The 72089-nt window shown below is 39.7% G+C and overlaps 1 protein-coding gene across 1 annotated transcript in view; it reads left to right on the top strand.

The window, feature by feature from the left end:
- Window positions 1-71521: 71521 nt before the first annotated feature.
- Window positions 71522-72089, top strand: part of LOC122029412 (GATA transcription factor 4-like) — a 2394-nt gene continuing 1826 nt past the window's right edge. The window contains exon 1 of the mRNA XM_042588384.1: window positions 71522-71665. The gene's annotated coding sequence lies outside the window, so the exon portion shown is untranslated. The remainder of the gene's footprint in view (window positions 71666-72089) is intronic.

Here is a 72089-nt window from a genome sequence, read left to right as displayed (position 1 = left end):
GGTATTATAATTTGTGTGTGGCATTATAATTATATGTGGTATATGCATGTGGTATTATAATTGTGTGTGGTATATGTATATGGTATTATAATTTATGTGTGGTATCTATATGTGGTATTTGAATGATCATAATCGCAGCGTGCATCGCATGTTGTGATTAAGAGCATTCTCAACACGCACTACACTACAAATGTTATCGATTGCTCTTTACTGCAGCGCACATCATGGGCTACGAATGCTCTTAATTGTAGCATACATATGACATGCACTTAACTGCAGCGTGCGTCACACACTATGAATAGTCTTAATCTCAGCAACAGCACACACTACAATTGATCTTAACCGTAGCATGCGGTGCATGCTGTCAATGTTTTATGACTTTTAACAGAATGTAGTTGTACAACATGCAATGCGCGTTGTGGATAGCATTATTGCACGCTACAAAAAGTCATATTTATTGTAGTGTAAGTAGTCGAGTGGTCAGATATGCCTGATGACTCTCTCAACTACAAGGGAGACAATGGTCGATAGTATACATGCAATGCAATGATAAGCAAGATGTAAATAATCATATCCACAATTATAGTCATCACTATGAAACAATAACACAAATATATCCAAAAGTATAAACTATATATATATATATATATATATATATATATATATATAGAGAGAGAGAGAGAGAGAGAGAGAGAGGTGTCAAAAAAAATGTCAAAAAAGACTGTATAGACATCAAGTAAGCAACTCTAAGGTCAAGCAACTCAGTATCAAGTTTAAGAAAACTAAGAATAGAGTCAAGTTAATAAAACTACCAATCAAATCCATAACTCATGTACTAAGGTCAATATACTAAGATACCATGAAAAAAAATACCTGCATGATATGTAGATCATGCTGAATGTCTTCACGTCCAAGAGTCTGCTTCAAATCAGAATTCTACAACATAGAACCCAAATAATAGACAAGTTCTACCATAAATCAAGTAACAAAACTAAATCCTAAATCGATTTTAAACCCTTTGTTAATCAATTAATTTGATCATATAAGATCTGATCATTTTTTATTAATTAACTACTAATAACAATTAATATTTCTAATTAATCACTAATTAATTGATTGATAACTTTAATTAAATGCATTAACTTATACATATTATCAACCAAATATGTTCACACGATACCTCTTTTCCAACAAGTCTATAATGGCTAGTGATCAACAGCATGTGGACATGTTGATGGCGGTTCGCAATAAGGAAGGCATTGAAGATGGTGAACAGGAGGTGGTGACCGATGATCTGGTCAACGGTGGGGAAGGCGCAAATTACTAGAGCTTCTCATAGTGTGCGGGAGTGAAATAGCTAGTGGTGGGGTTGTTCTTAGTGGCTGGAGGAATCAAAGCTAATTGTCGGGCGTAGAGGGTGGCAGTCTCTGTTAGTGTTAGCCCTAGTACCAATTATGAGATGATTATAAAGGTCTCATTTTGTATCATATATTATTATTAATAAAAGGCAAAGTTGGTTATTATATTTATTTCAATTCAGTGTCGATTGAATAAGTATAATAATGTCCTTGAGTAGTAGGTTCTTATCTATAGAATATCAATTGGTTGAATTGATAGTGAGATATTGTAGATATACATAGAACACTACTCTTAACTATTCCTAGTTGGGCATTAATATATAAGGACAATATTAATGCGTTGAGACTAGCATGTAGGTCAACGGATGACTTAATCTCATAAGTCATGGATATGAGATATCAGGTTGACACATGAGTATATATTAGAGAATATATACTGAATGGCCCGCCATGAGAATGTTTCATGGATCATTATATGAGTGTCATAAACATTCTCATGTGACTATTGGTATGAATAGTCCTTAGACCTAAAGTCGCTACGGTTCCCTACATAAGGAGTTGTGTACTTTGGTATCGGCAAACGTCACCTGTAATAAGGTGAACTATAAAGTCGATCACTGGGTATGCAATGAATTATGTGGAGGGATGTGAGTGATGTAGATGGGATATATCCCTTCCATATGACTGAAGCGATATCTGTGAGCCCCTTGATTAGTAGGACACAAGAAAGCATGGTCATGCGCAAATGAGTCAATATGAGATATTGAGCTTATTTGATTGAGTATATCTATTTAGAGATCAAGAAACACAAAGGTTGATAAGAGGATGATACGATATATGGCTCATTAATCAATCTAGATATCAAAGATAGAGGGACAAAGTCATACAAGATAATAGCCACGGACAGGTTAGGTCGGATCTCAACTTTCTCATCACTTGGGTAGCAATGATGTTTTACTAGATGTCACTCATTGCTTATGTATTTAAATGTTGATTTGGGTGCATTGCCAATGTTAACCTATTGGGTCACACACAAAGAACAAGTAGATTTGGAGATGGGTTCATATGATGAATCATTGGATTAAGTCTTATCTGAATTGGGCTTATTGAGTTAGACTCAATTGGATCAAATTGTTGGATTAAGTCCAATTCAAACTAGACTCAAGGAGTCAATTCAAATTAATGAAATGTGATTCATTGAATTTGAAATTGCATGAGATTAATTGAGTAAGACTCGATTGAATTAGACTTGAGTTAGACTCAAGTGAGGGGACTTGAGTTAGACTCAAGTGAGTATTAACGGAGAGATTTATTGAATTTCGAAATTCAATGATTCATTTCATTCAATTTTTGAAATAGAATTTGAAATGAGGAGTTTCAAGTGTGGCCCCTAATGGAGTGTAAATGCTAATTAAGGCTATTAATGCTAATTAAGTGTTTTCATTGGATAAAAATACTTAAGAAATTTCTCTTCATTTTTGAGTAAGTTCTTCATTCTCCTTGCTATTCTCCTCTCTTGGCCAAAACCCTTTCTCTAGGTTGCTAGCACAACCTATCTCCATTTTGTGGGTTTGTGAGACAAACGAACGCTTGTTCGTGTGGATACCGTAGAGGCGCGAACGTGAGATCGTGTTGTGATCCGAGCTATCGGGGGATCGTGTGCGCGCACCAAAGGTATAACCTCTTATAATCTTATGAAGAACTAGATGATTCGAACGCTTGTTAGTATATTTTTCTTTCCCTTCGCATGGATCTCCTGGAAGGAACTAGATGATTTCCGCTATGCATAAGCGTGTTTAGCGCTCTAGTTCCTTACAGTGGTATTAGAGCCACTTGCGAAGGGATATACTAAGTGTTGGACCCCTGGGTTGTTTTGATGTGATCAACCAAGTTAAGTTAGGTCATGTTTGTTATTTGATCCCTGTGTCTAAGTGTACAGGAGCTTAGGAGTGCAGGAAGTTGAGAGGAAGACGCAGCTAGTGAGAAGGACGACACGGGAAGGGAGCCGACCGGCTCGGTGCATCCGAAGGACGAAAAAGCTATGGAAGAGTACACTGTTGGACAAGAAGAATGTGCACGACGTTCGAGGGACGAGAAGCCGGGAAGGAAGCCTACTCGAGGAGAAGGTCGGAAGTTGGGTTCGGGTGAGCCCTATTCTGGATGGTCGAGATTACCCAAGCGAGTCGAGCCGGAGCAAAAAACCTGGACCGAGGCTAGCTGAACTGGAGCAGAGGTCACGGACAAAAAAGTCAACCAGATTTGACTTTATGGGTCCGGGCGCCCGGAACCGTTCGGGGCGCCTGGAACCCTTCCGGGCGCTCGTACCCAAATTTAATCCAGATCGCGGTCAAACCGTGATCCGTGCGTAGGGGATAAAATTTTATCCCCCTAGGGCACCCGGAACCCTTTGGGGCGCCCCGACAAAGGCTATAAATATAGCCTTGGTCCAGAAGCTTGAATCATCTCTTGAATCAACTCTGTATTCAACTTCTAAGCAACTATCTGAGATTCAAGTGTAAAAAAGACTTCTCCGCCTTCAGAGAATAAGACTTTCTTAGTGCACTTTTTCAACCGCCTTCGATTAACAACCTTCTTGGTTGTAACCAAGTCAACTACTGAGTTTTCCTTCTTTTCTTTATTGTATTTTCTTAGTGTTATTGTTGCTATAACTTTTGAATTGAAAAGTTAGAGGAGGTTATCTTTGATTTACAGGCAATTCACCTCTCCCCTCTTGTCGGCCCCGCTATGCCAACAAGTGGTATCAGAGCAAGACAGCCTCAGAAGGACTAACCGCCATCTGAAGCAACAAAGATCAAGATGATGGCCAGTGCGAACATTCATCCCCCAAAATTCGATGGAGACTTTGCTACATGGAAACAACGAATGGAGGTATTCTTCAAAACCAAATTTGAAATCCTTTTAATAATGAAATATGGATATACAGTGCCAAAAGACAAAGAAGAATACAACTGGACGAAAAAGGAACAAGCCGATTTCGTGGCCAACGGGAATGCAGAATTCCACCTGCTCAGTGTTCTGTTGCCCCAGGAGGTAAGTCAGATCGGAAGCTATGAGTCCGCCAAAGACCTCTGGGAACAATTCCTGGAGCTCCATGAAGGCACCTCAGAAGTGAAGTTAGCAAGGCGGGACATCCTCCGGACTCAACTGATGAATCTCTGGATGAACAATGGCGAGAAGTTAGCACAACTCCAAGCGAGAATCAAAGAGCTGATAACTCAGCTAAATAACCTCGGAGAATTGGTAACAAACCGAGACTCGATCCAGTACGTGCTCAACACCTTCCCAAGATTTCCAGAATGGGTGTCCTTAGTAGATGCATACTACATCTCCAAGGACTTTGAGGTAAGTACTTTAGAAAATTTGTTTTCTACATTTGAACTTCACGAGTCTCGAATTGCAGAGCCAAGTCAAGTAAAGTCAAATCTCAATGTTACCCTACAAGCCGAGATGGGCAATCCCGACTCTAAAGCGTCAATCAATGAATCTGAAGCAGCTCTATTGGTAAGAAAGTTAAATAAATTTATTAAAACTAATAAATTTAGATCGCAGTCAAAAAGGCATCAACGCAACAAAAGGACGGTTTGTTGCTACAATTGTAACAAAGAATGATATATCAAGGATGACTGCCCGAAGATGAAGAAAAAGAATAATGAAAAGGAAAGATCGACATCCTCTAAACGCAAGAGTCTGAAGGTTACATGGGATGAATCATCATCCTTGGAATCAGAAGTCGAAGCCTTCTCGGGATTAGCACTGATAGCCAACCATCTTTTCGAAGAAAGCAGCTCGGAGATGAGCATAGATAAAGGGGGAGGATCATCAGAAGAAGAAAGCTGCAATGAAGGGGAAGCATCAGAAATAGAGGTAAGTAAGGTACATAATCTAACTTCCAAACAGTCTTTTAAATTTATTAAAGTACTCACTAAAGATTTAGTTAAATTAGAAAAGGAAAATAGTGAGTTAATGTTAAAATTAGCAAAAGCATATCTTCTAGAAATGTATGATAATTTAAAATTAGAAAATGAAAAATTGAAAATTGAAATTGAAAATTTGAAAAATTGAAAAATTATCATGCATGCTTAAATAAATTTCCAAAATCAAAAACTTAGGATCTATGGAAAATTGAATTGGTATATTAGAAAACATTAAGGACAACTTAGAAAAATTCCAAAAAGTTATATACCCCCTAAGTTTTTTATTAATCCGGTAGGAAGGAACCTATACTGGGTTCCAAAATCCTTTCTAGATTAATTTTTTTCTAAGTTAGCTCTTTTAGCAAGAAAAATTAAACAGTTAATTTCTTTATGAGGCTTTGTCTAAGAAAGTGATTGTTGCCTCAATAACCAAGAAGGTCTAGTGTCTCGCCACTGTTTGGAAGCCGAAATATTGAAAAAAAATGTTTAATTAACTTACTGATAAATCATTGAAAATAATTATGCTTTAAAATGTTTTCCCTCTAAATGCCTAAGGTAGAATTTTTTTTCGTTTACTTAGAAAATTTTCTTGCTTAAATTTTTTTCTAAATTCTCAAAACTATTTTATCTTAAAATGGCCTAAGTCAAAAAAATTTACTTAGAAATTTTTTTTTTGCTTAAAATTTTTGCAAAAACTTAATCCACTTCTCGGAAATACTCATGTTTGCAAAAATTTTAAAAAATATATATCTTTTTCTTAATTTCTTTTTCCGTTTAACTTAGAAATTATTTTGAAAATGAATTATTTTAAAACTTGAGTATTTCCTTATGATAATTGTTTTTAAACTTGAAAATTTTTGCTTGATAATTATTACCACATTTTTTTATGTGATCAAAGGGGGAGAGATAGGTACAGTTTAAAGGGGAGTTATTTTTTGTTTAGGGGGAATAAATTAAAATCTAAATTTTTTATTTAGTATTGTAATTTTTTATTGTAATCTTTATGCTTAAATTTTTTTTCTAAATTCTCAAAAATATTTTATCTAAAAATGGCCTAAGTCAGAAAATTTACTTAGAACATTTTTTTGCTTAAAATTTTTGCAAAAAATTTAATTCACTTCTCGGAAATACTTATGTTTGCAAAAATTTCAAAAAAAAAATATTTTTCCTAATTTATTTTTTCGTTTAACTTAGAAATTATTTTAAAAATGATTTATTTTAAAACTTGAGTATTTCCTTATGACAATTGTTTTTAAACTTGAAAATTTTTGCTTGATAATTATTACCCCATTTTTTTTTATGTGATCAAAGGGGGAGAGATAGGTACAATTTAAGGGGGAGTTATTTTTAGTTTAGGGGGATTAAATTAAAATCTAATTTTTTATTTAGTTTTGAAAATTTTTTATTGCAATCTTTATGCTTAAATTTTTTTTCTAAATTATCAAAAATATTTTATCTAAAAATGGCCTAAGTCAGAAAATTTACTTAGAATATTTTTTTTGCTTAAAATTTTTGCAAAAACTTAATTCACTTCTCGGAAATACTTATATTTGCAAAAATTTCAAAAAAAAAATTCTTTCTTAATTTCTTTTTTCATTTAACTTAGAAATTATTTTGAAAATGATTTATTTTAAAACTTGAGTATTTCCTTATGACAATCGTTTTTAAACTTGAAAATTTTTGCTTGATAATTATTACCCTATTTTTTTGATGTGATCAAAGGGGGAGAGATAGGTACAGTTTAAGGAGGAGTTATTTTTTGTTTAGGGAGAGTAAATTAAAATCTAAATTTTTTATTTAGTATTGTAAATTTTTTATTGCAATCTTTATACTTAAAATGTTTATTTAAAAATTTCTTTAAATTATTACTTGTCTGTTTTACCCTAACTTGAACTTGGGTTGATGTACATTAAAAAGGAGGAGATTGTTGGACTCCGGGGTTGTTTTGATGTGATCAACCAAGTTAGGTTAGATCCTGTTTGTTATTTGATCCTTGTGTCTAAGTGCGCAGGAGCTTAGGAGCGCATGAAGTCGAGCGGAAGACGCAGCTAGCGAGAAGGACGACACGGGAAGGGAGCCGATGGGATCGGTGCATCCGAAGGATGAAAAAGCTGCGGAAGAGTACACCGGTGGGCGAGAAGAACGTGCGTGACATTCGAGGGACGAGAAGTTGGGATGGAAGCCTACTCGAGGAGAAGACCAGAAGTTGGGTTCGGGTGAGTCCAATTCCGGATGGCCGAGATCACCCAAGCGAGAGAAGCCAAAGTAGAAGACCCGGACCGAGGCGAGCTAAAACAGAGTAGAGGTCACTTGATGAAAAAGTCAATCAGAGTTGACTTTATGGGTCTGGGCGCCCGGAACCATTCTGGATGCCCGGACCCGAATTTAATCCAGATCGTGGTTAAACCGCGATCCATGCATAGGGGATAAAATTTTATCCCCCCCAGGGCGCCTGGAACCCTTCGAGCAATCCCGACCAAGACTATAAATATAGCCTTGGTCCAAAAGCTTGAATCATCTCTTGAATCAACTCTATATTCAACTTCTAAGCAGCTGTCTGAGCTTCAAGTGTGTAAAAGGATTCTCCGCCTTCGGAGAAGGAGACTTTCTTAGTGCGTTTTTTCAACCGCCTTGAATTAACAACCTTCTTGGTTGTAACCAAGTCAACTGCTGAGTCTTCCTACTTTTCTTTATTGTATTTTCATAGTATTATTGTTGCTATAACTTTTGAGTTGAAAAGTTAGAGGAGGGTATCTTTGATTTGTAGGCAATTCACCCCTCCCCTCTTGTCGGCCTCGCTGTGCCAACACTTAGTTGTTAGGATTTTTATATGTGATATAGAAATGCATGATAAGTTTACTATGATCTGCAAATTATGAGTTTCGGCCAAAAAAAATTAGTGTTTTATTGAGAACAAAACATAGATGGTATGTGACCAGCAAGGTTTCAGCCAAAAGTGTTTTGTTCAGAACGAAACATAGTCGATCTTGAGGGTAGCGGGACCATCGTGGCGTTGTGGTTCATAATTTGTTTTTCACATCATAGTAAATTTATGTCATAAGTATATTGTGAATATAAATGACATAGTGCATGGTATGACCCTTGAACCCCAATGTGATTGTGTGTGATGTTGTAATTCATAATACGGCCTGAGTGTCATGCCTTCATCTTTTCATTCCTGTTGTAGTTTTAGACTACACTCGAATGTAACTCGAGTTTCTTTAGATTTTGTAATGTATAAATTAAAATGAGTTAGTCTACTGGACGACGGGTGAAAAGGAAAGAAGGACAACAACACATGACGACCAAGGAAGCGCTTGGAGAAGCGGCTTTAACCTAGATTGACTCATCGTTCTTCTCATTGGCTTGAGAAGATCATAGTTTATGGGGGGCATAACCATGTCACATTTTAATTTATGCATATATGTGATGTGTGCTTGATTGTATTCGATGCATGTCTAGTTTAAATATAATTAGGCCTTTTAATATATGCCTACCAAAAGTTTAATACTCACTTCTATCTCGATCAATTATAATCAGGTTTTGCCAAAGCAAAGTGACTCAATTTTGTTGGTGTTGCAAGGTTGCAAATATAGTCCCACATTGAAAACACATGGGAAAGATCATGAGTTTATAAAGAGAAAGATATGTCCATTGGTATGAGGCCTTTTGGGGAGAGCCCAAGATCAAAGCCATGAGGGCCTAGGCCCAAAGTGGACAATATCATACCATTGTGGAGATATCTAAATTCTTTTTTATCCAACAATTGGTATCAGAGCCTGAATTGCCAGAAGGTTTAACCGTCGACTGTGCACAAGAGCTATGGTCTGATTTAGCCATGTGGGTACAATATTAACCTCGAACAAAGAAAGTGGGGGCTCTTATGTTCGGATCAAGAGGACCAGATACCGAGTAGAAAGTCCTAGTTACAACTAAGCAAGGAAGTCCTAGTAGGTCGGGTGGACCGAGGGGCAGGAAGACCTAGTGGGTTAAGGATCGGACATGGGAAACTTGTGATCCTTTGTTTGAGGGGGGGATTGTTGGTGTTGCAAGGTTGCAAACATAGTCCCACATTGAAAACACATGGGAAAGATCATGAGTTTATAAAGATAAAGATATCTCCATTGGTATGAGGCTTTTTGGGGAGAGCCCAAGAGCAAAGCCATGAGGGCCTAGGTCCAAAGTGGACAATATCATACCATTGTGGAGATATCTAAATTCTTTTCGATCCAACAAATTTATCTTGCTAGAGTGCAACAGGGCAATTGTTATGTCCGACTATTATACTTTGGGTGCGACTTAACTAAGTTATCTCACTTAGATTGAGAGCTAAGAAGCATATCCTATAAGATGGAATTCAAATTATACTAATCTTAGGTGATTAGCCAAAGCTAACTCAAGATGAGCTATAATATAGATTTCATAAGATAGGTAAACGAACAAATAGTCTTATTCATCTAGCTATACAAGAGTTACATTTGATGCAATTGGTATAAGATGTCTACCTACATTATACGAGTCTTGGGCGATTAGCCAAAGCTAACTCAAGATGAGGTATAATATGGATCTTGTCCCACATGAATGTTATTGTGATTGGATTTGGAGCTAGTAGTGTGGGTAAAACCACAACCATGACTTGCTCCTACCAATCTTTACAATTCTGTGGGAGAATTATTTAATTAAAGGTCTAATTAAATGATCGATATATGATACTAAGTTCTACATTATGTTGTTGTAGATTACCATGTCGTCAAATACATCGAACACTCTCTCTCTCTATGATCTGTCCTTGATAAGGACAAGCTCAATGGAGCTAACTTCCTGGACTAGTATAGAAATTTGAGAATAGTTCTCAAGCAAGAACAAAATCTGTACGTCCTAGAGCAGCCAATTCCTGAAGCACCCCCCCCCCCCCTCCCGCTATTACCACTAGAGCCGATAGGGATGCTTACAAGAAGCATCAAGATGATGCATTAGATGTGTCATGCCTTATGCTCGCCACCATGAACTCTGAGCTTTAGAAGCAACATGGATACTTATGATATGGTTGAACACCTTAGACAACTATATCAAGGACAAGCAAGGCATGAGAGATTTGAGATCTCTAAAGTGTTATTTCAATGCAGAATGCAAGAAGGAAGTCTCGTAGGGCCATATGTACTCAAAATGATTGGGTATGTAGAAAACCTACAGCAATTAGGATTTCTACCAGGCCAAGAATTGGCCACTGATCTTATCTTGCAATCATAGTCCGATAGCTATAGTCAATTTGTCATGAACTACAACATGAATGAAATTGATAAACCACTGCCTGAAATGTTGAGCATGTTGAGAACTGGTGAACTCAACCTTAAGAAGGCAAAGCCTAATTCCATTTTGATGGTGTCTAAGGGCAAAGGCAAGTGGAAGCCTAAAGGTAAGGGTAAGACCCAAGGCAAAGGAAAGGGCAAGATGCATGCAAGATCCATTTTGATGGTGTCTCTGGTGTTCTGCTTTAACCCTCTGGCAGGTCAGACAGGTACTGACATATTGAGCCACGTCTCTTTTCATACCGAACCACCAGAATTTCTTTTTCAGGTCTTGGTACATCTTGGTGGATCCAGGATGCATCGCATAGGGTGTTGCATGGGCTTCTTCCAGTATCTTCTTTCGCAACTCTGGATCGTCGGGAATACATAAGCGATCCCTGAGGTATAATATTCCACTGTGAGCGATATGGAATCCATTATTCTTTCCTTCTAAGACCTCTAGCTTGATCCTTTGGATGCTTGGGTCACGGGTTTGCTTCCCAAATATATCGTCGAACAGCGTTGGTGCTATAGTCAGGGTAGCGAGCTATCCGGATATATTTTCGACCCCGTAGCATATAATTTCTCTTGGCCTCCCAATAAATTCAAACATCAGTTCTGCTTCAGGCCAGAAAACCACTTTTCTCTTACAGCACTCTATTGAAGCACCGTACTTGCTCAGGAAATCCATGCCCAATATAATATCATAATCCTGCATGTCAAGCACTATCAGATCACAGTAGGGTTCTCTGTCTGCGATTCTGATGGGTGCGGCACGCAGCATATGAGTAGATGGCATCACTTCTCCCGAAGGCAAGGTTGTTAAGAACTTGCTATCTAAGGCTTGCGGTGGCATGTGTATCTTCCTTGTGAAAGGTGTAGAGACGAACGAGTGTGTTGCCCCAGTATCAAATAATATAGTAGCATGCTAACTGAAAATAAATATCTGACCTGTGACAATGGTAGAAGCATTCGCCACATCTTCCTTGGTGAGGGAGAAGATTCTGGCATTCGTCGTAGCAGGCGAGGCTTCCAATCTCCCTTGGCTTATCTGAGGACCTTCTATAGCAGCCTGCATCTGGTGTAGCTGTAGGGGAGCACCTCTGTTCTGGACATACTGTTGCGGAGGTGTCTAAATCTGGGTAGGACAGTTTCTGGCCATATGTCCTTCCAATCCATAGTTGTAACACCTATTTGTGCCTATATGCCATATTCCTGGATGCTTCTTTCCACATGTGGTACACTGAGGGAGCGTAGGTTGCTTGCTTGCTGGACCACCCTTAGAGTCGTTCCATTGCTTTCTCTTGCCACTGTGATTTCCTTTCCAGCTGGTTCTGGTGCTTTAAGGTTTCCGTCCTCCGGGTTGGACTTGACTCTTTCCCTTATTCAACGCCTTCAGATAGTGTTCGGTGATCAGGGCACTGTTGATTAGCTCTTCGGTAGTCTGCGGTCTATTAACTCCGCCAGCCACATTCAGAGCTATCTCGGGTCTGAGCATCTTCAGCATAAGTCTGACCCTTTCTCTTTCTGTGCTGACCAACTCTGGGCATAGGCGCGCTAGACGGTTGAATCTCTTCACAGCTTCATTAACTGGTAGGTCACCTTGCCGAAACTCGGTGAACTCGTCGTAGTGCTTGTTCGTCACACGCATGTGGAAGAATTCTTCGAAAAATTCAGTTTCGAAGTCCATCCATCTCATTTGATTTACCTGTCTCTTCGCTTTAACTCTGTCCCACCACATTCTGGCATCGCCCGTAAGGCATAACGATGCACACTTGACCTTTTTATGTTCAGGCTAATCCAAATGTTCCGCTATGCTCTCTACAGTCTTGAACCAGGCTTGGGCGTCCCATGGCTCACAATTTCCAGAGAAGGCTTCCGGCTTCAGTCTCTTCCACTGAATCAGGTATGCCTCTTGTCTAACCCCTGGGGCAGGGCCCACGGGTGGTACTGGCACAGCTGTAGGTATGACTGGCATCGCATTCTGATTCCCTGGTGGGGTAGCAGGGTTCCCTTGCTAATTCATCAGAGTATTTATTACTTGTTGTTGTTCAGTGACCTGACGCTGAAGTTCAGTGACTACATGCATCAGATCAGGTGAGGGTACCGCTTCATCGGCTTTAGTATTGCGTCTTTTAGCCATGCTTATCTTCATAAATGACAACAAGGCTAGCATAAGTTATCATTATTCCTAACCAGGCTAGCATAAGGTCATTAACATTCTTAACAAGGTTTAACATAAGTTATCATCATTCCTACCTTACCTTCATGCATACTTAAACTAAAACATTCCTTATCATACTGAAAAGAATAGCGCAGGCATGCATACTTAGATTGAAGCATTTCTTATCATGCATAAAAGAATGGAGTAGGCATAAAATGGCATAGAAATTCTTACTTGGAGCGGCAGGATTGAGGCTTGATGTGTGTGTAGTGGAAAGGCAGACCTGCTCTGATACCAAACTGTAATGCCCGCCCTCCCACTACTTGGCGGAGGACGGGGTCACTAGAACATACATATGTGCATTCATAAATATAAACTGATGGCAGCGGAAGTGTACGTAAGAAACTATCTACTAATCATGTTATCATAAAAGCATACTAATAAAACATGGCAGGTGAGCTATAAAATCATATAACATAATAAACGTGTCAACATGCTAGTGCATATAACTTGATTCAATATTTACTACTTGCAACATTATCATCTTGCTAAAGCATAAAGCATGAAACATAAATTCACATCAAGTAATAACCATCCAAAATCATCTAGTAGGAAAAATAGTTCATAAGCAAAACTTAAAGAGTAAATAAGTCTTGAAACATAAAATAGATCCTTTTTTTCCACCATGCCACTTCCACACACATTCTTGTCATTCCTGCTGCTCCCTTTAGTTTAGCCATTCTTTTCCTTTTTCTGCAGTACAAGAGAAATTTAAACTATAAGCACATAGGCTTAGTAAGATCCCTTCCTACTCACAAAACCATACTCATGCATTAACCATAAAATGGTAACATGCTCATTCAACTAAGTAAATCATAACATAGCATGTGAGAGCATAAACATAAAGTAATAGCATGATCATAAGTAAATCATAACATAGCATGTGAAAGCATAAACATAAAATAGTAGCATGATCATCTAAGCATCATAAACATACCTTCAATAGAATCTTACTAAAGCATAGAGGTACCATATATTATGAACATGTAGATGCAAGATGTTCTTTTGAAAACATGTATCATGAAATGAGTATATGCAAGATGTCCTTTTGAAAACATATCTTACATAAATACTTAAACATAATCTCATCATGAGGGCCCCGGCTTTGTACCACATACATACATGATTACGCGCATCCTAAATAGATCCAAGGTAGCTAATCTTGAACCTACTAGGAACGAGATCCGTTTCATAGACCATCGACCTAGGGGCAACTTAGGAGCTCATCCCTTTTACTAGGCTTATTTCATAGACCATCGACCTAGGGGTGCTTATGGAGCCCACCCTTGGTACAAGTCATACAAAAGTAAAATAGCATACATGTTTCTTATCATATCATAGCATATCACGGCCCTTGTCATATCATAGCATATCATATTTCTTGTCATAACATGAAGAGTGCTCTTAATCCCAGCTTAAGGGAAGCATCTCTTAAACTATCATGAAGAGTACTCTTAATCTCATCTCAAGGGAAGCATCTCTTAGGCTTTTCCTCATACATAAGCCTTGCATAAAACATAACATGATGGCACAAAGTGCCCATATCATATGGCATATCATAGGGAACACATAACATGATGACATATATACACATAACATATAGCATGGCATAGCATAATGGCATAAGTGCACATATCAATTAACATGGTGACATAAAATCCATATTGTATCATAAAGAGTCATTATCATGCATGGTTGGGTTTCTAAACTTCATGCAAACCCTAATCATAACTTGGCCGAAACATTTAGGTATGAAGCATAGGTTTTCAAGCAACATAAAAAATATGAAATCAATAATCTAAGTTCTCATAATAATCAACATAACATGTGAGCCCTTAGGAATCCTAGGTAGCTTCTTAACCCCATTTTCTTGTCTTGGCCGAACCTCATAATCATGAAACATAGGTTTTTCAAGCAACTTAAAACATGAAATTCATAACTTAAATTCTCCTAATACTTAACATAACATGTGAGACCCTTAGGAAGCATAAATGAGGTCCTAACCCTCAAGTTCCAACCATGGCCGAAACTCTAAGAGGATGACATGAATCTCTAAGCAACATGAAGCATGGAAAATTTATACTAACATCATATAATATGGTCTACATATCATGAGGACTAATAAACAAACATAGTTGAGGTCTTAAGGTGTCTCTAATCCCTTTATTTTTTTCTTTGGCCGAAACTTTAAGAACATGGCATGAATTTCTAAGCAACATGAAGCATGAAAAATTTATACTAACATCATGTAATGGTCTACATATCATAAGGACTAATAAACAACCATAGTTGAGGTCTTAAGGTGTCTCTAATCCCTTTATTTTTTTTCTTTGGCCGAAACTTTAAGAACATGGCATGAATTTCTAAGCAACATGAAGCATGAAAAATTTATACTAACATCATGTAATGGTCTACATATCATAAGGACTAATAAACAATCATAGTTGAGGTCTTAAGGTGTCTCTAATCCCTTTATTTTTCTTTGGCCGAAACTTTAAGAACATGGCATGAATTTCTAAGCAACATGAAGCATGAAAAAGTTATACTAACATCATGTAATGGTCTACATATCATAAGGACTAATAAACAACCATAGTTGAGGTATTAAGGTGTCTCTAATCCCCTTATATTTCTTTGGCCGAAACTTTAAGAACATGGCATAAAATTTCTAAGCAACATGAAGCATGAAAAATTTTACTAGCATCATAAAATGGTCTACATGTCATGAGGACTCATAATCAAGTAATGTTAGGTTTTTAAACTTCTTCTAGACCTTTCTATCTTTACTTGTCCAAAACCTATAGAACATGGTTCTAACTTTTGAGTAACATAAGGCATGAAATACCTAAACTAACATCATATAGGAGATAATACATCATGAGGAGTCATATACAAGCATAGTTAGGTTTCAAAATTTTTCTCTAAACCCTTTATCACTTCATGGCCGAAACTTATAGGAGGTGTGATTCTAAATTTTTAAACCACATGAAGCATGGAAACTTTTAGTAACAATAGATAGCCTCTTAACCTTACCTTGGCCGAAATTACAAGGCAAGATCCTAGGTTTTCAAGAACTTTTAAGCGTAGAAACGTACGAAAGCTACTTGTACTGCAGGCGAGGGGATTACTTACATCCTTTCGCTTGTTTTACTAATGAAAGTACCCTTGCTTTTGTGAAGTTTTCCTAGGAGAACTCCTTTGGCTTGGTTTCGGCAATGGTGATGGTGAGGGCTTGATTTCGGTGGAGAGGAGGAGGAAGGAGGAAGAGGGAAGCAAAATGAAGTTTTCTTTCCCATTTTCCTATTTATTCCTAATGAGGAGAAGAAGAGAAAATGATCTTTTCTTCCCTTAGCTCTCTTATTCCTATTCATGAAAGGAAGAAGACAAATGAAATTTTCATTGGAGGAAGAAGAAGAAAACTTTAACTTTTCCTCCTAAGTGAAGGGAGCCTTCACCTTTCCTACCTTTAACTATCATTTCCCTCCTCTTTCTAACAGCACACCCCTGTTGGGGCTACTGGTTAACACATGCATGCCTCCAACAAGAGGTCCAAGGTTCAAACCTTGGTCATGCCTCTTTTTAGTTCTATTTCCTCTTATTTTTGGAAAAATTCACATAAGATCCATTCTAATCATGATAAACTTCATATAAAATTATTAGAGATCCTATGGGTGTACATTGCTAAGGAAGGAACCTGCTTCCACTGCGGTGAGACTGGACATTGGAAGAGGAACTACAAGGTATACCTAGAAGAACTGAAACAGAAGAGAAGTGAGACTTCTGCCTCATGTATATATGTTATAGAAGTCAATCTATCTATTTCTTCTTCATGGGTATTATATACCGAATGTGCATCTCACATTTTTACTAATGTATAGGGGCTGAGAAATAGTAGAACATTGATAAAGGGTGACGTGGACCTACGAGTAGGCAATGGTGCAAAAGTTACTATTGTTGCAGTAGGAACATATTCCTTATCTTTGCCCACTGGGCTTATTTTAGAACTAGAAGAGTGTTATTATGTGCCTGCTTTAACAAAGAACATTATCTCTATTTCTTTTTTGGACAAGAAAGGTTTTTCATTTGTAATAAAGGACAAATGTTGTTCCGTTTATTTCAATGACATGTTCTATTATAGTGCACCTCTTATGAATGGCCTCTATGTTCTAGACTTTGAAAACCCAATTTATAACATAAGTATCAAACGGTTCAAATCTAATGATTTGAACCAAACATATCTCTGGCATTATCGCTTGGGTCACATAAATGAGAGTCGCATATCCCAACTCCATAAGGATGGACTTTTGGACTCATTTGATTTTGAATCATATGAGGCATGCGAATCTTGTATTCAAGGCAAGATAACAAAGATTCCATTTAGTGGACACGGTGAAAGGGCTAATGATCTATTAGGACTCATACATACTGATATATGTTTCCCTTTCAGAATAGCAGCTAGAGGAGGCTATTATTACTTCATTACCTTCACTGATGATTTCAGTAGATATGACTCTATATATCTGATGAGACACAAGTCAGAATATTTTGAAAAGTTCAAAGAATTCAAGAATGAAGTACAAAACCAACTTGGTAAGAGTATTAAGATGCTTCAATCAGATCGAGGTGGGGAATCTCTTAGCTAAGAGTTTCATGACCATCTCGTTGAGTGTAGGATCATATCTTAACTCACTCCACCTGGAACACCACAATGGAATTGTGTATCAAAAAGGAGAAATCATACTTTATTAGATATGGTGCAATCGATGATGAGTCATACAGATCTTCCTACTTCCTTCTGGGGGCATGCTCTAGAGACGGTCGCTTTCACACTTAACCGAGTTCCATCCAAGGCTGTCATAAAGACACCATATACGATATGGACAGGGAAGAGTCCTAAGATATCTTTTATGAAGATTTGGGGTTGTGAGACTTATGTTCGACGACAAGTCTCAGATAACTAGGACCTAAATCAGACAAGTGTTATTTTGTTGGATATCTCAAGGAAACAAAGGGATATTACTTATATAATCCTACACAAGGCAAGGTGTTTGTTGCCAGAATTGGTGTCTTTCTAGAAAGGAAATTTATTTCTAGAAAAACTAGTGGGAGTGAAGTCGATCTTGAAGAAATTCAAGATACACAAACTATCACTGACGCCTTGATGGAAATTGAATAGGTACCACAAGAAGTTGTGGAACAACAACCTGTTCAAGTTGCACATGCTCCACGCAGATCTGATAGGATTCATCATCAACCTGAGAGATATTCATTTCTGTTGTCTGACAATAGTGATGTAGTGCTAGTTGGTCTCAACGAGCCTACATCTTATCAGGAAGTTGTACAGGGCCCAGATTCTGAGAAATGGCTAGAGGCCATGAGATCCGAAATGGAATCCATGTACACTAACCAAATATGGTCTTTAGTTGTTTCACCTGAAGGGATTAAACCCATTGGGTGTAAGTGGGTCTTCAAAGTGAAGACTGAAATGGATGGATGTATGCATACCTATAAAGGTAGATTGGTAGCTAAAGGTTTCAAGTAAGCTTCTAGAAGTTGGAATCTTCGATTCGATGATGCAATCAAAACGTTTGGTTTCATTAAGAATGAAGATGAACTTTGTGTCTACAAGAAGATTAGTGGGAGCACAGTCATCTTTTTCATATTGTATGTAGATGACATACTACTCATTGGAAATGATACCCCCACTCTTCAGTCAGTGAAGACATGGCTTAGGAATTGTTTTTCAATGAAAGACTTAGGTGAAGCAACCTATATTTTAGGCCTTAAGATCTATAGAGATAGATTTAAAAGATTGCTTGGCCTAAGCCAGAGTACATACATTGACAAGGTGCTTAAACATTTTGCATGAAAAATTCCAAGAAGGATTTCTGCCTATGTCACATGGCGTGAGCCTTTCGAAGACTCAATGTCCCTCTTCTAAGGAAGAAAGGGACCTCATGGATTAGATTCCTTATGCATCTGCTATAGGGTCGATCATGTAAGTCATGCTTTGTACTCGCCTAGATGTCTCGTATGTGTTAAGCATGATGAGCAAATACCAGTCAGATCCAGGCGAAGGTCATTGGACAGTCGTTAAGAATATTCTTAAGTACTTAAGAAGGACTCAAGATTATTTCTTGATTTTTAGAGGCGATAAAGAGCTTGTTGTAAAGGGTTATGTTGGACCCCGTGGTAGTTTTAATGTGATCAACCAAGTTGGTTAGATCCTGTTGTGTTTGATCCCTGTGTCTGAGTGTGCAGGAGCTTAGGAGCACAGGAAGTCGAGCGGAAGACACAGCTAGCGAGAAGGACGGCACGGGAAGGGAGCCGACGGGCTCGGTGCATCCGAAGGACGAGAGAGCTGCGGAAGAGTACTCCGGTGGGCGTGAAGAGCGTGCGCAGCGTTCGAGGGACGTTAAGCCGGGACGGAAGGCTGCTCGAGGAGAAGGCCGAGAATTGGGTTCGGGTGAGCCCTATTCCGGTTGGCCGCAATCACCCAAAAGAACGGAGCATCGGAAGCTGAAGAAACCAAGCTGAAAAATGGAGCTGTCAGCTTGGAGGCGCCTCCAGCAGGCTTGGAGGCGCCTCCATCATGAAGGCACCTTCAACCCTGTTGAAGGCGCCTTCAACAGGTCAGATTTGACCGTTTGCATTGTGGATAAAGTTTTATCTGCTGACCGAGCTGGAGGCGCCTTGAACCTTGTTGGAAGCGCCTTGGACCCTCGGGATAGACTTTCCAGGAGCTATATAAAGGCCACTAGAGCTAGGAATGAATCAACAACTCAAGCAATCAATCTGTACTCAAATCCTAGCAACTAAATGAGCGTTCTAAGTGTAAAAAGGCTTCTCCGCCTACAGTAAAGGAGATTCTGATAGTAGAGCTTTTCATCGCCCTGGATTAACAACCTCCTTGGTTGTAACCAGGTTAAATTCTGTTTCTGGTTCTTTTTCTGTCTCCTTAATTTAGTTGTAATTTTATATTGCTGATTTAAATTCTGAGTTGAAATCCGAGGAGGGTATTTTTATTTTATGTTTTCAGCAATTCAGCCCCCTCTTGCCGGTCTCCGCTGCACCAACAAGTGGTATCAGAGTTAGACCGCTCAGAAGGACTAACCGCCGACTGACGCACAACGATCAAAACGATGGCCGGAGATAGTGACTACCCACTTGCATTCGAGGGGGAGTTTGCTTCATGGAAGCAAAAGATGGAGGTATTCCTTAACTCTGATTTTTCTATTTATTTAATAATAAAATCTGGTTATGAAGCACCAAAGAAAGCAAACGGAGAAGAGCTCGAGAAATACCTCTGGAACGAGAAGCAACGTAAAGAGTTTATGGCAAATGCACGAGCTAAATTTCATCTTCTAACCACAATACCAAATGAAGATCTCGACAAAGTCGGAGAGTACAATAGCACAAAAGAACTTTGGGAAAAGTTCTTAAAGATCTATGAAGAGTCCGAATCCAAGGTAAATGTCGCAACAACCCCAACAGCCGAATTCCATCCTGAAGCCACAGAAAGCTCATCCCAGATGAGCATCGATGAAGGGGAAGAGACTTCGGAAGAAAGCAACTCGACAAGGGGAGAATCAACAGCTGACAAGGTAAGTCAGGTATGGTCTCCACCTTCTGAACAATTAATTACATTAATCGAGAAGGTACCTGAAAATTTATGTGAAATAAAAATTAAATCTTCGAAAGGATTTTCTAGATTAGAAAAAAATTTGTCGAACGAATCTTACCAATTAAAAACACCGTCGAAATATTTTTTACCAACTATTTTGTTGAAAGAATTTCTGAAACTAAAAATATTGCCAAAAAATTCTTGTGAATTACAAAATAATTTGTTGAACGAATTATCAAAAGATCTTTTATCAATTATTTTGTCAAAACAATTTTTCGCATACTTAATATTGTTTTCCTTAAATCTAAAAAATTATGATAAACTAAAGTGGAATTTAGATATCATAATAAGGTTAGAGAAATGGCAATAACTTGAGAATGAATTTTGTTTTAATAATAATAAAAAAAATTATTATTTTCATCTAAGTTAAAAGTCTTTTCTATAATTCTAAAAAGTAATTTAACTTAGACTTTTTTTTAAATATTCCTCTGAAAAATTCAAAAATTCATTTTACTTAAATTTTTTTGAAAATTTTTTTAAAATTTTTTAACTTGAAAATTTTTTTTGTGGAAACTTTTTGACTTGCAAAATTTTACCTAGAAAATTTTTCAAAATTTCATTTTTACTTGGAATATTTTTGAACCATTTATTTTACCTAACATATTGTTGGATAATTCTCTCTATTTTTATTAACCCCATTTTTGCTGTGATCAAAGGGGGAGAGAAAAGTACAAGTTTAGGGAGAGTTAGAAAAGTTTTAACTTTAAAATTCTTTTTCTATTTTTTTTTGTAATTTTACTAATTGCAAAAATTATACTTAACTTGTTAGTTTAGTAATTTTTCTTCAAAATTACTTTTTATGTCTATTTTAACCCTAACTTGAACTTGGGTTGATGCACATCAAAAAGGGGGAGATTGTTGGACCCCGTGATAGTTTGATGTGATCAACCAAGTTGGTTAGGTCCTGCTGTGTTTGATCCCTGTGTCTGAGTGTGCAGGAGCTTAGGAGCACAGGAAGTCAAGCGGAAGACGCAGCTAGCTAGAAGGACGGCACGGGAAGGGAGCCGACGGGCTCGGTGCGTCCGAAGGACGAGAGAGCTGCGGAAGAGTACTCCGGTGGGCATGAAGAGTGTGCGCATCGTTCGAGGGACGTTAAGCTGGGACGAAAGGCTGCTCGAGGAGAAGGCCGGGAATTGGGTTCGGGTGAGCCCTATTTCGGTTGGCCGCAATCACCCAAAAGAACGGAGCATCGGAAGCTGAAGAAACCAAGCTGAAAAATGGAGCTGCCAGCTTGGAGGCGCCTCCAGCAGGCTTGGAGGCGCCTTCAACCCTGTTGAAGGCGCCTTCAACAGGTCAGATTTGACCGTTTGCGTTGTGGATAAAGTTTTATCCGCTGACCGAGCTGGAGGCGCCTTGAACCTTGTTGGAGGCGCCTTGGACCCTCGGGATAGACTTTCCAGGAGCTATATAAAGGCCCCTGGAGCTAGGAATGAATCAACAACTCAAGCAATCAATCTGTACTCAATTCCTAGCAACTAAGTGAGTGTTCTAAGTGTAAAAAGGCTTCTCCGCATACAGTAAAGGAGATTCTGATAGTAGAGCTTTTCATCGCCCTGGATTAACAACCTCCTTGGTTGTAACCAGGTTAAATTCTGTTTCTGGTTCTTTTTCTGTCTCCTTAATTTAGTTGTAATTTTATATTGCTGATTTAAATTCTGAGTTGAAATCCGAGGAGGGTATTTTTATTTTGTGTTTTCAGCAATTCACCCCCCTCTTGCCAGTCTCCGCTGCACCAACAAGTGGTATCAGAGCCAGACCGCTCAGAAGGACTAACCGCCGACTGACGCACAACGATCAAAACGATGGCCGGAGATAGTGACTACCCACCTGCATTCGAGGGGGAGTTTGCTTCATGGAAGCAAAAGATGGAGGTATTCCTTAACTCTGATTTTTCTATTTATTTAATAATAAAATCTGGTTATGAAGCACCAAAGAAAGCAAACGGAGAAGAGCTCGAGAAATACCTCTGGAACGAGAAGCAACGTAACGAGTTTATGGCAAATGCACGAGCTGAATTTCATCTTCTAACCACAATACCAAATGAAGATCTCGACAAAGTCGGAGAGTACAATAGCACAAAAGAACTTTGGGAAAAGTTCTTAAAGATCTATGAAGAGTCCGAATCCAAGGTAAATGCCGCAACAACCCCAACAGCCGAATTCCATCCTGAACCCACAGAAAGCTCATCCCAGATGAGCATCGATGAAGGGGAAGAGACTTCGGAAGAAAGTAACTCGACAAGGGGAGAATCAACAGCTGACAAGGTAAGTCAGGTATGGTCTCCACCTTCTGAACAATTAATTACATTAATCGAGAAGGTACCTGAAAATTTTTGCGAAATAAAAATTAAATCTTCGAAAGGATTTTCTGGATTAGAAAAAATTTTGTCGAACGAATCTTACCAATTAAAAACACCGTCGAAATATTTTTTACCAACTATTTTGTTGAAAGAATTTCTGAAACTAAAAATATTGCCAAAAAATTCTTGTGAATTACAAAATAATTTGTTGAACGAATTATCAAAAGATCTTTTATCAATTATTTTGTCAAAACAATTTTTCGCATACTTAATATTGTTTTCCTTAAATCTAAAAAATTATGATAAACTAAAGTGGAAATTTAGATATCATAATAAGGTTAGAGAAATGGCAATAACTTGAGAATGAATTTTGTTTTAATAATAATAAAAAAAAAATATTATTTTCATCTAAGTTAAAAGCCTTTTCTATAATTCTAAAAAGTAATTTAACTTAGAATTTTTTTTAAATATTCCTCTGAAAAATTCAAAAATTCATTTTACTTAAATTTTTTTAAAATTTTTTAACTTGAAAATTTTTTTTGTGGAAACTTTTTGACTTGCAAAATTTTACCTAGAAAATTTTTCAAAATTTCATTTTTACTTGGAATATTTTTGAACCATTTATTTTACCTAACATATTGTTGGATAATTCTCTCTATTTTTATTAACCCCATTTTTGCTGTGATCAAAGGGGGAGAGAAAAGTACAAGTTTAGGGGGAGTTAGAAAAGTTTTAACTTTAAAATCCTTTTTCTATTTTTTGTTGTAATTTTACTAATTGCAAAAATTATACTTAACTTGTTAGTTTAGTAATTTTTCTTCAAAATTACTTTTTATGTCTATTTTAACCCTAACTTGAACTTGGGTTGATGCACATCAAAAAGGGGGAGATTGTTGGACCCCGTGATAGTTTTGATGTGATCAACCAAGTTGGTTAGGTCCTGCTGTGTTTGATCCCTGTGTCTGAGTGTGCAGGAGCTTAGGAGCACAGGAAGTCAAGCGGAAGACGCAGCTAGCGAGAAGGACGGCACGGGAAGGGAGCCGACGGGCTCGGTGCGTCCGAAGGACGAGAGAGCTGCGGAAGAGTACTTCGGTGGGCGTGAAGAGCGTGCGCATCGTTCGAGGGACGTTAAGCCGGGACGAAAGGCTGCTCGAGGAGAAGGCCGGGAATTGGGTTCGGGTGAGCCCTATTCCGGTTGGCCGCAATCACCCAAATGAACGGAGCATCGGAAGCTAAAGAAACCAAGCTGAAAAATGGAGCAGCAGGCTTGGAGGCGCCTCCATCATGAAGGCGCCTTCAACAGGTCAGATTTGACCGTTTGCGTTGCGGATAAAGTTTTATTCGCTGACCGAGCTGGAGGCGCCTTGAACCTTGTTGGAGGCGCCTTGGACCCTCGGGATAGACTTTCCAGGAGCTATATAAAGGCCCCTGGAGCTAGGAATGAATCAACAACTCAAGCAATCAATCTGTACTCAATTCCTAGCAACTAAGTGAGCGTTCTAAGTGCTTCTCCGCCTACAGTAAAGGAGATTCTGATAGTAGAGATTTTCATCGCCCTGGATTAACAACCTCCTTGGTTGTAACCAGGTTAAATTCTGTTTCTGGTTCTTTTTCTGTCTCCTTAATTTAGTTGTAATTTTATATTACTGATTTAAATTCTGAGTTGAAATCCGAGGAGGGTATTTTTATTTTGTGTTTTCAGCAATTCACCCCCCTCTTGCCGGTCTCCACTGCACCAACAAGTTACACTAATGTTAGCTTCCAAATAGATAAGGATGATTATAGATCGCAGTCAGGGTATGTGTTTTGCTTAAATGGTGGTGCTGTGAGCTGGAAGAGTTCAAAGCAGGAGATAGTCATTGATTCTACAACAGAGTCCGAGTATATTGTTGCTTCAGCTACAACAAAGGAGGTTGTTTAGATCAGGGAGTTCATTACAGAGCTTGGTGTTGTTCCTAGTATAGCGAACCCAATAGACCTCTATTGTGATAACAATGGAGCTATTGTACAGGCTAAGGAACCTCGCTCTCATAAGAAATGCAAACACATACTGCGGCGATTCCATCTCATTCGAGAGATCATCGATAGAGGAGATGTGAGAATATACAGAGTACTGACCAATGCTAATATTGCGGATCCTTTGACCAAGGCTTTGTCACAGAGAAAGCATGATGGTCACACTAGATCATTGGGTATTTGATATCTCAGTGATTAGCATTGTGCTAGTGGGAGATTGTTAGTGTTAGCCCTAGTACCAATTATGAGATGATTGTAAAGGGCTCATTTTGTATCATATATCATTATTAATAAAATGCAAAGTTGGTTATTATATCTATTTCAGTTCCGTGTTGATTAAATAAGTATAATAATGTCCTTGGGTAGTAGGTTCTTATCTACAGCATATCAATTGGTTGAATTGATAGTGAGATATTGTAGATATACATAGAACACTACTCTTAACTATTCCTAGTCGAGCATTAATATATAAGGACAATATTAATGTGTTGAGACTAGCATGTAGGTCAACAGATGACTCACAATTCATGGATATGAGATATCAGATTGAGACATGGGTATATATTAGAGAATATATACTGAATGATTCGCCATGAGAATGTTTCATAGATTGTTATATGAGTGTTAGAAACATTTCCATGTGACTATTGGTATGAATAGTCCTTAGACCTGAAGTCGTTACGGTTCCCTACATAAGGAGTTGTGTACTTTAGTATCGGCAAACGTTACCTATAACAAGGTGAACTATAAAGTCGATCACTGGGTATGCAATGCATTATGCGGAGGGATGTGAGTGATATAGATGGGATCTATCCCTTCCATATGACGGAAGTGATAACTGTGGGCCCCTTTATTAGTAGGACACAAGAAAGCATGGTCATGCGCAAATGAGTCAATATGAGATATTAAGCTTATTTGATTAAGTGTGTCTACTTAAAGATCAAGAAACACAAAGGTTGATAAGAAGATGACACAGTCTATGCCTCATTGATCAATCTAGATATCAAGGATAGAGGGACAAAGTCATACAAGATAATAGCCATGGACAGGTTAGGTCGGATCTCGACTTTCTCGTCACTTGGGTAGCAATGATGCCTTGCTAGATGTCACTCATTGTTTTGTTGGTGCAATATCCCTCAGGTCAAAGCTGACCTGGTTGACCAAGCTTGAGTCTTGGTTTGAGTTTCGATGTTTGACAATGCAGTTGTGCATTTGGGGAGATTGTCTGGTGCAATTCCCCTCTGATCAGGGTCTGATCAGGTTGGATGAAAAAGAGGCAAGTAGGTCAAGGTTGACCGGATACTTGACTGGGAAGTCCTAACTGGGATGCTAGGCAGTAAGGAAGTCCTAGTGAGTGAAGCTAGGCAGAAGGGAAAATCCTGGTGAGTGAAGCCAGGTGAAAGTCCTAGTGAGTGAAGCTAGGCAGAAGGGAAAATCCTGGTGAGTGAAGCCAGGTGAAAGACCTAGTGAGTGAAGCTAAGCAATTGGGAAGTCCTAGTGAGTGAAGCTAGGCAGGAGGAAAATCCTGGTGAGTGAAGCTAGGTGAAAGACCTAGTGAGTGAAGCTAGGCAATTGGGAAAGTCCTGGTGAGTGAAGCCAGGTAGGAGAATTCCATAGGGGTCAAGGTTGACCAGACATCTGGTGAGAATCCAAGTAGGTCAAAGGGATTGACCGGATACTTGGCACGAGGAAGAAAAGTCCAAGTAGGTCTTAGGGATTGACCGGATACTTGGCAAGAAGAGAAAAGTCCAAGTGGGTCAAAGGGATTGACCAGACACTTGGTGAGAGAGTCCTAGCTGGTCAAGGGTGACCAGATGCTAGGTCTTATGTACCAACAAGTCATGGTTGACTAGATGTTGGTTTGGGGCCTTTCGACTTGGTTTTGGGAAAAAACCAAGATCTGGATTGATCAGCCGATTGATCCAGCAGATTTGGATTGATTCGTGGATCGATCCAACAGATTTGGATTGATTCGTGGATCGATCCAACAGATTTGGATTGATCCGTGGATTGATCCAGCAGATCTGGATCGATCAGTGGATTGATCCAGAAGATCTGGATCGATCGGTCGATCGATCCGGTGAGTCCCCGCGAACAGAACCGCTCTGGATCGATCGGTGGATCGATCCAGAGGTCCCAATCGATCAGTGGATCGATTGGGACGCTGCTGCTTCGCGCGATAAGCGCTGGATCGATCCGTGGATCGATCCAGGCATTTTTCCAGAGCACTGAGGCGCTATGGGTCGATCCGTGGATCGATCCAAAACCTCCCTGATCGATTGGGAGCAATCCAATCGATCGGGATCATACCGTTGGCGTCGATTTAAGCCGCAGGCATTCATTTCCTTCGGCAGATCTTCACCGATTCATTTCAGATCTTCACCAGCTTCTTCACAGCTCTTCTCAAGCTCGAGATCGCCAGTTCTTGAAGGCTCTTGGAGGTTCTTCCAAGTCAAGAGGCGGATCAAAGCAAGAAGAAGAAACTAGGGTTAGGGTTTTTGCTCTCATTGTAAGCTTGTAAGCTTGTATTTCATTACCTTTCCCTTTCTTCTTATATTAAGTCTTGTAGGGCTTCTCCGCCCTTGGTAGTTACCATAAAGGAGAGTTTTATTAGTAGAGGGTGTGTGTGTAGGTGTGGATCCTTGGACTAGTCACCTCTTGTGAGGTGGATACCAAGTAAACCAACCTTGTTAGCGTTGTGTGGTTTGTTTCTGTATTTTCCGCTGCACATCTTTGAAGAAACAAGCAACGCCGAGCAACGAGCACGCGACGAGCTATTCACCCCCCCCCCCCCCCTAGCTACTTTTCGGTCCCAACAAGTGGTATCAGAGCGAGGCCGCTCTTCACCTGAATCATCGCCGGAAGGGTCAAGCATAACAAGAAGAGCTAGAGGGTGAAGAAGTTGAAGCAAAATTGTCAAAGTCAAAGAAATTCAAAAGCTCAACTTCTACAATGGAATTCCGAGATGGGCTCGGATTCGACACGAGGGTGGCTCCACCATACACTTCCACGAGCTTCGATTCTTGGAAATCAAGAATCGAAAATTTTCTTATGATGGAGATAGAGCAATGGTTTGCTCTTATGGAATGCTTCAAGACTCCAATAAACTCAAAGGGCAAAGTTCTCAAGAGGAGCAAGTGGAGCCAAGAGCAAGTCCAAAGGTGCGAGGCAAATGACAAAGTGACCAAGCTTTTGGTCAATTTATTGCCAAGCACCATCCTTTGCAAAATTGGAGAATTTGAAGATGCAAAGGAATTATGGAGTAAATTGGCCAAGCTTCATGAAGAGATCCCCTCCACTGGTCAAGAGCAAGAAGAATCCAGAGAGGGTGACTCTTTGGAGCAAGACCAAGAGGAGGACTCCGAGGTTGAGAGATGCTCAACCTCCGAAGAAGAAGTCCAAGAAGAAGCTTCATCTTCAAGGGAGTGCAATGAAGAGAACAAGGAGGGAGCATACTCCTTGTTCCATGTACAAGATGATGAAGCCTCCACCTCTAGGATTGAGGGGGGGTGTAGATCAATGAACCCGGAGCAAGAAGAGGCCTCCACATCTGGGTCAAGTGAAGAAGAAGAAGATGGTGCCACCTCCAAAATTCAAGAAATATCAAATGGAGGAGCAAGTGTCATCCCTACACAAGAAGGTATGAATGTTTCAATTAAAAATAAAAATCATATAATATGTTTTGAGTGTAGGGAAAGTGGGCACTACAAGAGCAAATGTCCCAACTTGGCCAAGAAGAAGGGTCAAGTGACACAAAAGGGCAAGGAGAAGCCCAAGGAGACCACCCCCGAGACAAAGAAGAGCAAGGAGCATATTGTGTGTTTCTTATGTCAACAAAAAGGGCATTACCGAAGTCAATGCCCCAAGGGGAAGAAGATGGTCAAGGCTCAAGGAGGCACTAGTCAAGGGGGAGCCTCCAAGGTAAAGAAGAAGGTAACATTTATTGAGCCTGCCCCTTTATGTTATGGTAAAAAGCATGACAGTTCTAATTTTTATCATTTTAATGCAATTTACCATAAGAATAGAAAGCATGAGGGCATTAAGGAAAAGCATGTGGCCCTACATGCCAAGACTACCCAACCTAAGGTTAGGAAGGTAGATAGACATTTGGGCAAGAACACTAAGGATAATAGATACAAGCCCAAGAATAAAAATGCTCATGGATCAAATGAAAAATCAAATACTAAGGACTTAGTGAGGGAAAATCAAGTCTTGAGGTCAAGACTTGATAAATTAGAAAAGACCCTAAAAAGATTGGAAAATATCCTATTAGGGCAAAATGAGCATAACCTAGGTTTAGGGGTACAAAAGCCATCAAATGGCCATAGAGGTTTGGGATACAAAACCAAAGCAAAAAATGATGTGCCTAGTTATCATAGGGTTCCATATAGTTATGGAACAAACCCTAAGTCTAGAGGTCAAGTCAAGGATACAAGGGAAGATATCCCTAGAAGTATCTTTGCAACCAAAGTGACTAAGACTTCTAAGAAGTCTAAGAAAGTCATTAACAAGGTCACAAGGGAGGCTATCCCTAGAGTTGACCTAGAAAATGTGACCAAGGCTTCTAAGAAGCCCAACAAGGTCACTAGGAAGGTATCTAGGGAAGTTATCCCTAGTGAGTACCTAAAGCATCCAAGGAGCACCAATAGGTGTTGGGTTCCTAGGAGCATCTTCTCTACCCCATAGATGGGTTAGAGAGTGTCAACTCCGATTAGAAGGGTAGTTAACCCAACTTAGAGGAAATTGACACTCAAGGAGCATTTTCAAGGTTGTTGTTAACCTTTGAAAATGAAATGGAATTATTATTTACTCCTTGAAAGAGTAAAATGTGCCTAATGGTGAAAAATTGATTTTATCTTAAAATGGCATAAATTGGGAAAACCTAGAGAAATACCAAGTTGGGATTTTGGTATTCTCTTAGAAATTTAAGGTAATCTGGACCTTGATTTATGTGATTACTCTTGAGGAAAAATGGAATATGCAAACATTTGAGGATATACTTAATTTTTAAGTGGCATAAACAAATCAAGAGAAATAGAAATGTCAATTTAGGTTTTGGCATTTCTTTGAAGCATTTAGGGCAATCTAAGTTTAACGTTTTAAGTTAAAACAAGTGGTATATTTTGAGTTAGCTAAGTGGTTAAGGATACTTAAAAAGGAAATCTAGGTATATTTTATTTATGCTAAACCTTGCCATGATTGTTTGCCCATCATATGCCATGACATCATGTCTATTTTTGTATTCATGTTTTATTATGAAAAATTCAAAAATATCATGTCATGGCATTCATACATCATGTAGTTATAGGATATTTTCTTTTGAAAATTATTTCCTTTTGATGTATGCCATAACATAATCATGCATTAAGTTTAATTCCTAGTAATTAAGGACAAATGGCATTTAACAACACTTATTAACAAGTGACATCCTAGGTGGATGTCTAATATCTCTAAAATGCCTAGATAGATAAGCATGATCCCTAGAATAGGGCAAAACCAAAGTTTACATCTCACAAAGACCTATAAGATGACTTGTATGTGTTTTTTCCACAATACATACAAATGAGATGTTAGGATGATGAACAAAACTCAACATGTTGATTTAGTGCATTTCTTTGAGTTTTAAGTTCATCAAAACACATAGTTATGTGTTTTCCCATCATTGGGAAAGCTAATGTACAAGTCATGTGCATTAAGCCCAAGGAACATGGTGGGATATTGGTTTTGAAAATGTTTTTAAAAATAATTTTGGAAAACCTTGGTGAAGGCTATCTTTTGATAGTAATCACCATTGAATAGTTATACACAAACTTAAAGAAAACACTAAAGTTTTTACAAGTTCTCAAGTTTGTGTCAATCTTTGAAAATATGATGTATTTTCATAGAAAACTATTTTTCCATAATAAAGTATCCCTAAATAATGTCTACACAAAATTTCATGATTTTTAGATTTTTGTAGAATTTTCTAGGGGTTTCTGAAGTTGGCTGAATTTGAAATTCAGCAACTATCAGAGCTCGGATCGATCCATGGATCGATTGGAGTGTCTGAATCGATCAGTGGATCGATTCAGAAGGCAATTCTAGCGAGCAGAAGCTCGCTGGATCGATCAGCCGATCGATCCAAGAAGACTGAATCGATCAGTGGATCGATTCAGCAGGGTTCAATCGATTGGAACCCAACTCCAATCGATCGAAGATGCTGATTTTGGCTGGGAAGGTCTGATTTCAGCATCTTTGAACCTATTTTAGTCTAGGTAACCATTCCAAACCCCTGAAAATACATTTGTATACATAAAAAGGGTGTTTTCGTGTGGAAAACAAGGATGGATTGGTTAAGGAAGGCTAAGTTGAAGTTTAGGTTGAGGTTTGTTTCAAATTTTGAATATTTGAACCTCAAAACTTCTAAAATTGGGTTTCCTAAAGTTTTAGGGATTCCAAGTCATTGTTGGTGCAATGACAGAAGTTACCATCATGTCTTTAGGGGGAGGGACTCTTTAAAAACATGAAAATTATTTTTCATGAACCTTAGAAGGTGGTTAACCTTCCGTTAAGAACATACTCAAGGTTGAGCGTTTGAATTTTAATGGGGAGTGGATATCCTCATTATTCAAGTGGCTTCAAGTGGATAATGCTCAAGGATGGACATTTGCCTACATTGGGGGAAAATGTAGGGTTAAGGATAATGAAGGGTATGGGACCTTCATTATCGTGTTGATCACAACGAGTGAAGTTGTGAATAATGATGAGCAACTCTTCAGGGGGAGAGTTTTCAACAAGTGAATTTGTTGATGTGTGCCTAAAAATGGGGCACGGTTTGATGTGTGCCAATAGGGGGAGAATGAAAGGGAGTAAGTTAGGATTTCATTACCTAGAGGGAGTTTGCCCTCTTAGGGGGAGAATGAAGGGTTTAACTTATGTATTCATTGCCCAGTGGCATGAAGCAGGTTTAGGCTATGGGATTAGCCTAACTTACATGTGGTATTGTAAGTGATAGTGTTGGTATTGTCAAACATCAAAAAGGGGGAGATTGTTGGTGCAATATCCCTCAGGTCAAGGCTGACCTGGTTGACCAAGCTTGAGTCTTGGTTTGAGTTTTGATGTTTGACAATGCAGTTGTGCATTTAGGGAGATTGTCTGGTGCAATTCCCCTCTGATCAAGGTCTGATCAGGTTGGATGAAAAAGAGGCAAGTAGGTCAAGGTTGACCGGATACTTGATTGGGAAGTCCTAACTGGGATGCTAGGCAGTAAGGAAGTCCAAGTGAGTGAAGCTAGGCAGAAGGGAAAATCCTGGTGAGTGAAGCCAGGTGAAAGTCCTAGTGAGTGAAGCTAGGCAGAAGGGAAAATCCTGGTGAGTGAAGCCAGGTGAAAGACCTAGTGAGTGAAGCTAGGCAGGAGGAAAATCCTGGTGAGTGAAGCCAGGTGAAAGACCTAGTGAGTGAAGCTAGGCAATTGGGAAAGTCCTGGTGAGTGAAGCCAGGCAGGAGAAATCCAGAGGGGTCAAGGTTGACCAGACATCTGGTGAGAATCCAAGTAGGTCAAAGGGATTGACCGGATACTTGGCACGAGGAAGAAAAGTCCAAGTAGGTCTTACGGATTGACCGGATACTTGGCAAGAAGAGAAAAGTCCAAGTGGGTCAAAGGGATTGACCAGACACTTTGTGAGAGAGTCCTAGCTGGTCAAGGGTGACCGGATGCTAGGTCTTATGTACCAACAAGTCATGGTTGACTAGATGTTGGTTTAGGGGGCTTTCGACTTGGTTTTGGGCAAAAACCAAGATCTAGATTGATCAGCCGATTGATCCAGCAGATTTGGATTGATCCGTGGATCGATCCAGCAGATCTGGATCGATCAGTGGATCGATCCAGAAGATCTGGATCGATCGGCCGATCGATCCGGTGAGTCCCCGCGAACAGAACCGCTCTGGATCGATCGGTGGATCGATCCAGAGGTCCCAATCGATCAATGGATCGATTGGGACGCTGCTGCTTCGTGCGATAAGCGCTGGATCAATCTATGAATCAATCCAGGCATTTTTCCAGAGCACAAAGGCGCTCTGGATCGATCCGTGGATCCATCCAAAGCCTCCCCGATCGATTGGGAGCAATCCAATCGATCGGGATCCGACCGTTGGCGTCGATTTAAGCCGCAGGCGTTCATTTCCTTCGGCAGATCTTCACCGATTCATTTCAGATCTTCACCAACTTCTTCACAGCTCTTCTCAAGCTCGAGATCGCCAGTTCTTGAAGGCTCTTGAAGGTTCTTCCAAGTCAATAGGCGGATCAAAGCAAGAAGAAGAAACTAGGGTTAGGGTTTTTGCTCTCATTGTAAGCTTGTAAGCTTGTATTTCATTACCTTTCCCTTTCTTCTTATATTGAGTCTTGTAGGGCTTCTCCGCCCTTGGTAGTTACCATAAAGGAGAGTTTTATTAGTGGAGGTGTGTGTATAGGTGTGGATCCTTGGACTAGTCACCTCTTGTGAGGTGGATACCAAGTAAACCAACCTTGTTAGCATTGTGTGGTTTGTTTCTGTATTTTCCGCTGCGCATCTTTGAAGAAACAAGCAACGCCGAGCAATGAGCACGCGACGAGCTATTCACCCCCCCCCCCCCTCTAGCTACTTTTCAGTCCCAACAAATGTATCTAAATGTTGATTTGGTTACATTGCCAATGTTACGAGAACCTATTGGGTCACACATAAAGAACAAGTAGATTTGGAGATGGTTTCATATGATGAATCATTGGATTAAGTACTCTTATCCGAATTTGACTTATTGAGTTAGACTCAATTGGATCTAATTGTTGGATTAAGTCCAATTCAAACTAGACTCAAGGAGTCAATTCAAATTAATGAAATGTTATTCATTGAATTTGAAATTGCATGAGATTAATTGAGTAAGACTCGATTGAATTAGACTTGATCTAGACTCAAGTGAATTAGACTTGAGTTAAACTCACGTGAGGAGACTTGAGTTAGACTCAAGTGAGGATTAATGGAGAGATTTATTGAATTTCGAAATTTAATGATTCATTTCATTCAATTTTTGAAATAGAATTTGAAATGAGGAGTTTCAAGTGTGGTCCTTAATGGAGTGTAAATGCTCATTAAGGCTATTAATGCTAATTAAGTATTTTCATTGGATGAAAATACTTAAGCAATTTCTCTTCATTTTTGAGTAAGTTCTTCATTCTCCTTGCTCTTCTCCTCTCTTGGCCGAAATCCTTTCTCTAGGTTGCTAGCACAACCTATCTCCATTTTGTTGGAGCAATCCCAATGGTCCGTGTGACCATGTGTTTTGGTGTTTGGGCAAAGGGTTTAAGTTAGGTTTACCCTTGTTATTTGATATGTGTACTTGAGTTGTGCAGGACTGCAAGATACACATGTGACTCAGGTTGACGGCTTCGGGTCCGGTGAAGGATGGAGTATCCGAGGGGTCGTGGATAAGGAAGCAAGGACAAGAGCTGATGGAAGCGACTTCGAGGCATACGTGAAGGATGGCATTGGGGACGAACCACGGGCTTGGATGCATCTGAGGGACAAGAGCCAAAGGAAGTAAGCTTGAAGGCAAGAGATCAAAGCTACAAATAAGAGTCAAGTGAGTCGTGAGGGTACGAGTGCATGAGAGATTGTACTCGGGAAAAAATCTCGTGGGGGTACTGCAGCAGTCAACGGGGGGGAGGGGGGTACTGTAGCAGTCAACGAGTACTGTAGCAGTCGACGACACTTTAGCAGCTACTGTAGCAGTCAACTGATGCACTATAGTAGTCGACTGGTGCACTGTAACATCGACTGGTAGAGAGCCATTGAGAGAGTCGTTGGGCTGGCACCAGTCGACTGGTGCAAGGACCAGTCAACTGGTAACGGGCAAATCAGCTTACTGATTTCTTCCAAGCTCTATAAGAAGGAGCTTGGGATGGGCGGCCAAGGTGAAGAAATTAGACTTGGTTAAAGCCTAATTAGTAGTCACCAAAGTGCTCAAGGTCTCTTGTGTCCAAGTGTTCTTGGTTGGTGTTGTGGTGAGGTTTCTCCACCCACAAGGAGTTGCTTGAGTAGCCGGAGTTTGTCAAGGACTAATCCACCGAAGGATCGGGATCGTCCACCTTACGGACAGCCGTGGAGTAGGAGCATCATCTCCGAACCACGTTACATCAACGTGCATTGGTTTGCTTGTTCTTTTCTTTGTCATTAGCTTTTGTATTCATAATTAGTATTTGTATTTCCGCTTGCGCACTAACGAATATGTAGGAAGCGAATATTTGAGGGTGTCGTCTATCCAAACCCCCTTCAAGTCGGCCGCAAGATCCCCAACAAGTGGTATCAGAGCGAAGGTCGCACTTCACCGGACTAATCTCCAAGAAGAGCAAATACAAGAAGATGACCGGCTTGATTGAACCTCCAAAGTTTGAAGGAGGAAGCCTTGGGGGCATCACCTATTGGATGATGAAGATGGAGATCTTCTTCGACACGGATTGGGACACCATGATAGTGGTAAATGAACCGTTCGAAGTCCCGAAGGATAAGAAAGGGAAGAAACTCCGACCACGACATTGGACGGAAGAGCAAACCTCACGTTCGGAGGTAAACTCAAAGGTAATATCAATCTTAATAGATATATTGCCGTCTAATGTGATAATTGGTGTAGGTGAATATATGAACGCCCACGATTTGTGGAGCAAGGTGAAGATGGTTCTACGGGAAGAACCTAAACCTACACAAAAAGAAGAAGAACCCAAGGAGATGGGTTTAATTGCTCAAGTTGTGGAGGAGCAAACGGAAGTTGAGTCACACTCAACATCCGAGGAGGAAAAGGAAGATGAGATATCATCTACATCCTCAAGAATTGAAGAAAATTCCAAGACAAGTGAAGAAGAAGAAGAAGAAGAAGAAGAAGAAGAAGTCTTGGAAGTCAACCTAGTGAGTACCTCCATCGAAGCAAAGTCAAAAGATCACATTGTGTGCTTCGGGTGCAATGAAAAGGGACACTACAAGAGTAGATGTCCTATGGGTAAGAAAGAGGTATCTCCTAAACTCAATTCAATTCATTTTGAATCTAATTTGAGTTGTAGGAAGAAGAAGGAAAAAAAGCACATAATGTGCTTCACGTGTGGTGAGCGGGGTCATTACCACGCCAAATTCCCAAAGAAGAAAGAAATCAAGAAGTTGGCGCATTTGAAGAAAGAGGAGAAGAAGTGGAGGAAGAATGGAGGCTCATGTCAAGGGGGAGCTCCAAAGGTAAAGGGTAAAGTAAACCCTAATTTAAATTTGAAGTCAAATTTAAATTCCTCCATGCATGCTAGGAATAATTGCTATTATTTACCCATGCATAACTTTGGATTTAAATATCATGATAGGAATAGGGTGATTGTAGATCATAACCCTAGGAAACCAATTCATGATAACTCTAGAAATGATAAACCTAAGGAGACCTAAGGTATTAATCCCAAGAAGGGGAGACATATGCCTAGAAAAATGGGTAGGTCTAGGAATGTCCATAGTGGACATGTTGATTCTAGGTTTAGGAACCTAGAAAGGGAAAATCAAGCTTTGAAGGCAAAGCTTGATAAATTGGAGAAAACCCTAGAAAGATTCAATGTTGGATCTAAGGGTTTGGGTATGGTGTTGGGCAGTCAAAGACCCAACAATGATAGATCGGGTCTAGGATACCGATCTAGTGTCTCCAATGCTAAGGTGAAGTCGTATGCTAGGGTTGCATATGACATTAGCAAGGAGAAGCCAATAAATGGCAATGGAAATCCATTTAAAGGTAAGGAGAAATTAACCAAGGACAAGGTGTCCAAGGTTAAGAAAGTTAGGTTCGTAGGCCAAGTGTCACCGGAGGTGCACCGATGTGGCCTAGCAAGTGTGGATGAGTCACCTAGGGAGGTGACTAAGGTTAAGAGCTCTAAGGGGAGCTCAAAGAGTCAATTTGGGACCCATGGCCAATGGATCTCAAGTGGATACTACTTGGGATTCTAGATGAGTCATCAAAATGTGCCAAAAGGTTTGAAGACGGATTTGAGTCTCAAACCTAGGGATTTGGCACACATGGTTTGTGTTTCATGCAAGAAATATGACATTTGGGATCATATAGCATGATAATTGGTTTTGGATGTATAGATGCCATATAAACCAATGCTATGGATGCATTATGGGTTGGTATAGGCAAATACATCAAGAGGAAGTCAAAACTAGGACTTTAGGTCAAGGTTCAATTGAACCATGTAGCTAGTTTTGAATTATGTGTCAATCTTGGGATTGGTGGTAGATACATTTTGTAATGTATTTTTCCCAAGTAGACAAGGGTACAATAGACCTCTCCACAAAATTTGGAGATTTTTGGAGGTCTAGGGAATTTCTGGTGTATTTCTGAAGTCGGCTTGAAAAAGCTAATTTTTTCAGAAATATGGTACCAGTCGACTAGTACAGATATCAGTTGACTGGTAACAGTATTTTTGAGCACAGAATGTCTCTGTAAGCTCATTTTTATGAGGGCAGTCGACTGGTGCCGAGACTAGTCGACTGGTAACAGTATATTTCGACCACAGAATGCTTCTGTAAGGTTCTGTTGAAGGGGGCAGTCCACTAGCACTCAAGGACAATCGACTGATACCAGCCTGATATTATTTTTCAGTGCGGTTCTTGACCGTGCCAACACGTTTAGATGTATGGGATCCATGGGGGATAAATACATGAGTTTAGGGTTAGTTTAGATGACAAGTTTTCAACAATTGGGATATTGTTGGAGAACTTTTTAGATGTTGGGCAAAGGGAGAGAAGTAAGGTTTAGTTAGGAAAATCATAAGTGCCTTTGCGTAGGGGGAGCCTTATGATTGGTTCTTAAAAATTCCTGTGGGAAAATCCTAGCTCATTAGGGAGCTTAGGTGTAGGGGGAGCCTTGGGATAGGTTCAAATGCATGATGCATTGTTTCGGCGGTGTAAGTCCAAGTGTGTAGCCTTGGCAATGTAATTCCATTCGGCTGTGTAAGTCCAAGTGTGTAGCCTTGGCAACGTAAGTCCATTGTTTCTTTTTAGCATGCTTATTTGCTATATGTTTTCCCTAACTTAAACGTATTGCCAAACATCAAAAAAAGAGGGAGATTGTTGGAGTAATCCCAATGGTCCGTGTGACCATGTGTTTTGGTGTTTGGGCAAAGGGTTTAAGTTAGGTTTACCCTTGTTATTTGATATGTGTACTTGAGTTGTGCAGGACTGCAGGATACACATGTGACTCAGGTTGACGGCTTCAGGTCCGGTGAAGGATGGAGCATCCGAGGGACCGTGGACAAGGCAGCAAGGACAAGGGACGATGGAAGTGACTTCGAGGCATACGCGAAGGATGGCATTGGGGATGAACCGCGGGCTTGGATGCATCCGAGGGACGAGAACCAAAGGAAGTAAGCTTGAAGGCAAGAGGTCAAAGCTACAAAGAAGAGTCAAGTGAGTCGTGAGGGTACGAATGCATGAGAGATTGTACTCGGGAAAAAATCCCATGGGGTACTGTAGGGGGGTACTGTAGCAGTCGACTGATGCACTATAGCAGTCGACTGGTGCACTGTAGCGTCGACTGGTAGAGAGTCGTTGGGCTGGATGCATCCGAGGGACGAGAGCCAAAGGAAGTAAGCTTGAAGGCAAGAGGTCAAAGTTGCAAAGAATAGTCAAGTGAGTCGTGAGGGTACGAGTCCATGAGAGATTGTACACGGGAAAAAATCCCGTGGGGGTACTATAGCAGTCAACGGGGGGGGTACTGTAGCAGTCAACGGGTACTATAGCAGTTGACGGCACTGTAGCAGTCGACTGATGCACTGTAGCGTCGACTGGTAGAGAGTCGTTGAGAGAGTCATTGGGCTGGCACCAGTCGACTGGTAATGGGCAAATCAGGTTACTGATTTCTTCCCAGCTCTATAAGAAGGAGCTTGGGATGGTCGGCCAAGGTGACGAAATTAGATTTGGTTAAAGCCTAATTAGTAGTCACCAAAGTACTCAAGGTCTCTTGTGTCCAAGTGTTCTTGGTTGGTGTTGTGGTGAGGTTTCTCCACCCACAAGGAGTTGCTTGAGTAGTCGGAGTTTGCCAGGGGCTAATCCACCGAAGGATAGGGATTGTCCACCTTACGGACAGCCGTGGAGTAGGAGCATCATCTCCGAACCACGTTACATCGACGTGCATTTGTTTGCTTGTTCTTTTCTTTATCATTAGATTTTGTATTCATAATTAGTATTTGTATTTCCACTTGGGCACTAACGAATATGTAGGAAGCGAGTATTTGGGGGCGCCGTCTATCCAACCCCCTTCAAGCTGGCCGTAAGATCCCCAACACATTTTATGAGTTTGTGAGACAAACGAACGCTTGTTCGTGTGGATTCCGTAGAGGCACAAACGTGAGATTGTGCTATGATCCGAGCTGTCGAGAGATCGTGTGCACGCACCAAAGGTATAACCTCTTATAATCTTATGAAGAACTTAGTAAATTTTTCTTTCCCTTCGCATGGATCTCCTGAAAGGAACTAGATGATTTCAGCTGCGCATAAGCGTGTTTAGTGCTCTAGTTCCTTACAGCCTCGGCTATCGGTTATGCTCGCGAGAGGGTGAGGACGATGACACAAGGGAGAAAAGGAAGTGTCACCGAGCTTGAGGGTCAACATGTTGTTGCTCATGGATGAAGAGGGGTCAGGTGACGGGTCATGTTCATAGCAGGAGCAGATTGGAGCAAACGACGAAAGAGGCGGCGATTGGATCTGGAGATGAGTAGGGCACAGGAGAAATAGGGAATGAATAGGAAACTTAGGTTGTATATATTAACTTATGTTAATTAATTTAATTAACTCTCAACTTATGTGATATTCCAATCAGGCTCACTCAAAGCCTAATAGATTTATCCTCTTAAAAATATCATACAAATTCAGTTTAAATTTCAAAAAATTCGTAGAAAATTCTATAAGCTGATTTTTTTTACTTAACACTTATTATTGTTATTATTTAATTATCATATCTAAGATCACATTTGTATAATTTGGACATGCATTTCTTACTTATATGGTCAAGGCAATAATGTCATGTGTAGGAAGCTAATCGATCATCTCGTCATCTACTATTCTTTAGCCCACTTATGTCATTATATAAATGTGAGGTATACCCAGTATCTAATACTAAATGTTTGAAGAAATAGTATGATATTCAATCTCGAAGATATTTGAAGGAGATTGGGCATCAGATGTCTTTCTCTTCTTCATGAACTCAAGAGAAATCTTGTCATTTCTTCTCTAATATCTCATCTTACCACAATGATAACATGGATCCTTTGAAGCTAGTTATTCTTTCTTGGCCCTTAGAACAATTATCAAGTTGCATAGCCAATCCAAGAAGTTTAACCTAGTCATCTTTGTTCATTTCCAAAGTTGAGCGCAAATTCAAAGAAAATATTTTAATTCTTATGAACTAGAAATACACAATTGAGCAAACATGAGAGAGATGCTTCACTATTAAATATAAAAAATTTATATACATATAAGAATCTAATTCAAGAGCCCTTTGAATTCAGAAGATCTTAAGTTTTCTTCAAGTGAGTTGATATCAACTATAGATAAGAAAAACTTTGGAATGAATCCAACAAACCATTCTTAGCTCTAGTAGTAGGCATCACATATACCAATTATATATCACACATATATAGAGGTGTAATTAAATTGAGCTAAGCTGAATAGTAAGAGACTCGAGCTCGAGCTCGGTTAGTTATCCCTAAACTCAAGTTCGGCTCAAGTTTGATTCAAGCTTTAGTTCTTAAGTTCGGGCTCAACTCGAAATAAAATTAAATAGCTCGAGCTTAGCTCAAAAAAAGCTCGTTTAAAAATTAAATAAGTTTAGTTCAAGCTAGTTTAAGATAATTAGTTATAATAATTAATAATATATTATTATTATATTTATTATTTATGTGATATATAGTGTTATATATATATAATAAGATAAACAAGCTTCTTAACTAATATGTTCGTGAGCCTCTTAATGAACACATTCATGAGTCTCTAAACAAATATGTTTGGGAGCTCATGAACTAAATACTGTTAAGCTCAAACTCGGCTCGATAATATTTTTGAGCTCAAAATCAAGCTCGAGCTTGGCTCATTAACAAACTCGAATCAACATTTTCGAATCAAGACTCAAATTGCTCGCAAGCGACTTGCCTGATTTACACCCCTACACATATATAAGTATCACATTATGCTATCAACTATTTGATATTTGCATAAATATTGGATTGTTAACTCATTAACTAGTACACATCATATGTATATCACTCAAATTCACCTCTTTCCATATTGACCATGGAATGAGTCCAATAAATCAATGCTTCAAGTTAAACTCAATCTGTTAATCATGAGATCGCATCTCAATGGTTTGAACATATCTAATTTTAGGTTAGGCTTGGAGTGAGTTGAACAACTCAATCAAGAAATAAAACTCTTGTTCTTACCATATTAATAGAAAGTTTAGGCTTTAATTATTTTGTAAGTTTGTTATTTTCTTCTGTTAGTTTATTTATGCAATTTTCAGAGTTAGTTAATTTTTTATTTAAACATGCAATAATTTTTTAAAAAAAACTTTTGCTTAAAGTAAAGTATACATCATCGAAACCTTCAAAAACGAGTGTGGACTCGTGGTTTGATTCGGGTTCGAACCCATCTTCGAATTCTAATTTGTAAGCCATCAGTGCAAGGTAGTTGGTGTGTTTCGATTCTCCGCCGTCTGATTCATCTTCGGACGATTCGTCCCACATCACTTTGAGGACCTTCTTTTTCTTCAAATTCAAGCAATCGGTCTTGTAGTGTCCATTCTTGTTGCATCCGAAGCAGGTCACATTCTTACTGTTGGAATTTGAGGAGGAGTTGATCTTTTGCAGGTCCTTTTTGCTGAAATTCTTCTTTCTCCTGGTGAGCATCTTTCTTACCAGGTTTACCAGGTATTCTTCATCCTCTGAGTCTTGGTCAGACTAAATTTCATGTTTAGGTTTAGTTCTGGACTGTTCTTTTGATGTCCCTGCAATAAGAGCAATACCTTTCTCGATTTTGGCATTAGTCTTTTCATACAGCTCTAATTCACAAAATAAATCATCTAATTTTAATTTAGACAAGTTCCTCGAAATCTTATAGGCATCCACGATGGATGCCCATAGTGTATTTCGATGAAATGCGTTTAGAGCATACCTTATTAAGTCATGGTTCTCTATCTGGTGGTTGATGGTGTGAAGTCCATTGAGAATGTCTTTTATCCTCACGTGTAGTTAACTTACAGATTCTCCTTCCTGCATTTTTATGTTAAATAATTTATTTAAATAAAGATCCCTTTTTGTTACCTTCATATCGTTGGTTCCCTCATGCAATTCGATAAGTTTATCCCATAGCTCCTTTGCATTTTTATATGGCCCAACGCGGTTCAGTTCTTCCTTCGTTAGCCCGCACTGAAGTGTGTTGAGAGTCTTGAAGTCAATCTGAGCCTTCTTCTTCATTTCTGGATTCCACTGTTCTAGGTCCAATGGAATTTCGACGGTGTCGACAGGAGCCTTGTAGCCTTTGGTGATGCTGAACCACTGGTCGAAGTCGGTCTTCAGGTATACCTCCATCCACTACTTCCAGTATAGGAAGTCATCACCGTTGAATAGGGGAGGACAAACGGTGTTGTACCTTTCAGGTTGTGTCATTTAAGTGCTGAAAAGATAAACTAAAGAAGGTACCAAAACTTGGTCTTAGGTTAGCAAAGTTTAAGATAAAAAATATAGAAAATTTTGAGAGGTGTTGCACCAATCTCAAATTAAAATCGAATGGAAAAAATTATCTGAATAGGTAAAGTTTTACCAATTCAAATAAAATGTGAAAAACAAAGAAATCTAAAAATGATTCCCCCAGCTTAATTAGTGGTTGCACCAATTTAGAGCAAAACCTACTCTGATACCACTTGTTGGATTGATCGCACGTGAGAGGGGAGTGAATCACGTGGTTTTCAAAACTTTTCTTTTCGGTTTTAAAAAATAGAATAAAGTACGCAACGGAAAATTAAAACAAAAACTCAACACCAGAAAACGCAAGCGATTTACTTGGTTCGGAGCCTTCAGTGACTCCTACTCCAAGACCCAGGTCCCGCGGAGCTATCGATGGATAATCCACTAAACACCACTTTCTGTACCTTGGAAGAGGGAATCGAATACAGAGAATAATTCAGATAAGTGTAACATGCTACACTTTTTGTTTGCAGAATTTAAGTACAATAGTAAAGTTTGTTACCGACACCTAGAGTTTGAATGTGGAAGCGTTCGTGTGTCGATGTCAGCCTACTGCCCGTGATTAGAAGTCCTCGGAATAGCCGTCAGGCATAGTAGCTTTACAGCAGAGTCATAGCAGAAGTCTGGAGCAGTCAAAAGTTTAAATGGATGTGCAGTAGCTCGTATATCAGTTGTGTTACAATGCCTTCTCGAGACAACCTTATAAAAAGGCATGGAAGGAGCCTCTAATGAGGCAAATTTGATTTCGAACAGCCTGGCACTTATCTACGACTTCGGCCAAAATTTATCCTACGGAAAGCGCCTTCTATGAACAGTACGAAGGCGCCTTCACTGCTTGAAGGCGCTTTCGGATACTATTCATCCGAAGGCAACTTTTCTCCTTTTGTTCTGCAAAACAACGTTAGTCCAAATAATCTCCAAAAACAAGTATTATGACAAATAATAATCTAATAATAAAGAGTAGTAATTAGTTGTTGTCCTCCCAGGACTAGGAACTAGTCAAGGTCTTATCTTAGGGATCCCAAATGGACCTAAACTGGACCGATGCCTACTGACCCTTCAACCAGGGCACGTCCTCACTTGGTCACTCTCCTCTAGTGACTTATCTTAACTTATCAATTTGTCAGACATCTGGTCAGCTCGTCAACTTGTCTGGACTTCATGCCAACTATCTGGTTGGCCCGTTGACCTAGTTGGACTTCTTACCAAGTATCCGGTCTTCGCATCAGCTATCCGGTCGGCTCGTCGACTTATCTGAATTTCTTGCCAGATATTCGGTCGGTCCATCAACCTATCTGGACTTCGTACTGCACACTTAATCATGTGGTTAGATCACAACAGAACTTAACTTAACTTAACTTACTTGTCATTCATCAAAACCTGAGTTAGACTGTTAGTACAAAACTGCACCAACAGAGTGTTAGTTAGAGCCCTAGAGCCAATCATTTGATGATTGTATGGACTCATGTATATCATATTCTTGTATATTAATAAAGGCATTTGTTTGATTATTATACTTATTTATATTAGTGCCAAATAGACTAAGTATAATAGCGTCCTTGAGTAGAAGGTTCTTACCTATATCAATCGATTGGTTGAATCGATAGTGAGATGATATAGGGAACACTACTCTAAATCATTCCTAGTCGAGTATTAACATTCAGGGACAATGTTAATACAATAAGACTAGCATGTAGGTTAGCTCGATGACTTGATCTCACAAGTCATGGATATAGAGATATCAAGCTGACACATGGGTATGCATTAGAGAATGTATACTGAATGACCCGCCATGAGAAAGTATCATGGATCGTTATATGAGTGTCATATACTTTCTCATGTGGCTATTAGTATGACTATTAGTCCTTAGACCTGAAGTCACCATGGATCCCTACATAAGGAGTTATGTACTTTGGTTTCGTCAAACGTCACCCGTAACTGGGTGGACTATAAAGGCGATTACTGGGTATATAACGAATTATGTAGAGGGATGTGAGTGATGTAGATGGGATCTATCCCTCCCATATGACGGGAGCGACATCGGTATTCTTGATAGAGTGAGACCACTAAGTGCATGGCCATGCCCAAATGAGTCAACATTAGATGTTGAGCTCATTTGATCGAGTGAGTCTACTTGGAGTTCAAGATTTATATTGATTAGAGGATGACACAGTCTATGCCTCATATTGATCAATCTAGATGTCTAGGATAGAAGGACACTTGTCATTATTTTGTGAGTTGTCACAATTGGTAGTCACAAGGTGATGTCGGATCTCGACATTCTTGTAACTTGGGTAGTAATGATGTGTTGCTAGATACCGCTCATTACTTATGCTCCTAAATGGGTTTAGGGCATTGCCAACGTTACAAGAACCTATAGGGTCACACACTTAGGACAATTAGATGGAGATTAGGTTCATATGATGAACCAAGAGGATTTGATTCATTTGATGAATCAAATTGGATTAAGAGTAATCCTAATTGGGCTAACTTGAGTTCGACTCAAGTTGATTCATGTGTTCAATGAGTCTAATTTAGATTTTTGACTCATTGAATTAATTTAATTTAATGAATTAGATTCATTATATTAAGTTGACTCAAATAAAATGGTTAGATTAGATCAACCATGGTAGAGATTGGGTCAAGTTTGACTTGACTTGAGAAGGAAGTCCAAAGGTCAATTTTGACTTGACCTTTTGCCACCTCATTGGTGAGTTGGCATTAGGTGGACCAATAATGATATTCCACATCATCATGGGTGCCACCTCATGGAAGTTACAAAGCCATTTTCTTATTAACTTCACATTAATTGCATTTAATGGGGAGTTACACAAGAAGAAAGTGGCCGGCCACTTTGTGAATGAATTGGATTTTCATTCATTTCATTCAAGTGTGGTGAATCTTCCTCCTTCTTCCTCTCAAGCTCTCCCTCTCCCTCTCCTCCTTGCTTGGCCGAATCTCACCAAGGTGCTAGCACACCTTTGTGTGAGGTTTTCTCCACCTACGTGTCCGTGTGGATACTTCTAGAGGACCGGCGCTTGACGGTCTAGAGATCCGGCAACTCCTTGGACGAGAGGGATAAGCGAAAGGCACGCTTCGAAGGTATAACCCTTATCTAGTGTAGATCTAAAGGTTTTACAAACTCGTACAAGAAAAGGTTTTTCGAAAAGTTTTGTTTACGAATCTTTGCACGGATCTACGGCTTTGGGTTACTCGGGGTTTCCGCGACGCGAAAAAGCGGTTTTCGCGGCCCGAAGAACCCAACACAGAGGACGGCTTACAGGTGCTCTAAGGCGCCTCCAAGCCAGTCTCCAGGGCGCTTCCAATCACATGGAAGGTGCTTCCGAGCCTCTCCACGCGAAGCTTCGGCCAAGGCAGCCAAGGCGCCTCTAACAGCACCTGAGGTACTTCAAACATTATTTATCCGAACTATTCTTTTTGTATTTCACTTCCTGCAAGACATATTAGTCCAAATACCAAAAATACCCTATAAAATAAAGTTAGCATAATAAAATATGATTAATTTAATAGTCTTTGGATTATCTAGTGCTGACTTTCAGATTTCCAATAAAATCCTAAGTCGAATAGACGTCTACTATTCTCTAAAAGGGGAACACGTCCTCACCTACTCCTCTCAAGAAAATTTACCTTTTGTCAAACTGGTCCTCTAGACCGTTTGTGTAGGATCGAGTGAGTGCGATAGAGGGGGGGTGAATATCGCACTCTAAAAAAATTTTCTTTTACTCGTTTAAAAATAAAGTAGTGCAGTAAAAAAGTAGAGAACAAGTTTGGTTACTTGGTTTGGAGCCTAAGTCGACTCCTACTTCAAGGCCCGCAATCCTTGCTCGCACCAATGGGCAATCCACTAAAACCCTTCTTTCTGAAATCTTCGAAAAGAAGCAGATCATACAAATGCAAATAGAAGATAGTAATAGACTATTATCTTCTTTTAAATCGAATATAATGCAAGCTTTAAATAATTATACCGACAAGAGTAGAAGATGAAGCTTGGTCAGCCGGATGAAGTTGCTTGCTTGAAGATGTGTAGAAGACTTGTAGCATAAGTAGCTAGTGCAGAGATGAACTTCAAATTGATCAGAATCCATATTCCAGCCTCAGACATCGAGCTCTCTTTTATAAGAATTGTCTATGTTCGATTGATCGATCCCTAGGTTCAGTCGACCGAACCAGCTCCCTTCTATCTTCGCTGAGGTCTGATGTTGATTTGATCTTCGGCATTTACTGTCATTGAAGTGTTCGGTCGACCGATCACCTTTTTCGGTCGACTTAACAAATAATTTCCCTATTCATCGAGATTCGTACTTAATGTTGTATTGATGGGGTATCATTCAGTCGACCGATCTGCTGGTTCGGTCGATCGATCAACTTAGCTTCCTTCTCTACTTCTAATCGAGCTAATCTGTACCATATCGTCAGGGTTCAGTCGACCGATCAAGCTCTAATTGGATTCACTCTGATTTGGTCTGAATTTGTGTCTATTCTGAGTTAGTCTGGTTCGGTCGATCGATCCTTTTGTTCGGTCGGTCGATCAATGTTGGGACCAAAATGTAGCTAGATGGGGATGAATAGCTCATCGCGATCTCGTGCTCGTCCTTGCTTGCTTCTTGCGATGATGTGCATCGGAAAATACAAAGAAACAAATACACAACGCTAACACTAGGGATTTACTTGGTATCCACCTCAAGAAGAGGTGACTAATCCAAAGATCCACACACTCACGCACCCTCTACTATGTAAACACTCCTTTTCGGTAACTACCGAAGGCAGAGAAGCCCTACAAGCTCACAATACAAGAAGAAAGGAAAGGGAAATACAATACAAGCAAAAGCTTACAAGATATGCTCAAGAAGCCCTAACCCTAGCTTCTTCCTCGCCTCTTGACTTGCACATGCAATAGCATAAGCCTCCAAGAACCTTTAAGATCTGGCGTGAGAGCTATGGAGAAGTGGCTGTGAAGTCGCTGTGAAGATCGGAGATGAAAGCCAAGAGTTCTGTTGACGAAATCGCTCGCCAACAGCTAAATACGATGCCAACGGTTGAATCCCAATCGATTGGATTGCTCCCAATCGATCGGGGAGGCTTTGGATCGATCGGTCGATCGATCCAAAGCGCCTCTATACTCTCGGGAATTGCCTGGATCGATCGGTCGATCGATCCAGGGCTTATCGCGCGAAATCGCACCTCCCAATCGATCACCCGATCGATTGGGAGACTTTCTGTTCGCGCAACACTTCTCCCCAATCGATCCACTGATCGATTGGGAGGAGGCTTGTCGCGGGGACTCACCCAATCGATCAGCCGATCGATTGGGCATGAGTCAATCGATCGGCTGATCGATTCAGCTCCTGTTTTTTCCCAAAACCAAGTCCAAAGTCCCCTAAACCAACATCCGGTCAACCATAACCTGTTGGTACATCATGCCTAGCATCCGGTCACCCTTGACCTACTAGGACTCCCTCACCAAGTGTTGGTCCTCCATGATCCACTTGGACTTCCACCAGATGTCTGGTTAACCTTGACCCATCTGGATTTCCTGTGTCTGGTTTCACTCACCAGGACTTCCCTCACTAAGTGTCCGGTCCTCCATGACCCACTTGGACTTCCACTAGATGTCTAGTCAACCTTGACCCATCTAGATTTCCTGTGCCTGCTTCACTCACAGGACTTCCCTTCTGCCAAGCTTCACTCACTAGAACTTTCACCTGGCTTCACTCACCAGGATTTTCTTCTACCTAGCTTCACTCACTAGGACTTTCACCTGGCTTCACTCACTAGGATTTTCTTCTACCTAGCTTCACTCACTAGGTCTTTCACCTGGCTTCACTCACCAGGATTTTCTTCTGCCTAGCTTCACTCACTAGGTCTTTCACCTGGCTTCACTCACCAGGTCTTTCCTGTGCCTGGCTTCACTCACCAGGACTTCCCTTCTACCTAGCTTCACTCACTAGGACTTTCACCTGGCTTCACTCACCAAGATTTTCTTCTGCCTAGCTTCACTCACTAGGTCTTTCACCTGGCTTCACTCACCAGGATTTTCTTCTACCTAGCTTCACTCACTAGGTCTTTCACCTGGCTTCACTCACCAGGATTTTCTTCTGCCTAGCTTCACTCACTAGGTCTTTCACCTGGCTTCACTCACCAAGTCTTTCCAGTCAAGTGTCCAGTCAACCTTGACCTTCTTGACTCTCCTTCACAATCTCCCCACATGAACAATCGCACCTGCAATCTCCATGTGTACATGTATTGTCAAACATCGAAACTCAAACATCAAGACTCGAGCTTGACCCAATTCAAGCTCAGTCAACCAGGTCAACCTTGACCTAGGGAATATTGCACCAACAATCTCTCCCTTTTTGATGTTTGACAATACCTTTAAGTTAGGCTAATCTCATAGCCTCAACTCTCCTTCATGCCAATGTAAGAATGATGATTTCCTTCATTCTCCTCTTTTTCTAGAGAGCAAACTCCCTCTTAGGTAATGAAGGCCTAATTTAACCACACATTCTCCCCTTATTGACACACATCAAAAACTCTTTCCCTGAAGAGTTGCCCAACGTTGTTGACAACTTCACTCGTTGTTCACAACACAAAAATGAAGGTCTCATACCCTTCATTATTCTTAACACTCATCCTTGAGCATATACCACTTGGTATATTCACACACGATTCAAATGAAGGTCTCATACCCTTCATTGCCATCAAATGCTTATCCGTGAGTATACACAACTTGAATAATGAAGATATCCACTCTCTATTATATTCAAATGCCCAACCTTGAGCATTTTCGCTAAAGAAGGTTAACCACCTTCCAAGGTGTATGAAAAATATATTTCTCATGTCCTTAAAGAGTAACTCCCCTAAAGACATGCACGTAACTTCTGTCATTGCACCAACAATGACTTGGAATCCCTAAACCTTTAGGAAACCTAAATTTAGAAGTTTTGAGGTTCAAAAATTTAATATTGAAACAAACCTCAACCTAAACCTCTACTTAGTCTCCCTTAACCAATCCATTCTTGTTTTTATCATGAAAACTCCCCCTAAATATATATAAATGTGTTTTGAGGGGTTAGGAAAGGTTTTATAGACTAAAAATGGTTTAGAATGCTGAAAATAAGCTTTTCCAGCCAAAAACAGCATCCCTAATCGATTGGAGTTGGGTCTCAATCGCTTGAACCCTGCTGAATCGATCCATTGATCGATTTAGACTGCATGGATCGATCGACTGATCGATCCAGCGAACTTCTGCTCGCAGGAAACTCCTCGCCCGATCGATTGAGGTACTCCAATCAATCGGGTGATCGATTGTAGCTCTGAAAAATTGAAAATTTATTTCAGTGAATTTCAGAAACTCTCCTAAAATTCTACAAAAATTGAAAAATCATGAAAATTCATGTACACATTCCTTAGGGAATATACTATCAAGGAAAAATAGTTTTCTATGAAAATACTTTCTATTTTCCAAGATTGACATAAACTTGAAAATTTGTAAAAACTTTAGTGTTTTCTTCTAGTTTGTGCCTAACTTTTTAATGATGATTACTATCAAAAGATAGTCTTCACCAAGATTTTATAAAAGTATTTTAAAATCATTTTCAAAATCAATATCCAACCATATTCTTTGGGCTCAATGCACATGACTTGTACATTAGCTTTCCCAATGATCGAAAAACACATAACTATGTGTTTTGATGAATTTAAAACTCAAAAGAATGCACTAAATCAACATCTTGAGTTTTGTTCATCATCCTAACATCTCACTTGCATCTAATGTGTACGAAAACACATACAAGTCACCTTATAGTTCTTTGTGAGATGTAAAATTTTGGTTTTGCCCTAATCTAGGGATCATGCATATCTATGTAGGCATTTTGAGGTTAGGAACAACCACCAAGGATGTTATTTGTTAATAAATGTCATTTGCCCTTAATTGCGAGGAATTAAACATAATGCATGATATGTTATGGCATACATCAAAGATAAATAATTTTCAAAAGAAAATTTCCTATGACTACATGATGTATGTATGACATGACATGGTATTTTTGTGTTTTTCATAATAAGGCATGAGTGCGAGAATAAATATGACGTCATGACATATGATGGACAAACAAAGCATGACAAATTTTAGTATAAATAAAGTACCTAAACTATCTATCTAAATATCCTTAAACCTTAACTAACTTAAATTTAAAGCCTAGATTGCCCATTACTTCCCAAGAAAATGCCAAACCCCAATTTTGACATTTCTTTCACTTTTATAAATTTTGTGCCAATTTAAAATTATATCCAATTTCTCAAATTATGGCACATCTTACTCTTTCCAAGAGTAACTCATTTATCCTTTTCATTTTCAAAGGTTAACAATAACCTTGAAAATGCTCTCCGAGTGTCAACTTCATCAAAGTTGGGTTAACTACCCTTCTAATTAGAATTGACACTCTCTAACCCATCTAAGGGGTAGAGAAAATGCTCCTAGGAACCCAAAACCTATTGGTGCTTCTTGGATACTCTAGGTATTCACTAGGGATAACTTCCCTAGATACCTTCCTAGTGACCTGGTTAGGCTTCTTAGAGGCCTTGGTCACATTTTCTAGATCAGCTCTAGGGATTTCTTCCCTTGTGACCTTCTTTGTGACTTTCTTGGACTTGTTAGAAGTCTTAATCACTTTTGTTGCAAAAATACTCTTAGTAATAACCTTCCTAGTATTTTTGACTTTACCATTTGACCTAGGATTGGTTCCATAATCATATGGAACCATATGATAAGAAGGCACCTCCTTTTTAGTTTTAGGTTTGTATCCCAAACCCCTATGGCCCTTGGATGACCCTTGTTGTCCTAAACCTAGATTTTGCTCATTTTGTCCTTTTAGGATATTTTCCATCCTTTTTAGGGTCTTTTCCATTTTATCAAGCCTTGACCTCAAGACTTGATTTTCTTCCCATAACTCCCTAGATTTTGATTTTTCTTTAAATCCTTGAGCATTTTTATTTCTAGGCTTATAACTATGGTCCTTAGTGTTATTGCCTAAACTTTTACTTATCTTCCTAACCCTAGGTGTGGTAGTCTTAGCATGGAGAGCCATATATTTTTCTTTAATACTATCGTGCTCCCTATTTTTATGGTAAATAGCATTAAAATGGTATAAGTTAGAACTAACATACTTTTTACCATTATTTAAAGGGGTAGGTTCAATAAATGATACCTTTCGTTTTACCTTGGAGGCTCCCCCTTGAGTTGTGCTTTCTCCTTGAGCTTTGACTGCTTTCTCCCCCTTGGGGCATTGACTCCGATAGTGTCCCCTTTGATTGCAAGAAAAGCACACAATGTGCTCTTTGCTCTTCTTTATTCTGGGAGCGGTCTCTTTGGGCTTCTCCTTGTCCTTTGGTGCCACTTGACCCTTCTTCTTAGCCAATTTAGGGCACTTGCTCTTATAGTGCACATGTTCCCTACATTCAAAATATATGATGTGATTTTTATTTTTAATGGTAATATTTTTACCTTCACATGTAGGGATGGTACTTGATCCTCCATTTGATATTTCTTAATCTTTGGAGGATGCAATGTCTTCTTCTCCATTTGACCCAGATGTAAAAGCTTCTTCTTCTTCTTGATCTGATGTCAACAAAGGTCGCTCCCCCTCAATCCTAGAGGTGGAGGCTTCTTCATCTTCCTCTTGTACATGGAACAAAGAGTATGCTCCCTCTTTGCCCACTTCATTGTATTCCTTTGAAGATGAAGCTTCTTGGACCTTTTCTTCGGAAGTTGAGCATCTCTCAACTTTGGAATCCTATTCCTTTTGATCTTGCTCCATTGAGTCGCCCTCTTTGGATTTTTCTTGAATTGGTACAGTGGAGGGTTCTTCATGAAGTTTGGCCAACTTGCTCCACAATTCCTTTACATCTTCAAATTCTCCAATTTTGCAAAGAATGGTGCTTGGCAATAAATTAACCAATAATTTGGTTACCTTGTCATTCGCCTCGCATCTTTGAATTTGGTCTTGGCTCCATTTGCTCATTTTGAGGATTTTGCCCTTTGAATTTCTTGGAGCCTTGAAGCCTTCCATGAGAGCAAACCATTGCTCTATCTCCATCATAAGAAAATTTTCGATTCTTGATTTCCAAGAATCGAAGCTTGTCATGGTGAACGGTGGAGGCACCCTTGTATCGAATCCAAGTCCATCTTGGAATTCCATCTTGAAGTTGAGCTTCTTGAATGAAGTCTTCGACTTGTAGAATTGCTCCAACTTCTTCACCCTCTAGCTTTTTGCCCCTTCCGGCGATGATTCCGGTGAAGAGCAACCTTGCTTTGATACCACTTGTTGGGACCAAAATGTAGCTAGAGGGGGGGGGGGTGAATAGCTCGTCGCGATCTCGTGCTCGTTGTTGCTTGCTTCTTGCGATAATGTGCAGCGGGAAATACAAAGAAACAAATACACAACGCTAACACTAGGGATTTACTTGGTATCCACCTCAAGAAGAGGTGACTAATCCAAGGATCCACACACTCACGCATAGAGGTGTCAATTTGGGTGGGTCGGGTCAGGTTGGGTCGGGTTGAGTTTTTTTTTTTTAACCCAACTCGAACCCGACCCGAACTCGAGTTCAACCCAAAATACCTCAACCCAAACCCGAACCCGACCAACCCGATCAACCCGAACCCGACCCATATAACCCGAAAATCTTATTAAAACAACTTTTTTGGATTATTTTCCCTATAATTCTTCACTTTTATCTCAATACTCCATCATTATCATACAAACATGATATTAATATACATAAAAACATCTAAATTTTTAAAATAAAATTTGATTTAACGAAAAAAAACTCACAAAACCCTATATTTAAGTCAACCCGGGTCAACCCGAACCCGACCCGACCCAACCCGAAATTTTTTTACCCTCCAACCCGAACCCTACCTGAACCCGAAAATGTCCAACCCGAACCTGATTTTTTTTGGGTCAACTAAGGTTGGGTCGTCGGGTCGGGTTCATTTTTGACACCCCTACTCACGCACCCTCCACTATGTAAACACTCCTTTTTGGTAACTACCGAAGGCGGAGAAACCCTACAAGCTCACAATACAAGAAGAAAGGAAAGGGAAATACAATACAAGCAAAAGCTTACAAGATATGCTCAAGAAATCCTAACCCTAGCTTCTTCCTCGCCTCTTGACTTGGACGTGCAACAACACAAGCCTCCAAGAACCTTCAAGATCTGGCATGAGAGGTATGGAGAAGTGGCTGTGAAGTCGCTGTGAAGATCGGAGATGAAAGCCAAGAATTCTATCGACGAAATCGCTCGCCAACAGCTAAATACAATGCCAACGGTCGAATCCCAATCAATTGAATTGCTCCCAATCGATCAGGGAGGCTTTGGATCGATCGGGCGATCAATCCAGAGCGCCTCTGTGCTCTCAGGAATTGTCTGGATCGATCGGCCGATCGATCCAGGGCTTATCGCGCGAAATCACACCTCCCAATCGATCGCCCGATCGATTGGAGGCTCCCAATCGATCGGTCGAACGATTGGGAGACTTTCGGTTCACACGACACTTCTCCCCAATCGATCCACTGATCGATTGGGAGGAGGCTTGTCGCGGGGACTCACCCAATCGATCAATCAATCGATTGGGCATGAGCCAATCGATCGGCTGATCGATTCAGCTCCTGTTTTTGCCCAAAACCAAGTCCAAAGTCCCCTAAACCAACATCCGGTCAACCATGACCTGTTGGTACATCATGCCTAGCATCCGGTCACCCTTGACCTGCTAGGACTCCCTCACCAAGTGTCCGGTCCTCTATGACTCACTTGGACTTCCACCAGATGTCTTGTCACGCCCCCAAAGGAGTCTCTGCCAGACAAAAATCCGGCAGCATCTCCCCTGTACCGGTGACAATCTGAAGCATCACTACAAGCAAAATACATCAGCCACATGCGGCTGGAATATTTATATACACAACCACGCAGTTATAATAACAGCTCACACGGCTGGAATGAAACAATCACAACCACGCAGTTATATATATAACAGCCCACACGGCTGTACCAAAACACAGCTGAAAAACGAAGGAAAGCCCACACAACACAAATAAATACAATGCATGCCGGCACGGCTTAAACACAAATACAATGCCAAAACCATAAGATAGCCACGCGGCTATACACAAATACAATGCCAAAAATAAGAAAAGAATATACAAAGAAAACCAACACAATCTTCATATGTGACGTAGGACCCGGCAGACAGGATACTCCGAGAGACACCAACCATCTACAAGCTACCTGAAAACATAAATGTATACATGCGGTGGTGAGTATAGGTAACTCAGCGGGTAATAGAAAAGATAGTGCATGGTCCATAAACATGGAGATCACAAGTATACAGTCTCAGTAGGGAATAAAGAACATGATCATACTATCATAATCAATGCACCTAAACATATCTGACATAATAACCTGACATATAAACTGTACAAACCACAACTAATATAATGACATATACATACCCAATCTGGAATCGACACATGGTACAATGATCAGTAAACTCACCGGATCTGCAACAGATATACCCGTGACACCTGTGCAATATAAGTACGACTGCATATACATGTAAAATAAATGACATGTATGCAGTCTGGCAACCAAATGCAACAACCATATCTCAAACAAGTGCAACAACGACAATCACATGCAACTAGTATCTACTAGGCATGTATGCAGATGCACCGCGCATCAAATGCAAGAATAATAACTGCGTATGCATGCTACATGGTCACCCCCGCCACCTCTCCAAACACCACGACCCCTGTATGGCCGAGAGGCTTGGGTCTGTGACGACTGTACTACCCTCCAGCCCACTATATAGTGGTCGAGGCGGACAGTCCGCTAATAGCTATCTAGCTAAATAGCATCAGGGTCCCTGACTGCTCACAACGCACTAAACCTCGTGACCGGGTGGCACGACAGGACTAGCAGCAACTGCTCCAACTACCACTACCCATGAGTGGCCGAGTGTGCGGTGCTAAACCAAACCAACTGATGACTCTCTCAACCACAAGGGAGACAACGGTCATCAGATGCAATGAATGATGAACATGATATATATATATAATCATCATCCATGCAACAACCCCAAACCTCATAAATACCTCCAACATGAGTATAATCGTCATGATAGCTCCACGTATCCCACCAAACATATGTACACACTACACATGTATAATCAACCAAACATCTCCAATAATCCCACCAGACACATGTACACAGAATATAAGTACAATCAACATGTATCCTCCAGTAAAACAGACATGTGTGTATACCCCAAACATACAATCAACACAACTCCTCCAAAAGTACATGACAAATATGTATGTACACACCACATGTAAATGCACGGTCAACAAGATGACTCCTATAACACATACCCACCTATGTACAATCCACGTCATATACCCAATCAGCATGGGAATACCAACAACCCGACAATCCCTACAAGACATACTCTACACGTGTAATCACAACAGAGTAGATATCAAGAGTGTAGACTTTATATGAATTAAATAGATCATCACAAGGGTCAAGCATAAGTATCATGCAGGAAAAACAGCAACCGATCATGATATAAGATAAAGCAGCCTAAACCATCACATAATAGTCATGCACTAAGATCAAGAAAAACTACGTAGAGACCAAGGAAGGAATACCCGCCTCAATATGTAGATCGTGTCCGGAAATCCCACGTCGAGACGCTCGTCCCGAATCCAAATCCTGCAACCATCAATATGTTTATATTTTATTTAGCTAAATTCATATGAATTAAATAGTTAAATAAAATCCCTAACCCAATAGGTTCACTCCAATCAAATCCGATCTCGGACTAATCCCCCAAATCAACACATCCTTTAATCCAATAACAAATCCATCTCTCTAATATCACTTCATCTCATAATGATATCAACCCACAATAACCTATCACAAAAATCAAATCTCCATCATAAATCCACAACCACCTAACATCATCATCAATAATTAACCCAACCACCACATCTGATAACCTAATCAATAATCAATCCAATGATCCAAAGAATGATCACATAACAATCTATATCGACAAATCACTATCTCAATACAAACCCCACAACCCATAGAAAACCTAATTTAACATCCTACAATAGAATACTCAAGGCACATCCCTAGAAAAGTACTGACCTTGAGGCGTGGCAGCAACTCCAGTAGCTCAACAACCCTACAACTCACTGCCGAGAAGCTACAAAGAATTCCCAGAACCAATTCTTCCAAGAATCAATCCATAAATCCAATCATATAGCAAAAGCTTTGTTGAAACCCTAATTCACAGCACTAACTCACCTCAACAGAATCTCACCTCAATCCAGATGCCACCAACCAATGATTCGCTGTTGGAGAAGAGTGCTGCCGGAAATGTTGGCCGGAGCTAGGGCATGGCTACATCCAGTCTGCCCCAATGATGGAAAGGAAATGGAGATTAGGTCGCTAGAAAAACTGATACAAGCCTTACCTTACTCCCATTCCTGCATCGGCAATCCGTCCACACTAAAGATCAGTAGCTGAGCAATGCCAATGAGAAAGAGGAACCAAAATCCAGTGAAGTGGACCTCCCTGATCCAAGCTCCGACGACAAGGAGACGTTGGACATCTACCAGAGGCAACTAGGGCTCGAACCTCCCCTCCCTCACCGAGCCCTAGCCCAGCCGTGCCCTAGCCTCGCCGTGCCCTAGCCGCTGAGGAACAGCCGATCGCGAGCAAGAAACCGTTGAAGATGCAATCACACAATCGGAGATGGCGATTACCGTCAAGATCCAACGCCACTTCCTCTCCGACGGCGCGTGAAGGCGAGATCGTGGTGGAGCACACTCCGTCGATATCGGGTTATCCACGCGCGAGACAGAGAGAAGAAGAAGAGTTGGCCAACGGTGAAGAGGAGAAGAGAGGTAGGATGGAAACTCGGTCGATGGTGCATCGGCTTCGGCGATCAGAGGAGAAGGGCGGAGGATCGAGCTAGAGGAAGGAAGGTTCGGCGGTGAATCGCAAGGAAGAAGAAGGCTCGGCGAATTTGGGAAGGAAAAATAGAGGAAATAAAAAGGAAATAAAAACCTAGGTTTAAGTTAATTAAACCTTAAGTTAAATCCTAAATCAACTCCTACTTAAATGGTGTTTCAAACAGGCTTTTACTGTACCCCGAATTCATCCCATCAAAACGGGTCATACAGACTCCGTTTAAATCTCGAAAAATTTCTAAAAATTCCTAAAAAAATCCAATAAGATTTTTCGTCCAATAACATTTATTTTAAATTTTCCGATATCTTACATGTCTGGTCAACCTTGACCCATTTGGATTTCCTGTGCCTGGCTTCACTCACCAAGACTTCACTCACCAAGATTTCTCTCACCAAGTGTCCGGTCCTCCATGACCCACTTGGACTTCCACCAGATGTCTGGTTAACCTTGGCCCATCTGGATTTCCTGTGCCTAGCTTCACTCACCAGGACTTCCTTCACCAAGTGTCCGGTCCTCCATGACCCACTTGGACTTCCACCAGATGTCTGGTCAACCTTGACCCATCTGGATTTCTTATGTCTGGCTTCACTCACCAGGACTTCCCTTCTGCCTAGCTTCACTCACTAGGACTTTCACCTGGCTTCACTCACCAGGATTTTCTTCTTCCTAGCTTCACTCACTAGGACTTTCACCTGGCTTCACTTACCAGGATTTTCTTCTTCCTAGCTTCACTCACTAGGTCTTTCACCTGGCTTCACTCACCAGGATTTTCTTCTGCCTAACTTCACTCACTAGGACTTTCACCTGGCTTCACTCACTAGGATTTTCTTCTGCCTAGCTTCACTCACTAGGTTTTTCACCTAGCTTCACTCACCAGGATTTTCTTCTACCTAGCTTCACTCACTAGGTCTTTCACCTTGCTTCACTCTCCAGGTCTTTCCTGTGCCTGGCTTCACTCACCAGAACTTCCCTTCTGCCTAGCTTCACTCACTAAGACTTTCACCTGGCTTCACTCACTGGGATTTTCTTCTGGCTAGCTTCACTCACTAGGTCTTTCACCTAGCTTCACTCACCAAGATTTTCTTCTGCCTAGCTTCACTCACTAGGTCTTTCACCTGGCTTCACTCACCAAGTCTTTCCAGTCAAGTGTCCAGTCAACCTTGACCTTCTTGACTCTCCTTCACAATCTCCCCACATGAGCAATCGCATCTGCAATCTCCATGTGTTGTCTACATGTATTGTCAAACATCGAAACTCAAATATCAAGACTCGATCTTGACCCAATTCAAGATCAGTCAACCAGGTCAACCTTGACTTAGGGAATATTGCACCAACAATCAGGACGAACCTACAAAATAGCGTTAAACAGTATTTTCTTGTAAAACATAGATTAGCATAGTAATATATAAAATGCATGAGTAATGATAATTAACAGTTAAACTATCTTGATCTCAACTTGGAAACCTTCCCAATTTCTTTAGTTGGATCAGTGGCCTTAGGTTGTTCCCTTCAAGAACACGACCTCACTATCGATCCTCCAATTGTTTACCTCAACCTACCTACTAAACATTGGTCCTCCAAACTTGTTTCAACTTTCTCTACTCAGTGTCTGCTCACCTAATCCAGTAAGGCATTTCCTACAATACTACATTAGCCAGCAGCAATAATAGTAATACAGAATGTTATGGTAAAACTAAACTTAGAATCGCCAAGATCCGCTGGTCCGGTCGACCACATGCAGATGACCAAAAACCATTCGATCAACCTTGCTTGGATTTTACTCCTCCAAGACTTCTCGCTACCTAAGGTTATCTCCCCTTAGGATTTTCACCATCTTGCTTCACTTAGCAGAACCTAAGGTTACCACCCCTAGGATTTTCTCCACCTGAGTTCACTCACCAAGACTCAGTATTCGACTACTCAGGGATCAGGTCCTCCAGACCTATCTGTTGGTGCGGGAAGCATCTGACGATTGAACCCAAGTTTTGATAATGGCAAAGGATTCAAAGTTAAAGTGTGTTGTGATCTAACGTGCTTAACTAAGTGTTTCAGGAAAGTCCTAACTGTGGTTAGGCAGGTAAAAACCCTAGGGGGTGGTAACCCTAGGTCATAGGGGGTGGTAACCCTAGGTCATAGGGGGTGGTAACCCTATGCAGAAAGTCTTGGCAGGTTGAAGGCTTCAGGCAAAAGTCCTAGGGGGTGGTAACCCTAGGTGGAAAGTCCTGGTGTCGCGAACCAGGTGAAAGACTGGACTAGCCGGGAAGCGGATGTCACGCAGAAAGTCCAGAAGCTTCGAGTTCTGAGCAAAAGTCCAGTCGATCTGGAGGATCACACTGGCATCAGGTAAATCTCTTGAGTGAAGTAGGTGAGGACGTGTTCCCTATAGAGGGAACAGTAGGCGTCGGGTCGACCTAGGGTTTCCGGTTGGAAACCCGAAGTCAGACTCGGGCAGTCCGGAGAATGTCAAACTTTCTCTTTTATACTATCTATTATATTTTATGTGTTAACTTTGTGCTGCAGGGTATATTTGAGATTAATGTATCTTACAGGGACCAAAGTGCAAAGATTAACCTCGGATGAACAGTGTCTGAGGCGCCTCCATGGAGCTTGGAGGCGCCTCGGGTGCAAGGCTGAAGCTAGCTGCGAAGTGGAGTTGGAGGCGCCTTCATAGGGATTGAAGGCGCCTTGGACCATTGATTGAAGGTGCCTTGGAGCTTTGATGAAGGCGCCTTTAGGTTGGTATAAGCAGTAGTCAGCGGAGGTTATCGCAGCGCAGGAACAGGGATAAGTTTTAGGGTTTAAGGCGCCTTGACTGGCACTGGAGGCACCTTCAACGTCCAATAAAAGGACATCTCGACCAGCAGTTCAGATGATCTTCTTCCAAGTGAACTTTCTGCTACAAGCTGCCTACGAGACAATCCCAAAGTGCTGGAATGATACCCCAACAACCCGGAGCTTCAGATTTAGTCTTTTGTTGTCGGTATAATCTTTTTACTGCTTTGAATTGTAATTTGTTTGTAATATCTTTTACGAGCTTATAGTTGTTGCCCACGGAAAGCGATCAAGGATCGCAGGCCTTCGAGTAGGAGTCGATCTAGGCTCCGAACAAAGTAAAATCCTCTGCGTCTTTTTGTGTGTTTGTGTTTCTTTATTCCGCTGCTTTAACTCTTACGTCTTTACGATTCTGATAATCGAAACAAAATAGCCGCGAGCGCTATTCACCCCCCCCCCCTCCCCTCTAGCGTGTCTCGATCCAACAATTGGTATCAGAGCGGGGTCATTTTGAATTGGTGCAACCACCATTCAAAATAATTTTTCGTGGTAGTTTCAGATTTTCAGAGTCAATTAGAATTTAGTTTTATAACTATATTCTAATTTCTTTTCTCGAATCGGTTTTTTGCTCGAAGTTGGTGCAACACCACTCGAGATCGTTCTCTTTTAAATACTTCCCGCACTACTAATCCAGGACCAAGTCCTGGAATTTTCTTGTCATTTATTTTCTTTATAGCTGATCTAAAATGACCCAACAAGAAGGTTATAGCACCGTCCGTCCCCCGCTCTTCTCCGGAGAAGATTTTGGGTACTGGAAGGGACGAATGGAGACGTTTCTAAAGATCCAGTTCGAGATGTGGATGATCATCCGAACTGGATTTCAATTACCGACTGACACTAATGGAAAACCTACTCCCTGCGAAGACTGGGAACCCTCCCTCATCAAGAAAGTGGAAGCCAACGCCAGAGCTACCTGCACCCTCCAGTGTGGATTGACCAAGGAGGAGCTCAACAGAGTCGGTCCATTTTCATCAACAAAGGAGCTTTGGGAAAAGCTGATTGAACTTCACGAGGGAACCTCCGACACATAGGTGAGTAAACGTGATTTACTACTTAATAAATTATATAATTTGAAAATGCAGGAAGGTGAAACGGCGAGTTCACTACACGCAAGAATTCAAGACATCTTCAACTCTCTCCACGGAATAGGGCAAAAGATAGAGAATCGGGAGGTCATAAGGTACGCATTAAATTCATTTCCGAGGAGCACATTGTGGGCATCAATGGTAGATGCCTACATAGTCTCTAAGGATTTATCTAGTATTAAATTAGATAAATTATTCTGTGAGTTTGAACTTCACGAGCAGACTAATGCACAGCCAACCGAGAAGGGGCTTGCTTTGGTTGTAGGTACCAGTCGAACGCGCGAACCGAGATCACGACGAAGAACTGAACCTGAATCCGAAGAAGATCCCGACTCAGAAGATGAAGACGACGAACTAACAATCGAGCTCGTGAACCTCGTAAAGAAGCTCTACAAGAAGAAGAAGGGCTTCAACAAGAAAGATCTAAAGAAGGTGGTACAAACCAAGGAGGTCCAACCAAGTTCGAAAGGTAAGTTCGAAGTTATCTGCTATGGGTGCAACCAGAAGGGGCACATCAAGGCCAACTGCCCAAATCAAAAGGAAGCTAAGAAGCAGAGAAGGAAGAAGGCCCTGAAGGCGACGTGGGATGAATCTTCTTCGGAAGACGACGACGACGAACTTGATCAGACAAACCTACTTGCTCTGATGGCCAGGGACCAGATTGACGGATCCGAGAGCGAGAGTGAGTCGGAGGCTGAGTCCGAGAGAAGCCATGAAGCCGCGAAATTAAATTAAAATTCAAAATTCAATTTAAGTCAAATAAAAATTAGAAGGAGGATCCATAATAGCTGGCACCCTCAACTAAACTACCCGACTGGGTAACCCAACTTAATCTACCCGAAATGGGTAAACAAGAGTAGACTACCCGGCAGGGTAATTAAGGTTAGATAAAATGGGTTACGTTTAACTTGACCCACGGTACTGGTGAAGTTTTTGGATGATAGTACGTTAGGGAAGCTTGGGCATCGCATGTCTAGGAAGATATGGCTTCGACCTGGTGCATTTGGCCAAGTGGAACTGACCGAAGCTACCCTTAAATGGAACCTAACTAGTTAGACCAAGGTTTAGTATTAAGTTCAATGGGTAGGACTATTTGGAAAACCTCGAAGGCATGGTTACTTTAATGAGTTCCTTGTGACTCACCATAGCCAAGAAGTTTATCCAAAGAATGCTTACTTGTTGAACCCAAAGCTAAACTTGAATCTAACACAAAGTTAAACCAAACCCTTAAATTGAATCATAATTCATCTCACAAAAATTATAGGATTCCCTGATTGAAAATTTAGATCGGGTGAGATGACAAAGTAATTAAAATCAAACTGATAATTAATTCAAATTCAAATTATTTTTAAAATCTTTTAAATAAACTTAATTTCAAAATTACATTAAAAATTATTTTAAAAATCCTTCAAAAAACTTAATTTCAAAATTACTTTAAAAATTACTTTTAAAATCTTTAAAAACTTAATTTCAAAATTATTTTAAAAATTGTTTTTAAAATCTTTAAAAAACTTAATTTCAAAATTATTTTAAAAATTATTTTTAAAATCTTTAAAAAAAACTTAATTTCAAAATTACTTTAAAAATTATTTTAAAAATCTTTTAAAAACTTAATTTCAAAATTACTTTAAAAATTATTTTAAAAATCTTTTAAAAACTTAATTTCAAAATTACTTTTAAAATTATTTTTAAAATCTTTTAAAAAAAACTTAATTTCAAAATTACTTTAAAAATTATTTTTAAAATCTTTTAAAAATTAATTCAAAATTACTTTAAAAATCTTTAAAAACTTAATTTCAAAATCAACATTACTTTAAAAATTATTTTTAAAAACTTAATTTCAAAATTACTTTAAAAATTATTTTAAAATCTTTTAAAAACTTAATTTCAAAATTATTTTAAAATCTTTAAAAACTTAATTTCAAAATTACTTAAAAAAATTATTTTAAAAATCCTTTAAAAACTTAATTTCAAAATTATTTTAAAATCTTTAAAAACTTAATTTCAAAATTACTTTAAAATCTTTTAAAAAACTTAATTTCAAAATTATTTTAAAATCTTTAAAAACTTAATTACTTTAAAAATTATTTTAAAAACTTAATTTCAAAATTACTTTAAAAATTATTTTAAAAATCTTTAAAATCTTAATTTCAAAATTACTTTAAAAATTATTTTAAAAATCTTTAAAAACTTAATTTCAAAATTACTTTAAAAATTATTTTAAAAATATTTTAACTTAAAATTATTTTCAAATTGAATAAACTTAAAATTATTTTCAAAATTAATTAACTTAAAACCTTTTACAAAACCTTTCAAAATGTTAATTTAATCAAACATCTTACAAACACCCATAGGATTAATTGATTGCTAACTTAGATTGGGTGAGATAGAAAAACTAAGGAATCTACTTCAATTAAGCTATCTTTGAATCCATTAAAAGGAAACCAATTCAACTACTTCATGTGTAGGAATTGGATCAATGGATGTTGGATAGTGGATGCTCCAGACACATGACTGGAGATAAGTTGAAGTTTACTAAACTCAAATACAAGAATTTAGGATCGGTTGCATTCGGCAACGACGGTAAACTGAAAGTAATCGGAAAAGGTAATATTGAACTTAGTTTTGACTTCATTATTCGAAATATTTTATTGGTTGAAAATTTTAACTTTAATTTACTAAGTATAAGTCAATTGTGTGATAGTGGATACTTAGTCAATTTTGACAAATCTGGGTGTTTAGTTAAAAACATCAAAAACCCTGAAATCAGACTTAAGGGACTTAGAAAAAATAACATCTACACAATTGATCTATCAATATCCTCAATAAAGTGTCTCATGACACAACAAGAGGAAACTCAATTGTGGCACAGAAGACTGGGTCATACTCACACTAGACTCATTTCTAAAATAAGTCAAAATGGTCTAGTTAGAGATTTGTCAAAATTAAAATTCATTGAAAACTCAATCTGTAATGCTTGTCAGCAAGAAAAACAAACCAAATCAACACACAAGTCAACGAATCTATAAAGAACTAACTCTGTGCTTGAGCTCCTTCACCTTGACCTATTTGATTCACATGGAGCCAAGTCACTAAGCAAGACTATCAACTGGAATATCATAAAACAAAAATCTCAATTGATAATATAAGTTCAATAAATCTAACGAAAACCCCAATTCATCACTCAAGAACTAAACATATAGAAGTGAAGCACCATTTTGTAAGGGATCATGTAGCTAAGGGTGATATTGCACTCAACTATGTTGAGTCAAAATCAAACATAGCTGACATTTTCACAAAGCCTTTACCTGAACTTGAGTTCAGCTCACTTAGAAGACAAATAGGAATGTGTTAGGTAGAATAGATATTTTCAAATTCATTGTTTTACTTCAAAACTCATTTCTTTCAAAAAAATTGGTTTTAAAAATATAGGAAAAATAATGATTTGTAAATCCCCGTTTTCTTAGATTTTTCAAAAGTAGGACTTTAGCCTAGGCTTTCCCCCTAGAAATCATGTTCCCCTAGATTTAAGCCAGAGCATCTCACAAACACCTAGGTATACCTTTCTTGTGTTTGAAAAACATAGAATGGTGTGAGATACATAGGGTACAGCCTAGACCCAAGAATGCTTATTTCTGTGCATCAATATGAGTCTGGACGTTAAATACTTTATTAACAGTAATCAAGTCAAGTCTTCCAGCTCTAGTCAAATCTACCTGGACTAAATGACTTAACTCGACTAACCAAGTGAAAGCTGTTGTCCTCTAGGCAATTAGCAAGTCGCTAAAGGTTAGACAGTTGGTGAAGGAAATATTACGTTTAAGCATGCTTGTACTTTAGGACTCTGATACCTGATCAAAACAAATTAATAAATTAACAACTATTTCCCTTGACTCATGCTTGGACTTAAGGACCAACCAAACTAATTAAATTAAATTTTAGTTTCTCCCTCTTCGTCCTAATAATTAAGTTCTTACTCCTATGTTTTCAACATTAAGTATTAGTCAAAATTAAACTAAGTGTCTATTTTCAAAATTCATTTTTTACAAAAGACTAAGCTAAGTATACATATAGAAACCTTCAATTTTTCAAACTTAGCCAACCTTCAAATCTAACTTTTTATAAATTCTTGCTAAGCCATTTTTTTCCTAAAAGTATCATTGCTTTCAAAATGTTTTTTGCTAAGTAAAAAGAGACTTCAAATCTCTTTAAGATGTTCAAAATTTAGCTAAATATATTTCAAAATCAACTAAGTTTCAAAAGTGGCTAAAATCGTTCTTAATATTCTACTAAATATTAGCCTTTTAAACTTAGTTAAAAAAAAACTTCTCCCAGAGTAATTTACCATTCATAAGCCTAATCTGTTTTTTTCAAAGAAAAATTGAAAATTGCTTGAAACTGGCTCATCTTTTTGATACATGGCAAAGGGGGAGAGTAGGAAATTCAAAAATTCAAAAAGTAAAAATCTACCTAATTCAAAAGCAAAAGGAAGCCCTGTATTAAGGGGGAGTTTCACAAAGTTTAAGTGTTACCTTAAGTTATGTTTTTATTTGAATTTATATACTTAAGCTTACTCACTTAAAATCTTTTAAAATACATATGCATTTGTTTTATGCATTTGCGTTACTTAACTTTGAATTTGGATTGTCATAATCAAAAAGGGGGAGATTGTTGGTGCGGAAAGCATCCGACGATCGAACCCAAGTTTTGATAATGGCAAAGAATTCAAAGTTAAGGTGTGTTGTGATCTAACGTGCTTGACTAAGTGTTTCAGGAAAGTCCTAACTGTGGTTAGGCAGGTAAAAACCCTAGAGGGTGGTAACCCTAGGTCATAGGGGGTGGTAACTCTATGCGGAAAGTCTTGGCAGGTCGAAGGCTTCAGGCAAAAGTCCTAGGGGGTGGTAACCCTAGGTGGAAAGTCCTGGTGTCGCGAACCAGGTGAAAGACTGGACTAGCCAGGAAGCGGATGTCCAGCAGAAAGTCCGGAAGCTTCGAGTGTTGAGCAAAAGTCCAGTCGATCTGGAGGATCGCACTGGCATCAGGTAAATCTCCTGAGTGGAGTAGGTGAGGACGCGTTCCCCGTAGAGGGAACAGTAGGCGTCGGGTCGACCTAAGGTTTCCGGTTGGAAACCCGAAGTCAGACTCGGACAGTCCGGAGACTATCAAACTTTCTCTTTTATATTATCTATTATGTTTTATGTGCTAACTTTGTGATGCAGGGTATATTTGGGATTAATGTATCTTGCAGGGACCAAAGTGCAAAGATTAACCTCGGATGAACAGTGTCCGAGGCGCCTCCATGGAGCTTGGAGGCGCCTCGGGTGCAAGGCTGAAGCTGGCTGCGAAGTGGAGCTGGAGGAGCCTTCATAGGGATTGAAGGCACCTTGGACCATTGATTGAAGGGGCCTTGGAGCTTTGATGAAGGCGCCTTCAGGTTGGGATAAGCAGCAGTCAGCGGAGGTTATCGCAGCGCAGGAACAGGGATAAGTTTTGGGGTTTAAGGCGCCTTGACTGGCACTAGAGGCGCCTTCAACGTCCAATAAAAGGACATCTCGATCGGCAATTCAGATGATCTTCTTCCAAGCGAACTTTCTGCTACAAGCTGCCTACGAGACAATCCCGAAGTGCTGGAACGACACCCCGACAACCCGGAGCTTCAGATTTAGTCTTTTGTTGTCGGTATAATCTTTTTACTGCTTTGAATTGTAATTTGTTTGTAATAGTTTTTACGAGCTTATAGTTGTTGCCCACAGAAAGCGAGCAAGGATCGCGGGCCTTCGAGTAGGAGTCGATCTAGGCTCCGAACGAAGTAAAATCCTCTGCGTCTTTCTGTGTGTTTGTGTTTCTTTATTCCGCTGCTTTAACTCTTACGTCTTTACGATTCCGATAATCGAAACAAAATAGCCGCGAGCGCTATTCACCCCCCCCCCCTCTAGCGCGTCTCGATCCAACACTATCCACCTGGCTTCCATGATCTACCGAGATTTCCCTTGTCTTAGTATTTGGCTACCCAGGGATCAAGTCCTCCAGACCTATTAAATCCACCTGGCTTCCATGATATACCAAGATTTCACTTTCCTAGCCTACAACTAGGACTTCCCTTGCCTAATAGTAGTTAGGACTAGTCACTCGGTTGACTTCCCACCCTTGCCTAGCCACGAGCAGGACTTCCCATAATTAAGCTCAATTAAACTTACTTAAACATATTTGTCGGACATTAAAACTTTGGAGGTCGATTGCACCAATAGTTTGGACTTTTGCTCAACATCCGAGAGACTTTAGAACATTTTATTGGGTGTTCAAACCCCGACCTATCCAGTCTTCCGCCTGGTATCCGTGGTCCTCAGGAATTTCAACTAGTGTCCTCGACCCTGAGATTTTATTCCGATGTCCTCGACCTACTAAGACTTCGCCCAGTCCCACGGACCAGAACTTTCATGCCTAGCTGCCACTAGGACTTTCTCTCTACCTAGTGTCCACTAGCACTTCTTTACCTAGCCTCAACTAAGACTTTCACCTTGCCTAAGATCACTTAGGACTTTCTTGCACACTTAGTCAAACTTATTAAAACAACAATAACACTTAACTTAGAACTCTTTACCAATATCAAAACTTAGGTTCAATCATCTTATGCTCCTTGTACTAACAATCTTGACATGTCAAGACTTCTTCATTGCCTAGCATCCGGTCAACCTTGACCTGTCAGGATTTCCTCATTGCCTAGCATCCGGTGAACATTAATCTGCCAAGGTTTCCTCATGCCAACTCCCTATTGGACTTTTGATGAATGCATAATGAAGCCCAATATGACCTTTCAAACTTCAAAATGGCATAACATTTGACTTGGGACTCGGAATCAAGTTCTTTCGATGGTCACATGTGCAGAATTTGAAAATCTACGCTTGTTATTGGTGAAATTGTAACTGACAAGTTTTGACCCTAAATTCTACCGTTTAAACCCTTTTTAGAGCCTTTTTACTATTTTTGATCATTTTTATTTTTAGGACATTTAGGGTAATTTTGATATTCCTGGTATTTATAGGAGAGGATTTGTCATGATCTGTGTCCTGCTTTGAGTTAAGATCATTCAGTTATATACTTTCTTTTTCGGGTAAAAAATTTATTTTTTTTCTTTATAAGATAAGAATTAAGATATGTTAATTGTAATTTTTTTTTCTTTATTTGGGTCTTAGGTTGTGGTTTATATAAAAGTCCTATTTAAATATTGAGGATTTATCCTTTATTCATAATAAATTTTTCTTATTATGGTAAAATTCATAGAGTGACGTATTTCTCTACGTTTTAGGAGGATCCACTTCTTGTTTTCTCCTCAATCTTCCTTTCTCGGTAGCTCACAAGATAATTGTTATCCTACTCGGTGTCAACTTCTAATCACCAAGTGTCGATTACTCGTGATCCATTTACTTTTTGTCTCATGATAACTCCATATTGGACTTCAGAACGTCAAGTGTTCGATCGATCGTGACCCACTTGGACTTTTCATATTTTGTCAAGTATCTGATCATGTTTGATCTACTTGACTTTTTACTCAACCAAATTAATATATTGATTGACAGTCAAATATTCACACAATTTTGACCTACTTAATATCATATTCAACCAATTAATATATTGATCAAATATCAAAACTCCAACTCGAGTTAATCAAACATGGTCAACTTGGCTATAAGTCAAGACTCAAGAGGTCCATTGCACTAATACAAATATGGAAAAAAAAATGGATGAATGTAAGAGACTCCCAAGAGTGTAATAGTGTAAGTTTGAAATTCAAACATAAAATAATTTTTTTATATAAAAATTCATTTGGTCCTAAAATGATTTAAAATTTAAAAAATAATGAATTTGAAACTTTTTCATCGAACACTTTTGTACAACAGTCATCAAAACACTTTTGACAAAAAAAAATATCTTAAAAATCCTTAAATTTAAAAATAAAATAAAATAACTTTAGAGAAGTGAAACAAGCTAAATTTTAGATAGATTTGAACTATTTAAAATCATCAATTCACCTTTAAGACCATCTGATAAAAAGTATTTAATAAGAGCTCTAAATTTGAAAAATAAAAATATAGATGAATTTTGAGTATCATCGAGCGTGTAACTTGCAAATTTGTCCATAGGATTATACTTAGGTGGAAAAGTATTAAATTATCACTTAGATATATATAATTTGATCTTAGTTATTGTTCATTTATAGAAATTTTTTTTTTAAATGGAGTATGATTGAATTTTTAGATTATCAATTTATCCTGATAATTAATGAAAAATTTTCTTCTAGTATTTAAACTTTCTTAATTTACCTTTAAATCTAGTGGCGTTCAAAGAATTATATATATTCTCATGAGTAAAAGTGTACACAAATTTAAACTTTTATAATTATCAATATTTTTAGATGAAAATATTTAATATAAGAGAGCCTTTGGTTTAAAAAAATATATATATTCGCATATCTCTTTTTTTAAAATAAATATAAAAATTATCAGTCAAATAAGAGGCTACGACCTACGACGACGTGACGAAAGAGCTGTGGTTTCCGATTGTGATACAGCTACCCCGCAGTGGGCATCTCTGCGGGTAACAGATGAAGCGTCGCTCACCCTCTCCGCGTTTGTATCACACGATTCACCCAAACAAAATGAACGATCGCAAGATGGGTACAGACTTCTAATAACCGCATACAAAGGTCAAAGAATTATGCGAGCGGGGCACGGGTCCCATGCTAATCCGACGTGGACCTTCGCCGTCCAAGATGGACGGCCGCGATGTGCGTTCTCAATTTTTGTCTCTATTCGACGAGATGTCCGCGGGTTTAACGGCAGCAAATTGGCCGAATCAATTAAAAACATAATAAAATATATATGATTTGATTATAAGAAAAAAAAATTAAAAAAAAAAAGTAAAAAAATGTGCGAAGGTGAGCTTGCAGCAACCTCGAAGAGGACAAGCAAAGCGAGTGAGGGTGAGGTTGCAACCACATGATGGTGAGCGAGGTAGATCCACAACGTAATTAACTATCACTGTAAATAATCATCGTAATTAGCCTCCCTCTCTCAGCCAATTCGCTCAGCCTCGATTTGGAGCCGCCCAAGTAAACCATTTTTAAATTAGGGTTGTACAAGTCGAGACAAAGCATGAATAATGAATTAACCATAAGAATTACCGAGGGAAGTTCTATTTCCCTAGCTACCAGATCGAGACAAGCGATATGATGACCCGGCAGTTTAAGTGCAGCATAAAAAATCAGGTGAGATGGGTCGTCACAGAATTTAAAGTAAATCTAAAGCAATCGTCGAGATGATCCATCCAAAAATAGTGAGATTGCAGATTAATCCAAATAAATATTGTCGTCCAAGACAATTTACCAGCACGCAATTCTCCGGCATAAAAAAGGTGCAGAAAACCAGCGGTCGGTCAGTGGAGACAGCCGCGCCAGTAGGCGTCACGTTCTAGATTCCCCGATCGCACCACAAGACGAGCATTCGTGTGATTTTTTTTCCCCATTTTATAAGAAAAAGATCTCACCGACACCTTATTTACTACATTTTTTCATCTTTTTCAAAAAAATAAATAAATAAATCCACTTCGCCATTGTTGCTTTGCTTGTCCGCGCGGCAAAGCTTCCGAATCATGAAGGGAAAATAAAGCAATTAAAAAAAAAAGAGTGGTAGCAGATTTATACCAATGCGTGTACTAATAAGAGATGGCAGTCAAAAAAACGAGGCGGCGGTGGAGGAACGGTGCTGGACTTCCCGGGCTGCCTGGGCCCCGCCGGCGAGCAAGGTAGATAGGGGTGGTGAAGACAATGGGCGGTAGACAGCTAGCGATGAGAGAGAGGCAGCCCCACCTACCTATGGGGCATGCCCATGCTCACGTGTCGTTGTTGTGGACCCATCACCTTGCTTGCGTCCCCTTCCCCCCTCTCTCTCTCCCTCTCTCCCTCTCTCCTTTTAATCTACTGGGCGTTTCCCCCCTTCCCTCTTTCTCGACATAGGAAGTCTCAGACTCTCACTCTCCTCCAGAGGAGTCGTCCCTGCTTCAGTAGCAGAGCTCATAGAGGAACTGAAGTTCTCCTTCTGCGCCGAAGCTTCTCGACCTGGTGAGGACATGCATACGCCTTCAGCGCTTCGACTGTCTTTCTTCCTGACCATTGAGTCCTTGATCCTTAGCAAATACATTCATCTTTCCAGGGAAGTATTAGTCATCAACGTTTGAATGAGTCTGGGAGTTTTTTTCCCCTTTTCACCGGCGTATGCCGTTTCTCCATGCACAATTCCATTTGTTCGATTAAGGAAGCAGTTTTATCCACCGGGTATAATTCTAATTCTTCCAGAATTTGACAGCTAAAATCTCCGTGGGAACCTTTATTTTAATTCGGTCAAATTAATGGCCGCCTACGCTGCTCTCTTCGTTAATTATTTTTATGATTTCGAAAGGGGAAAGAAACGAGTGGCGTTGCGTATAATAGTAACTCCACCATTTCTTCGTCGGGACGTCAATTGGCAAATGACGCGTCAAAGCCA

The sequence above is a fragment of the Zingiber officinale genome, chromosome 10B (genome assembly GCF_018446385.1).
Source record: "Zingiber officinale cultivar Zhangliang chromosome 10B, Zo_v1.1, whole genome shotgun sequence".
NCBI classification, from domain to species: domain Eukaryota; kingdom Viridiplantae; phylum Streptophyta; class Magnoliopsida; order Zingiberales; family Zingiberaceae; genus Zingiber; species Zingiber officinale.
The sequence above is the reverse complement of the archived record's forward strand: the minus strand, read 5'-3'. Positions and strand labels throughout refer to the sequence as shown.